Here is a 72089-nt window from a genome sequence, read left to right on the forward strand (position 1 = left end):
AAGGACAGTTCTGCAATTTGTTCTGCTCAGTTCTGCAAACTGAGAGAACAAATATTATTCACAGAATGGAAATTCTTCAAGTGAATTCGATTTTTTGTTAGCAACTGTTTTTCAGTTTAAATTGTGAATAAAAAATATTATAAATTGTCCCCGCCAACTGTTGAGAGAAAAATTAATCATGCTGAATTTTGGCCATTGAATTAAATGCGAAAAACATCAGCCATGCGTTTATCAATCAGCCAATTTTTTTTTTGTGGTGGGAATTGTTTCCCTTCTTAACGATTTCTGGTGAACCGCTCTGCTTCCTCTATTCAGTTTTCCAGCCGTTATTACGACGTAGCAACATCCGACAATTTTAATTTTTTTACCTTCATGGATGGAAGAAATATAATGGAGGATTGTATTTTAGTGAATTATTTTTATGAATTTCAGTACAACGTTTGGTACAACGTTCACTTCAACGTGCAGAATCTCTTACAAGCTGTCGAGCAGCCGTCCCGATCAAGGCAGTAAACATTATTATATAACGACTTTGTTTTGGTTCTATAAACCTGGAATGTTTTTAGATTCCAGATCAACTTCATTGAACTAATCAAGATGATTTTAAAATTGAAGGTCTGATTTCTTGAGATGGAAATTGGAAGGCATAAACTTATTATCATTTCAGGGAAGCAAATATTTTTTATTACACTGATTTGCTTCGGAAATGCCTTCGTTAGATGTTAACCTCCTCGCTTTTCATGATAATTAATGTCTGATTTAGATATTTTTTGAAGTCAGTTTTCATTTACTAAATGTAGCTCAATGAAGAGCTGGGCAGCGCTATTTACAGTGCTATTCTGGAGGCGTTTCTGGCATTCTGGACGAATTTCATTGTAGAAATGCCTACAACCGTTCTATACAGGGCATGAAATCCCTGTAGAGGGTTACGCCGACTGCAAGTTTCAGTATTAAACTTCAATTAGGATCCAAGTCGGCCACAAGTAGTAGCCTACTTGTTTGAAATTAAATTCGGCTTGTATGGCTGATGGAACGTATAGCTATTGCCCTGGAGACCATTTATTAACGAAATTTAATAATCGAGAATAAAACACTGTTCCGGGTGAGCATTTAAGTGAACTTACAAGTAGGAAAGAGAAAAATTTAAAAATTACAATAAAATGCTCTACATATAATAAAAAAATCATGAAACTTTTAGAAAGGTCCTGTTATTAGATTTGAAAATTGTAGATTTGCTTAAACAGTATCTCATCAATTTGCTTACAAGGTACAGCATCAGATACACGAGTTCAGCAAGGTAGCCCGAAATTCGCAGAAATATTTTCATGAACTTTTTTATATACGAGTGTACGTTATTTTCCAATTACATGCAATGACATCACGTGTTGTAACTTCGTGCCAGAAAACGCGTTAAAAATCTAAAGACAATATTTTTAAAGTATTTAGAGTAGGGTTTTTAGGCTTTTCCTGGTCTAGTACTACTTTTTGGTCTCGTAGTGTCGCATGCCACCAACTCATTCTACGTTTATTTGTCAAAGTGTGCGCGTATGATTGGGCTTTAAAACTGGAACTGAAAATATAAAACAACGGATTTAATGAATTTCTGTTATAATCTTACGTCCAACATATGGTAATACGTAGTATTAGTGCATTCCATACGAATAATAATTACAGCATCAAGCCATAATTAGGAAAGTTCAAAATCTTCATCAAACCGAAAATAGTAATGAAATTTCCCTATGACCTCCGTTCCACTAGTGGAGAGCGTTCCGCAGGTTGTGAACCTCCGGCAGAAACCAACAAACTTCAAAACTCAGACATGTTAAAAACTTACTTGACTTTTATACTACTGCAACCGAGGGCAAATAGAATTGGGGGAGAAAAAGTTCTGTGTTTTTTGTGCATCCGAATACAAGTTTATCCTGAACGTTGGCGTGGACGATGCGCCAGGTCCTTTCCTGCAGCAGTGGTTGCCGCCAATTGCCTCTTCAGCGAGTCATTGAGGGAAAACAAAGCTCAGCCATCATTCTTCAAAGGGCACTGCGACTGAGAGGGTTCGTGAGGGCATCACAGAACAAAGGGTTACTGAGCCAGTAGGCCACAGGCACCGGCTGGTGATGGTGTGCGTGGCACGTCGCTCCCGTGCCCGACGTACAGAGTGCGGACCCTGGCTCTCGACCGAGACCTAAATCGCTAAATTAAAGCCTCAGAATTTGTGTTGTTCAGCAATGTCGTCTCAGTGGTGAACAATGAGAAGGATTTTTTAATATAATCAAGTTTTTCTGTTAGTTTTTATCGGTTAAACAAAATCGCGTAAAATAAGATGATCGTATAATCTGTGGGGTAGTGAATTCCATTCGCTTAGTATTATGAGTATATTACAACGTGAGGATAACGATAATAAAATATTGAAAGGGATATCTTAGGGGATATTGCCTCATGTTCAATGTACATTTTAGCTTCCTATTTATACTCCAGCAGCCCATAAAAGGAAAACTTATCATAATACTTGAGGGCTGAGAAAAATTGCGTCGGGGAACAATTTTTTTTAATTTAAAGTCAAACAATGGATACATTAAGTGCAAAAACCTTCGAGGGTCCATAAGATACTGCGATCAAATCTGACTAGGTATGGAATATTTTCATCGAAAAATTTAGCTTTCTAGTTCCCTCAGACATCATAGAAATATTCACCTCACAGCGCAATGTGATTTCTGGTTTGAAAAAGGAAAATTAATTAATTAATCACTTTTGTCAAACCAGTGCTTGTTTTATCAGAGTTTCGCACAAAAGCATACAAAATTGTCGACACTCCTCATGCCTCTAACGGCCGCAGTAGAATGCCCATCTATGATGCAAGATCAGGTTGTCGTACATCATAATACAGAACCAATACAACTTAGATCGTTTAATATTGCAAATGACGTTGAAAACCCGGGTAAACGAAGTTTATTACAAAAATTTCTCTGCCTAAGGTAAAGTATATTGTCTGTGCCGTTAGTTTCAGGGGGCAGAATGGCTAAGGTCACTAAAAATTAGAACAGCGAGTTAGGAGTTCGAAGCCCGCAACTATTGATGAAAATTCAAGTTGAAAAAGGCACTGCACATATGCTATAGCTAAAACTTATTAATTGGAATTTGTAACACTCTTAAAGTCAAACTTTATTGAAAATTGCACAGAACAGCGATGAAATATTTCGAATATTTGTGCTGCTTGGACTTGCGTAGTGAGCGAGGTACATTGTTATACAAAATAAAAAAGTTATAGCTAAATAAAAAAGTTTTAGTAATATGAGAGATGAATTATGTACGTAATATGAAATAGCAGTGAATAAATTGCAAAACCAACCTTCACTGTCATTGGCGTTTTAACAACAAGTGGCTGATAAAACATGAATGAATAATATATTTAACATCAAAGGATGGATTGAACTGATCAGAGAAAATTTATTATTATTTAGTTTCAAACACTTATCGGGGCAGAGGAATTTCTTTCCTGGCGCTTAAAATTAGCAGGAGAAATTCAAAAAGGTACTCTTATTATTCATCAAAGACTGTGTAAAGCTGGAATAGATTGAGCTAACAAATACATGCGCAGCAAAGAGATAAAACAAGGCAATCTAAAACTAAAACACGGAGTAAATTGCCTTCTTCTGCAATGCAGATAAACCATAGAAAGATAACACCACGTCCAAATGAGGTTTTGTATCAGGTTTTGTTTTTATAACAAGCAGAAAAAACATTGATTGACTAACTTGATCTGCTGCGTGGGTCAATCGTATTTTTCCCGTCTCACCCCGGTTAAGCAAATACGCCATTTAATTGCTTCGACGCTCAAGGATGTACCAGAGCGATGCCGAACAAACGAAGCAAAATGAACAAGATTCTTAAAAAAACACAACGTGTCTCTGCTGGGTGTCTTGTTCGGCTACATCCTTTATTTTCACTGAAAACTTTACAAAGAACTGCAAATGCATTAAATAAATAAACTCCTTCATCAGGCTTGCAATTTATTGTGGAGTAGTAAACTTTCTACGACTTATTACGTGGAAGTTGTTTTTCTTGCTATCTCCTGAAATTGATATCAACTTGCGGGCAGTTTTAGAAAAGAACTCAACATGTTTTAGCGTTTTACTTTGACGTTTTAGTTCTTCGTTAAAACAGTAAATATAATATTGCCATTACACATATTGGGCATTAATATTAACGAGTTGCTTCTCTGGATTCAAACATAGCTATGAGGAAAATGTTTTTTAACCCATTCATTTCATACTAAAAGTAAGGACATCATAAATATATATATGAGGGGCATTCAGATGTAAAAGTTTCTACTATATAACTTAATTTTCTTAGCTGTTTGAAACGACACAGGTGTCCTGTTGTTTGGCGCAGTAATTTGAGCTTATATATTATGTATGTTCACTTCCTCATTGATGCAAAAATGAGACTTTATGCGCATTAGGCAATCCGTATTGTAATTTATATCTGCTAATCTTATAGAGAACACGCGATCACTTCTGAGGACGGGATCAAAAATTGAAAATTTTTAAATCGTATCTTTCTTTCTGAGCTATTTTGATTCTGGACGACAATGTTAAGTAGAATGGGACCGCCAATAGAGTTAATTAGACATTATTAGCCTTACTCGATGAACTTGACAGCCGGTGAAGAAATATCTTTAACAATGACGGCAAGTGCAGGCAATTATAGGGAGCAGGCATACGTCGATCATTGAAGATTCTAGTTTGATGGCCACTTTTACGGACTACAGATATAAATTTAATGAGATTTCTCTGCCGTCATTTGAACAAACAAGTAGAGCAATGAAACTTTGTTAAACTAATTGAAAAAATAAGCAAATTATTAATCTTTATCGCAGGTGGTTTTGAGGCTGCAAGAAAAAAGTAATTATATTTACCAAACTTATTGAATTATTTTGCCGTTATTTTAATCTTGCCGAGGTTATTGCAAATGTTTGAGAATTTCCGTATAATTTTATAGTAAAATAAATGAGAGCGGCAATATTCGTGTGCAGTGAAGCCTCTCAACTTATCCGTTACGAACAGGTCAGAAAGGAAAGTGCTTGTCTCTGTAACTTGACGCCAGCAAGAAGTACAGAACTCAGCTTCTGAAAAAGCTCATAAATTGACTGACTTTCATAGTCAGCTGTTGAAAACTGTTCGATAAATTAGACGAACCATCGTTGTTTGAAAACCTTGAACTATGAGTGCATGTGGGAAAACTTGAACGCTATCGTTGAGCCAGGTTTATAACTTGAATTAGATCTCTGGTCAAGTGAGACAGTGATTACATCGCTGTCAAGCATGTCACCTCGGAGCCCTCGCCTCGCACCGCTGCTTCTGGTGCTGCTGTCAACAGGTGCGTACCCGACAGGACAATCACTCTAGATTGTGATCATCCTAGCAAAATTAAATACGATTTTTCTTTTGGTCTGGGTCTTGAATTTCAAAAATTTATTGTTTTTAAAATATATGCATAATATCAGTTTGAATAGAGTAGAAAAGAAAATCATTTAAATAAAAGTTGTAAACCACGATAGAAATTGACCATGCAGCATCCTTAATAAATTATGCGAGATTTTTTTAAGTTTGGATCTTGAAATTCATAAGATGTAATTTATAAATATTTGGATAGTTGCAGTATGAAAGAAGTAAAAAGAAAGAAAATTTAAATAACAGTTTTGAAAACAATCATCAAAGAAAATGTAAACTTATTAGAACATATCGCTGCTCCACATATGTGTATAAATTGCAGATAAAAATTCACAGGTGCACTATGAATATTTTTTTCAATTCAATACTAAATTAGTAGCAGTGTCGCAATACTTATTCGCAAACATAACCGTAGGGAAATTTTTATTTGCTTTTCTAATTGATTTTTAATTATGTCATAATGACTTCACCATACAAGTCCCTACCAGCACCTGAATTCAAATCATCCACTTTCAACTCAATATAATAGAATTAATTAGCCGCCAGTATTTATATGTATTCCCTAATGGATTAGTCGTTGTAAAATAGCTTTAGTTTTTCTAGCCGTTCAATTAACATGTTTTCCAGAGTTGGCCATGTGTAAAGATTTGTGAGGAAACTCTACGGAGTTTACTGCCAGTACTTGAGTATCAAGCGTCGTCGACACACGCAAAGATTACGTTTTCTCGCTGAGAATATTAAAGGCACTTGAAAAATTTTACAGATTTTAACACCAGAGTACAATTACTTGGTACAAAGGCATTTGTATTTTGCAGCAAGTCTAATTAACCTAAACTAAGCGGAACGTTTCACAATTTAACTCTATTTACGTGTTTAATTATAGAGGAAATTGTGGAAACAAAGGCATAACGATATCGTGCAATGGTTTTACCTTGTTAGTGAATATTATTATTAACCGGATTTTATCCACGTATATTTAGGGAAAATTTCGGCGTGCAAAATGTCATCTTGCTGTCATCTGAAATAATTCGAATAACGATAATAATTCTCCTATTTTAATTTCTAGAGCCAAAGCAGAGAGAACACTTTTACTCGATCGTCCCTGCGAGTGTCAAGCCACTGTAGAACTGATAAGAATGGGTCAGCATTTCTAATACAATAGTATTCTATCAGAATATTGAGATATAATACTAATCAGATTATTGAGTAATTCTTAAATTCTATTCTAAATGCAATTATCTACATTCTACATGTTTACTTTCTTATGTAGTTTCGTTTTTCTTTTAGAGTGAAGATAATCCAATATTATCGTTTGCGTCTGTACTTTTGTTCGAAGATCCTTCAGCATAGGTTCATCCTTTCAATTATTTATTTTTGTTCCTTCAGAGCCGATTCTTTGCATAAAATATTAGACAGCGGGTTTTTACATCCTATCCAAGATAACATTCCTATCTGTATAACTCGTTCAAATAATATAAGTGAATGACCTTTCTCATGATTTGTGCGATTATTATAATTGAAAATTATTTATCAGGATTTTCAAAAATTCTCTTGATTAGATAATTTTCATCCTAATTTTGACTTTGGTAGAAACACATCACTTAAGACACGGCAGGCCAGGAATTTGTAATAATGCAATATCCGACCGGCGCTCGCAGCTGAGAACCTGTTGCGTTGTCACATAAATGTCAGAAAAATAGTTTGCAATATTTGTTGTGAAAAAGTTAACATTTTTTAACAAAAATTAACATTAACAGTGCTTACATTTTGGATTGCTTGTGAAACGAAATATTTTTACAGACGTTTATTATAGCGCCACAGCGTTTCATGTGATTTAAAAAGTCAAAATGTTGGCAATTTATATCAATGGCACACATATAATTTTTATTTTATATAATTTTTTTATTTAAAAATTCCCGTCCCGATGCAACGTCGGGTTAATCTAAAAAAAGCAGGTTAATCTGCCATGCTAAACAGGTACTTATTCCACGTAGCTCCGTGAGCATTGACGTGTCGGCTAGCTGGTGCGAAGTAAATGTTGAATAATTCTCATGTATGTTCTCACATCAATAATGTCTACACTCTTTTCACTGTTTTTACACTCTACACTGTCTTTTTTTCATGAGAAACCCTAATGACAATGATCTATGCAGAAATTTATTGACTTCAAGTTGTACATTCATCCGATCCGTAAGGAATGCGCAAATTATGAAATTCAAATGCATGACAACGGAATTAGTTATACATATTATACTTCAATGAAGTTCAGCCCATACGATTTTGTTTTAGGTGCCGATCGTAAATTAGAGTTATTTGCCACGTAAATTTTACTATAATAAATGCAGAATTTGATTTGTATTTAGAAAATATCTTGTGCAGAGGCAACAATTTCAGGTCTACAATATACCTGTCATTTATGAGGTCGGAATTCAAGCCAAGTTATATTTTTTTATCCCGATAGAAGTTTTAAACGCATAGTAATCAGCCCGCACCACTCACGGAAAGCAATCACTCGACATTATAAAAGTTCAGAGCAGTAATTGTTCGTTCAATGGAAATATTATATTTATTCAGAAAATAGAAAATGTGCAAAGAATGAGACAGATGTACTGGCCAAATAGGAATTTGATGAAAGTTCTTAACTTCTGCTCGAACAAACCGGTAAATTAAATCTTACATTTATTTTCATACTAAATTGTACAAATAACTGAAGTTGATCATTTTGACGACTGATTTTTGTAAATTAAAAAAAAAAGAATTATGTAAATAAAATGCTCCAACAGGATGAACGAAGAAACGATAAAGCAGCAAAATATAGCATAAATTCACTTGCTTTTGTTAGACCTGGGGGTCGACTTCTTGTTTGAATGCATTAATAATTGTCTATACAATTCGTGCACAAGGCGTGGTAACGGAAGTCAATGTCAGCATTAAAATTATGGTTTGACTCATTTTTGTCTTCGTATGCATCAACCGTCATCAATGTTATTTATTATTTGTGATTATTAAAGTCGTGGTACATTTTTTCAGGGAAGAGGTCGAAAATTGATATTCTTCACGAGAGAGTAGAAGAGGCAGGCCAATCATACTTATATAGGAAACGCTACCATATATGAATAAATTAAAAGGAGGATGAAATGAAAAATGAATGTTGTAACAGAGAACACCAACGTTCATCTCTTTAAAAATCCTGATGACCAAGTAGATTGACTGAGATCATGATATTCACATACTGTAACGTGATTTGATTACACACAAAAAATTCATATTTATTTCAGCAAATGAAATTTCATGATCGTTCATTCATGAAATGAACATCTTAATCAGTTCTCAGCGGTAAATCTTGTAGAAGAGAATAAAAAATCTCACCTGGCATCAAGAAACCCTTGGTTACTCCATGACTAGCCATGGATACTCATGATAACCAATGCCTTCAATTAATATCCTCAGACACCACATCGCCACACATAAAGAATGTCGTGAAATAGAAGGAACTACATTGACTATATGCGTTATTATGAAATTACAGAATCAGTATAACAAAAATTAGAATAAATAAAAAACTGTCATCGAAAATATTGACGCCTATTTATAAAGCAAATATCATAAACAACACCAAATTTCAGCTAACGCTAGAAGTAGCGCTACGAAAATTCTCACCGTCGCTACCAGGGAGGTTAATGCTGACAAGATCACTGATCGATTGAATCAAAGATTAAATGTTATTCAGGATAAAGTAATAAAATATTAACTTATGTTGACGGTCACACACGACAAATTGGTGAATTTGCAGGCCTAACTGACATGTGCGCAGGAATGATGTCAATTGTTATCAAATTCAACCATGACAGTTATCGCGGGAGGCCATCGGATTCCAAGATGTTGCCATCGAGACGCGCTCCAGGAACTTGAGACTCGAACTAAAATACCCAAACAACAACAACAAACTTATATCATCAGTCTACTTAAATTTAAAGTTTACTAAAAATGTAAAAGCAAAGAAAACGCCATGTAATGAATTCTATACAATTTTTGAACAGACCATGAAGCTTGTCTCCGAAACTTTTTCATAGCTAGATGGAGGGATAATATAAGGTCGATTTCGAGCAGCTGTTGGATTATATAATGGTTTGTTGGTGGCAGCAGTAACTGGTATAACACTAACATCCAAATTATTGTGTTTTGGCAGTTGTTTGTTTCTTCATCCAATGCTCATGTTTATAATGTGACTAGTGACTGTTCGTCACTATTGCTAGTTTACAGAACTCAAATTACTTTCTAGGCTCGAATTAGCATATTTCTTAGCATGTCTGCAGCTATTGCATGTCGTCCTGTAACCATAATTATGTTTTCTACAGAAACTTTCATCTGAAAATCAATCCAATTACCCTGTTTATATACACAATTATTTTGTCTCTGTAACTTCTGCATTAACAGCTTCGCTAGCAGCTTCGATGTTTACAGCTGCAGTGTTCACGTTAATCTAATCTCCATGTTTTGTAGCAAGTCAGCAGTGCACGTAACACATGTCCAAATTTATTCACTAACAGAACCAAGCCGGCGCAGGAGTGCTGTCATAGTGGTTTTCTAACTGTAATATTGATCAGAAGTGGCTATTTAAAGTCACAGTTACACAGCTCACTAACAGTTACTACTGGCCATCAGTTACCCATATCTACAGCGGTATTATCAGCATTATTTTCATCCATTACGTGCAATTACTGCGCGTCTCTGCACCGAGAATTCAATTCTCATCAGAGTCTCTAATTAAGCAGATTAGTGCGCGTTAGAGTTGACGCTGCTTGGAGAGCGGCTCATCAAGCTGATCAGTCCTTCGATGCTGAAGGTTTCGACGCGCAGTTCCGGAGAATTGATATCTTCGTTCAATCGCTCCTCTCCCACTTGATCCATAACTGAAAATGAGGATTATTATTAAAGGATTATTAATGACGTTCATCATAGTTACGTAAGAAAATTATTGAGCGTGTAGCTGTTATCTTGAAGAAATTGATCTGTGCTGCTGTACGTGAGAGCCTGAGTGGAGACTTCGAAATATCGAATGTCAGTTTACTGAGCAAACTCGTATTTTGCCGTGTCGCACGCAGTTGCCTATATTAAAATTTGTATTAACAATAAATTTCAGAGCTATATTTTGCGATTAATCTAATTTGAGTTGCATTTGTATTTATGCACTTACTTGTTTGCTCCCCGAATTTGCGAATATATTAATATTAAATGAAAAGTCATTACGAAATTCATTAAACTTTAGTATATATTCTCAATATTGGGTGGTTTAATGCATCAAAGAGAATCGAAGATCAGTAAAGCAATTAGCATTTTCTAAAATTAACAGGATTTTCACACATTTCTCTGTGCCAACTGTGAGAAAAGCGTAAGTTTTTATGCATAAGCTATGCACTGACAGATTTGAATATTCCGCAAAGAATTTTTTCATTTATCTTTTACTCAAAACGCACTGAAAATAGAATTTTGACCTCCCTGAATCCAGTTGTGGTGATATGTGTTAAAAACTCTTCGCAAATTTCGGAAAACTGTCCATTCGAATTCTCAATTGCTCACTTGGAAGTTTCAATTGGAAGAAAAGGATAAATTTCATAAAACAGGTTTCAGGAAAGGATAAGGATCCTCAAAAGCCCTCAAATAATTGCAACTGAAATCTGAGGGAATAGATTCGGAAGAATAAATTATCGCCCAAACAGATTTCATCAATATCACGTTACTGTACGATTTTCTTACTCAAATATTTAATTCTTAAATCTCTTGTGAGGAAACTGTCATCAAATATTCGAGAAGTATTTGAGGAATGTTTCTGTTACATTTTATTATTTCCAGCGAATATGAAGTGAAATGTTTTTCGATGCCAGCTGAGAATCTGAGGATGTATTATTTGAAGCATCCTAAAATGAAAATTGTGACAAACTTTTGATGTTCTATTCAAATTACCTAGGTTTGGGTTGGCTCATCACCGACCAATCGCACATTCAAAAAGAATCAAATAGGATACTGCGATGGTCTAAATATGCACTCCGGGATCTATACTGAAGTCATTGAGAGCTTAACGTTTACTAAATCGGAAATCAGCTCTCTAGAGCCTATTCCAACGAGTTCGCTCAAAAATACTTCCCAAATTCATATTTCGGAGACAAGATAAAGACAAAAGTCAATGCATGTTACTATAATGAACTGTTTTCAGACTAAATTAACGAACTATAGTCATAGCCGGAAGAATCTCGCCCCACACTTCTCTTCGCCTCCAATCTACGATGTGACGCTCAGAATCTGCGCCTGGATCGGCCTCTAAATCTGCATCAGGTTTGCAGGGCTGAAGTTTATCGCGACCAAAGGGAGGGGTAGCTGCGCTCTCTAAATTCCCTCACTCCGGCCACCAGAGACTCGCGAGCATCGACGCTGATATCACGACTTCGCGTGCCAAAGCGATGTAAGCTGGATTTTCCATTAAATATAGGTAGTAACTTGAATTTATGACTCTCACTATGTAGAATATTAGTTTCTCTATTATACAATTCTTTATGGGATTTTCGTAATAGTCTCATACTTATTTCCGAAAACCACAGACCTGAGTCAATTTGAAAGGGAGCTTTCATATAATTCAATACCGATCGAAATGCATTGATGACTCAGAAACTCGACTCGTGCACTAACGGTTGTAAATGCAGCATGAAATTGCACCGATAATGACAGGGAAGGAGCCTGTTTAGAGGCGATCGTTACTAGAATAAAATTAGTCTGCACTCCATCGCCGGGCCTCTAATTTTCTTGCAGCGATGAGCTTCAAGCGTTTGTAATTCAATGTTAGTGGCCGCCTTCCTGACATCTTTCTTACCTCCTCGCCCTGTGATCGCCATAGCGAGTCCAGCTTTATGGCTGATAGCTGTAAATTTGTCCACTTATCCATAGTGCTATTCGTATCATGATTCAGAAATTGATCCAGCAGTAGAAGTTTCAGAGGTAGTATGGTAGGTTGCTGATCGTGTGTCGGTCGTCAGTGAGAACATAATGACTCCATTTATTGGGACTTTAGCACCAACGTCGACACGCAACAATCTCGCAAAGAATGATGCACGTCACTATCTTTGTCAAAATGTACCTAAATAAATATATTATACCATCTAGTGAATCAAACTCACTAGTTTGGAGCTACTGCCTAATACTTCAATAACAGCATAATTACACAAATGTTTTTATTAATTTATATTAAATGTTACTGCAGAGAAAATAATAAATTCAGGATAAATTGAAAAGCTGCGCAAGGCTTTTAAAATTTTATTGTAATTGAAAATAGCTCACAACAAAGTTATAAAATTGGTGAAACCCATGTTACTTCATCGCGTTTGATCTTTCTTTTCCACCTTGTCCTTGTCGCAAAATTAAAGTGAGATATTTCGTAATATAATTTTCATCGTAATTTAAATTTTCAGCCTTCGTAGAAGTCTGTTCATTTAACTACTGACCCGAAAATTATTTGTATATTTCCCGTGATTGCACCAAAATGACCGTAAGTTTCAATTTGAACGCTGTTGTCCTTTCACCCTATGTATTTTTGAAATTGACTTATGCGTGTCCATGGAGAATCTTGCGCAATCCAGTCATTCCATTTTCAATTATATTTACGTTAACGCATTTTGGTTGCGCCAAGCGGCGCATTATATAATTTATTACAAGTTATGATATTTATTACCTTCTCATTTATAGCTCTAGTTCCCTTAGATGTGACCTTACTTCGATATTAATTGTACTTTGCCATTGTCTTCTATAATTCGCCCTCAGGAGTGACTGTTATGAGTTATCGTGTAAATTTTATTTTAAACCAACGATTAACGCAATAATATTGTGTGTTTTGATTTATATCTTGCTTTGTTAGTTCCGTGTATATAACTAATTTTATTATTATATCATTCATATTGTTTTCACTATCGAAGAAATATTTCGAGACGAAGAATATAGATTGAATGAAACTGAAGTCTCACTAAAAGTACCATAAAAAACATTATTGCTCAGAAAATGTTAATTTTTATACAGAGTTTATGTTTTTATTATTAATTTCTTCATTTATTGAGTTTAATTCAGCCTTTGTTCCAATATTAATGGGTTTCTCGGCTGATCACAGGCCGCGGTACGGCCCAATGAAGGCTTGGTGATATATGGATTCACTCGATTTGATCTGAAATTATTATTCCCCACAATTCATGAAAGTATTTTCTGTTCTTCTAAATTGAGTTTTTTTCCTGATTATATCTGACATAGGCAAGAACTCTTCTCACGAAAAAATTCAAAATTTGAATGTACAAATTTTAGCCGAGGAGAATTGGGTCTGGTCCCAAAAAAGAAAGCTTGCATTTTAAACACGCCTGAGAGATGCCAGCTTTATTGCAATTCACAGGAACGTATGAGTTTGTCGAAATGCCGAGGGCTCTGCGAAGAACGTTCACCACCGTAAGATGAATAAATTAAAATAAAATATTAAAGTACAGAAAAATACTTTAAATAAAGTACTTATTATATAGGTATATTTTAATATTATATTACTGTTATATAATAAAGTACTTATATAGTACCCCCTCGAATTTAAAAGCAAAGAAAATCTGAAATGATGTCTACATTGAACCATGAAGATATATGGTGACCGTACTTGGTGTTTTCTTCGTTTAAATGCTTGGTAAACTGTTTAAACGGCATCCCAAAATAACGAGCGAGGTAAGATGAAAAGATTGATTTTGGCAACAAAAATTAGTTAAGAAAAACATGTGATGATTATGCGATCGGAATTTAGTATTAAACCTCTAATATAGCATAGAGAAATTTGTTTTCTTACAACAACAAACAATGTCCAAATGAAACCAATATCTTGTCTCACTTGGACATCGATTCTAAATTTTGCCTTTCTCATGAGCTTGACTTCAAGCATCAACCTCATCATGAAGCGAATTGGTAATGCTTTATTGTACCGTAACTCATACAAGTTCGGCAATCAAGGTGTCATTTCATCAGAATTACAGCTCAAAGGAAGCTCTAATGTCCACATTTATACCATGTACTTTAAGGGGCTGCGCACTTGCATTGATTGCACTGTTTCAGAGCCAATTTAGTCAGGAGAGGCGCGAGTAAGATTTGAGTTTATCGCAAATTTGGTAGCACAGCGAGGCTATTCAACGCGTCTTTTGAAATGCACGCCTCTCAATGCTTTAGGATGACAATCATGGACCTATTATCTTCGTATTATGACTGCCTGAGCTAAGAGAAGTCAAAGTCGAGAGAACTCAACCGAACATCGCATCCATTGAAGTTGCAGGGAACGAAGCACGCTTCCACCTTCTGAAGTGTCATGAAAGCAACAGCAATTATCCCATGAAAGTCATTAATTCTTGCAAGAATACGGAGCAGCTGTCAGGAGCGAAACGAAGCACAAAGGCAGAATTGGCCGGTCAGGTGGAGCCAGTTAGCTACTTAGGGCATTTAATAGGGGCAATAATTTCAGGTCGACCTGATCAATGCTGGAGAGACACGCAACTTTGTTGGCTGTACTTATACTCTGGCTGTGCACTACAAGCATCTTTGATATGAAGGGCAGGCACAGAATTGATCTGCCGAATACCTTGGATAATTAAAACTTTAATTTTATACAGCATATATAGTCTGCATGGATCATTCACTCATTCGACGAATCTCTTAAATTTTTGGTTGATGATTCTGTTTCCCAAATTGATGTGTACAATTTTTAATTCGGAAATTTCGACTCAAAGGTATAAGATCAAGTTTGCACCAACAATGAGTTGATCAATAGTTTTTAATAAGTTATCAAGCTTTCGATAACTACATTTTAATCCCCATGAACTAGGGAATAAAAATATTTCCAATGTTATTAATTAATGGATTATGGATCGAAAAATCATTTTCGAGGCGAAAATTACGTGTGTGAGTTCGATCATACCTTACAATAATTGTATTTCCATTATATCCGATACAAAGAGTTGAGGTTTTGCAAGGTTGTTAGTCTAACCTTGCCTCACAATGTTTTTTATTGCATTCTCCCAATAAGACCAAAATTTAAATTATTTTAATTAAATAAAAATTTAAATCTGATCTGATTCTTTACTGAATGTATTTCATCGATTTACAAATAGAGATAAAATCTGACCTCAACCCTCGTATTATATTTTAATATTCTTAGTCAAGCATTAAATTATTGTCGCGAAAACCATCAGCAATCAGAAGCATTTCTGCAAAGTCAAGGTTGCAAAGTTGAGTTAGCGTGCCGACTGCGTGGAGTTTTACTACTTATTCTTGAGAACACAGGAGTTAAAGGGAAACGTTTTAGTAGAGGACAAAATCCCATTGCATCCGGATCGAGAGAATGAAAAGGACACCAAGTTGACTTTCCTTGCTTTCCAGCAATTTCATGTACTTGTAAAAGGTTCTTCTAACAAATATTGGCTCACAAATCAAGGCAGATGCTAGTTAATTCACGTATTTGAACTGCGTCGAAAACAATCTATTCTCAACAGGAAGGAGGACTCGAAAAATATCGTTGATTGAGGTACGAGTTCCAGCAACTCTACAGGGAAGCGAATGATGTGGGCATGCGAGCCCCACAGAAAATAGTGAAATAGGCACCACTACTGGGGATACGAGCCTCAAAAATGCCCGGAAAAAATAATAGAATTGTAGAGTAAGTACTCCGTACTCTTCTAAACTGAAGGAGACGTAGCTTCCGTGCGCCGGAGTATGGGAGATGGGAGTGCAGCCAGACAACAGAAAAGTGTTACACATTTACTTTCTAACCACAACATTTGCTATTTAACTGGATTATTTCAGAGATTAGATTAGAGATTAAATTAGCAGAAAGATTAGCTCAATCAATTCATTCCATTAAATTGGAATGAATTACTGGGTCAACACAATTACTTTTCTTGACGGTGAAATAGCATTAATGCACCAATGTAATTAACAACATGAAATTGCTTTATTTATATTTATAATTTTCTGACCTGGGCTGATCTTGCTTGTTAATCTATTACTTTTCAAATAAGAATTTATCACGTTTGGCTATCTCTTAAATGTATTCATCATTGATAATTACATTGGGTATATATTTGGTAATTTGATTGGAATTCAGAAATATTCACCCATTTTTTTGCAGAATATTTGCCAGACCGTTGTAGGGAGGAAAATGCATGCTTCATGTCATGCCAACTACAGAATTGAAGACAGGCGAGCTACCGTCTTACGTGACCACAACGTATTTTGCATCGCTGCTTGTATTTATTAAACAACGCGTGGTGAGCCTGTCACAGCGGTTCATTATTCTTTATTCACACAGAAGCACACAAAAAATACATAACAGGAGACCATAAAAAATTGAAGAAGAAAAATACAAAATGCTTTAGAGTGAATGCCTATAATAGCTAAAAAAGCTTCACAGGCGACATAGGCGACATTACTATCAATAGAACAGTAACATATAATGATAATGAGATAAGTCAATAGGGAACAGAAAGTGCCTAAAGTATGAACATCCTGATAAATTAACCTTCAATAAAACTGATATGAGAATAAGCAGCTTGGCGATTAAAAATGGATATAACAAAGTCAATAATAACAACCCTACAGAAAAGACTAAAATACAACTAAGACGAAAAGTCTTAATTGTATTTAAAAAAATACAACCAAATATACAACTATGACGAAAAGTCAAAGCAATGTTGACTTACACCATAATATTTTTCAAAGATCTTACTAAGAAACACAATTATTAAAATCTTACCTGATAATTGAAGTCAAATTAATACTGGGTATGAATAAAATCGCGGAATTTTTCTTAAAAATGAATTTAGAACAATCTGTTTTAAAATCGTCAGGCAATTCATCAAAATATATTACACAATTAATAACAGTACCGTTTCTTCAGTTATTCGTATAGCTCGCCATGATCGAAAAATTCTGTGGAATATATGGTCCACAACCTAATTATTTTCTTCGATCAAGTGTGATCGCAGTCACTGAGAAAAAAATCTGCTTCGTTTAGACAGCCTGTCACGTCTAACATTTGCCCAACTTTATTATATAACTTAGAGCATCCTTCTAAACTCGATAAAGTTTCCTTTTAACATCATTACTAATTATAGACAAATGCGTTACGAGTCACACGGAATTGCCGAAATAAAGACTAAGAGGTTCTAATCACAACACTGTGGCACTTAAAATTAAACTGAAATGCTCCTCATCGTTTCGACTGATGTTATGCCAGTTTTTATGGGGCGACTCAACTGTTCAAGCAGCACATTGTAATTTTCTGATTTCGTCTAAGCGGATAATATTTAGTTACTTTATGATACACCGACTGGAAATAATAAACAATGACATGTGTTTCTCAGCTAACTCGTATATTTTCATTTATATGAAAAAATGTCGCAATTTATATATACTTAAAGACATGCGTAACTGTAATACATGCGGTGACTCTTGTCAGGTTATCCACTAGCACAGGTACCAGCCGTTGCAACATAAACTACTAATATTGACCAATAATAGATACAATTGTGGATCGGACACACATGTTTATTGGAAAAATGCGTAACATCCAAAGCCATTATTTATTCACGTATTGATCTAGGAGCACTTAGAATTTAGGAGTCGGTATGAGGCAACATGGTTCTCTCAAAAAAGCGGAATACTTTGATAGACATCATTGAGGCTAGAATATGCATACATTCTCCTCTCGATCCCTGCTCCAGGCCACAACAATGTTGTTTAAATGTACGATTTTACTGAGAAATTAGACTATGCAATGCTTATCGGTCTAAATAAAAAAGTACACCGTGACTGCACTGGATTGCTTGACACAACGAAACTCGGTGAACTGTTTGAGATAATTACTCATACTCAAATATTCTACATGTAGTTCTATCCTTATCAACCATCTTTATAGACTAAACCAACTACGTACAACGAATAGTATTTTATAATATCACAGTATTTTTACATTTCCATGAGTTGTCCGTAATAAATACGTGCGTGTAAAATGACCTAACCGGTATTCTATTCCAAGGCCTAGAAAAAAGAAAACACGTTATCTTCGACTAGTCATAATGAAGTTTAAAATTTTACTTTGTGAAAAAGTTAATCTTCTTTCGTCATACGCGCAATGTAATAGTTTGTTATCTTAATTGGAGAGCCCGTGTCATTGCACAATTTATTCCTAAGATGCAGAGAAGCTCTTCACTTGTTGCTAGAAGCTCTCAAGTTGTTTAATGTTTTGCGAGCTCAACGTCAACTATGTAATGTCGCAAGCTTGGAGATATTTATTTATAAGTATTCGAAATTATGCTCTTCATGAAGCCTATTACAGAGACAAGAAAAGTAAAGTTTAAGGCGAATGTCAAAAGCACTCGTCTCACTGAATATGAGACGCGGACTTTTGTTAAATAAGTTCCCTCGACCATACTTTGCCACCATTTAATGCTAAACGAGATTTTTTTAAGAATGTCAAGTTTTCTTTTTGAGAAATGTTGAATAAAGCAATTTGTCTCATTATTGTTTATTCCACTGATGCAAAGTCTTGCAAAATCGTAGTTTCCTTCGGACACATTTTTTAATATGTACGAGTTTTAAATGCATCAGTATATTAATTCGAAGTAGTGTGTCATTAAAATACAAAAATTTTATTAGCAATACTGAAATCGGCATTGTTAGCACTAAAAGGTTTCATTTTGCAGAATGCATGTTTATATTACAAGTTCGCCCTTATTGCATTTTCCCGCATAAAAAGAGCCGTTTCAAGTCATCCAAAAGAAATAAATGCAGAACCTTGCTAGTATAAAAGAACTTTTAATTATTATGGCAGGGTTCGAGTCAGCCTCGGCGCTTCCCTGAGGTCGTAGCAGCCACTTTTTTACTCATCATTTGCCGCCATATTTCATCCGCCATTGTTTACCTTCCAATTAAAACTTGTTTACGCAGGCGCAAGAATTGATGTCGATTGTGGGTCTTTTATAATGAGAGGATAATGAGATATGATCTTTATTGTAACTGCGACTACGCCATATGCTTCTTAGAGATGCCTTTAAAAAGTTTTTAATTCATTTCGCTCACACCGAAATATTGTATACGATATGATTATCTGCGCTAAAATCATATAAGGTTTTTTTCTTTCCCGGCCAATAGATAGACTGAAAATTATCACACCAAGTGATTCCTTCTCACTGGATATTGATAAACTTTGATCGATGTTATTTTTAATTTGATCATAAGTCGGATGAGACTTTGTGTCAGTCAGGTGACTTCGTAGGCTACGTTGGTCTTGCACATGACGAAGTAGGCTATGGGAAATCTCTGACTTTGTGAATAAATTTTAATGTCAAAAATTTTACTGGAAATTTGTGAGACTGAGACTCAAAAGTAATGCAAACTTGTGTAGTCCCATTTGGTAGACATCACGTGCATATTATTCACATAAAATACACGTTGTAACATGAATAAGTTGAATTTGTAAACTTTCCTCTGACTTTAAAGTTCTTTGAAGTCTGATAAAATATTCAGTGAACTTCCAAGTAGATGGCAATTAAGTGCAGTTATATGACATAAGTGTTAGTAAATTCGTACGCGATAACATGGGGATATTCTGGTTAAGAGCGTGATAGTTTTTCGGATAATTTATTGGGAGAACCGTAAAATTTGTCTGCTGCCATGAGTTCAGCATTAGGGTCGTGAGTGTTGCTTCTCACTGAGCAGAGGCATGAGTGTCACCATTACTGAGCAGAGGCATGAGTGTCACCATTACTGAGCAGAAGCATGAGTGTCACCATTACTGAGCAGAGGCATGAGTGTCACCATTACTGAGCAGAGGCATGAGTGTCACCATTACTGAGCAGAGGCATGAGTGTCACCATTATTGAGCAGAGGTATGAGTGTCACCGTCACTGATCAGAGGCATGAGTGAGTGTTGCCATCACTTCGCCGAGGCATGAGTGTTGCCTTCACTTCCATGAGGTTTGAGTGTTGCCATCACTGAGCAGAGTGTTGGGGCAAGCAGCGCATCGACAACACTGGGCAGTAATCGGCTCATGGTCGGGCTTACGGGCTTGCGCTGAGGCGACCCATAAAAAACCAACTTATCGGTCGGGTGGAGCCCATGGGATCGGGCGGCACTTATGGCGCGGCTCGATACGCTGAAACTGTTTACAAGCTACACTGGAGTAACATAAGCGACAGTTTACGAAGGTACACTGGAGTAACATAAGCGACAGTTTACGAAGGTACAATGCAGTAACATAAGCGACAGTATACGAAGGTACAATGCAGTAACATAAGCGACAGTATACGAAGGTACACTGGAGTAACATAAGCGACAGTTTACGAAGGTGTACTTGAGTAACATAAGCGATAATTTTCGGAGGTACACTGGAGTAACATAAGCGACAGTTTGCGAAGGTGCACTGGAGTAACATAAGCGATAGTTTACGAAGGTACACTGGAGTAACATAAGCGACAGTTTGCGAAGGTGCACTGGAGTAACATAAGCGACAGTTTACGAAGGTACACTGTATGAAGTAATAACTGCTACGGTTTAAGAGGTCACTAACATCCACGAGAGTCAAAAATTGTCGGTAAAAATGTAAGAAATGTATCTGAAAGCACACATCCACTTAATCGAGTTTCAAAAGTGATGTAGATGAAAAATCTATTCGGTGACCTACGGTTCAAATACTCATTTGATTACTTCAAAAAACGGGATACTTTAATCTAATGTTCTTTGGTCTCGCCCTCACTGCGAGTTTAGTTCCTGCTTCGCGTCGCAAGTCAACATGTCTTCAGGCCACGAGCATAAAAAAAGCCAATGAAACTTCGTTTGTTTCCCCAGACATTTAATTAATTTGTTCAAGTGATCCTGCTCTTGAAGCCTCACTCTTTATTGGCTTCGACCCCACGACCCCCGTGATTATTTGTGCGTTTGAAAACGCAGCGCTTAATTAAAATGCTTTTCCTCCGACTGCCCGGATAAAAATTTTTATTACCTATTCACCTGACTTCGCAGTTTCTCTTCCTAACGAATGTGCGAGCTTCAAGCGTTTTTGCTGCTTAAAATGTTATTCATGTTATTTACGATCATTATTGCTTCTTGCTTGAAGTGTCACAGTTACCGCATACAACCTGCACAAAATATCACATGATAATAGCGCTATTTAAAAATTAATTTCTCGTCATCCTCTGTGCGTTAAACATCATGATTATAAACAGCAGATACAATCGATGAGTTCCATGCGAGAACTGCGACGATAGGTTCTTCCCATGAGCTGCATTCATCTTAGGTGGTCTTAAACGGTTTTTGCAAATTAGGTTATTTACTAGAGAAGCAGGATCATACAGGTCATAGTAAAGCAATTAATTGATTTCAATGAGTAAGGAAAAATGTTTTTAGCGAACGTACTTCCAAACGCTCTCAGTGAAGATATGACAATTTTTTTCAATGATCGGGTTAGTTATCACAAACTTAATAATTAAGGAAACAAAAGCCATATGCCATTTATCGTAGATCAACATGAATGCAATTCATGGAACTATTAATTTTTTTATATTTTACCTATTCTTGCAGGATGTCTTATCTCATTATAATGTTAACGGTAACATATACTTACTGGCAAAATAAAAGCTCTTGTGCAGCTTCAACTGGGAATGGAAACTTAACGGCAATGGGATTCATATAGACCTAAAAATTACCTTTGAACTGTATTAGGTTTCAAATAGAGACCTGAATATTGACCCTGACCGGCATTATGGTTCATAAGGCTCAAAATTGACTCTGAACGGCATTATGGTCCGTAAGGCTCAAATATTGACCCTGAACGTCATTATGGTTCATAAGGCCCAAAAATTTACCCTGAACTGCATTATGGTTCATAAGGCCCAAAAATTGGACTAGGTTAGCCGTCCCAAAGCAGACACAAGACTCGACTGAGGTAACTCATCCCGTGCCTTAATAAGCATTAGCGCTGCTCGCTGATATAGGGAAGTGGTTGTTCAGATCGCTTGTCGAGTAAACTGGCGACTTGTTAACTTAACGCATTTTCCTGTACTTACGAGCTATAAGAAATTATAGGAGAATTTTCAGCGTTCTTGTCATGTGTGATTAAAATTATGAATTATGGCCAAAGCAATAGCAGATAAGTCAATGCATATGAGTTATGTTTCATAACTAAGTCGTGCTCTTCTTAGAAGTGGATTCAATGCTTTTTGCCTAAACCAATCATCAAATGATGCCTGACTGAGGATATAAACTTTTTATTGAAATTCATTTTTTTGTTCAGCGTTAGTGACTTGATTGCATATATTACTATTGGAAAAGCATTGAAATTAACGATTCAAATTAGAAGAAAAAAAGTTGTAGGAGTTAGTTGTATGTTACTGTATAGATTTCATGGCCGTGTCAATAATGACGGTTGCCTAAGGACATTCCATTATAAAACATATGTCAATTTCTAAACGGATACTAGTACAACTGTAATAAAAATGAATGATAAGCAGAAAAAATCTAAAGGCCTCAAATTTGAATGAAAATTTTGAACTAAGATAAAATTATTTTGACAAGTTCATCTTTTCATAACCATGAATATAAGGCGAAAAGTATAAGTAAAAAGAGTAAATTATATAGTATAATTCATATAGCAAAAATCGTTCACTTCTATTATTTTTTCTTTCATTACAAATATTCGTCAAAGTCAATGTTTTGTACATAGTAGAAGATCTATTCAATTTGCTGATATATAATTTTATTATATTAAAGTTAAATTAACATACCTTTTCGTTTTCAGTGATTTAACCTTTCTAATAAATGACGTGGTATGTATATGGACACAATTAGCTATATAGACAAGTGCTGTTTCAACAACTAAATTGAACTGAACTGATATTTGCATTGAACTGAACATCGTAACAACATATAATTATAAGCTGCAAATCTCCGGTCACTTTTCTTCACCCATTTATATATACCATTTATACCATCACTATACACTACCCTGCTCTAAGTGTGTAAAATTGAACATGAAACTTAATCATGTTTTGCGCTGTTGTTGTAGGCAGGTCAGGCAGTACATGATATTTCGAAACAGACCAGTAATTTAGAACTGCAGGAACATTACAGTCTTTGTTTTAGGCCTAAACGTGAAGTTAAATGAACAGTGCAGGCAGGACTTTGTGTTTTCGTTCTCATATTGCGCAGGCGTTCAGTGTAGACACCGTCATGCGTTACGCGGTCCTGGCCATTACATGTGCTGTGTGCGCTCAATAAGCGTTATACACTGAGAAAACTGGTCAAACTTTGTCCGAATAGTGAATCACTTGGTTGCTTAGTGTGGGTCAGCCTGACCCAGTTTTGGCCAGGCACAGGGCGTATTAGTGCTACGTTCGCTCTCAGATTGAGCTGTGGATTAATATCTCGAAAGCTCAATTATTAATAATATTAATAATTGAGCTCAGATTAATATGTGTCGTTTTTGGGACAATTCAACCTATGCATTTTTCTGAGCGTGCGTAGCAATTTGTGCGAATGTAGAAAGCCTTATTTGAGCAGTGTGTTTTGCGCTAAAATGTAATTAATTTAACGCTATTAGATTAACGTTAATTCGCCTCAATTTTCCTTAAAAGTTTGGAGATGCACGATAAAGTTTCGAGTAAACTATCCCATGCGGGATACGGTGGCAGATGTATTTGATTTCTACATCAAATAGGGAATTAAAATGATGCTGCTCCGATAAAAGCAGATCTTATCAAATGTTTGAGAACAAATCACTAATGGATTACTTAAAGCTTCATTAAAATAAAGATTTTAATGCGTACGGAAACGATGAAACAAATTTAAAAGACTAAATAAAAACACACAAAGGTTCTTTCGATATTCCAAAATGATGTATAATATCGTAAATGACAATTTTCACGATAGGTTACAATAAAAAAGCTATTTTTTGGGTAATGCGAGATTTAATTATCGCATGAAGATTTCAATAGCTGCGAGGAAAAAAATTAAATTTTAAAAGCTCAGGTACGAGTTTATGAGACCTTAGATTTTTCGATTATTTGTTCTTTGGTATTCTTTGGCTAGATGAAACCAAAAAGATGGTTGTTGAATGTCAAATTAAACTGCAAATGCGAGTTGTGCTAGCAAAGATTCATCAAAAACTCCCGAAAGCTATGTTTAAAGCGTTGTATCAGTATTTCGAAGATTAATTTTGAATTTTGCCTAATTAATGTTAATAAGTCAACTAAACTATCATATTTTCTATTACTGACCGATGAAAAAAAATATGGATTGGTTGCCTATATAGCTAGAACTATTCTTCACTAAATAGATTATTTCGTGACATAGGTAATGATCACTTCTTACAATACTGATGATATCAGCGTTTGGTGTGTTGCTAGGTGTTTTTGAAGTCGATATTTCAGGTTAAATGACATTAAAAAAAGTCTCTGCCAGAAAATATTCAGCATATCAAGAGGCGTCAGAGGTCATTAATCAGGCACAAGTCATGATACTGGCTCAAGTTTTGCACAAAGCAGTCATTACGATGAATAAATGAGGCGCACGGTAAAGTTCCGCGTCTTATGATAATTTAGCATGAAGCGCGCATGCATTTCTAATTCATTTAGCTAAAGATGAGGAAAAAAATCGGGTCAGCCGTGAATAATTAATGGCTGAGATAAACAGAACTGATGCAGCTGCGGTACTTGCATCGTCAGTAGTAACATGATTGTGAGTACATTATATGCAGGCAGGAAATTTTGCTGTAATTAATGCTGGAAATTATTAGGTAAAGAAGGTCCATTCTTTCTGACGTATTTTAATTCTTGTTTTCTCCAACACGCGGCAAAACTGAAATTATTATTGGTTGAATGCTCATGAGGCATTTACAGCAGACCAGACAACTGAATTATTGCAATAATAAATTATACGCATTTTATTCAATGTTTGAACTAAGCTTTCAGCCTTTTTAAAATTATACGACACCCTTTTAATAAGTATATTTCATAGTTTTTATATGTTGTTTGCAGGAATTTTTTCCCGGAGTTTCGATACATTTTGCTGCATTGACGGAGCTTGCCCACGATGTGACATCCATCCGTTATTTCCATTATAACTTTATTCGCTGCGAAATTATATGCATTGATGAGTAATTCCGTAGTTTGGCAAACAAGCGTTTTGTGATGAACACAATTAAAAACGTTTGTTATACGGATCTTCAAATAACGCACGTTTTCACATACAACTCAATGAAGAATCTCTATCAGAAAATCTTTCTAGAATCTTTAATAAAGATCATTGTACTATTTATATAAGTTTTTTTCTTCATGGTGTAAAGGGCACGCATTCTGCCTAGCGCTCTCATGTGGCCTCTTCATTCTTATTCATTTACTTAGAGCAGAATACACTTTTGATTGTTCTTAGTTTGAAAGAAAAAACATTTCATACTGAAGTCTTCAAGTGCCATGAGAATCCCAACAATCAGAGCGCCTATTTGCCAGTCTTTATCCTCACCTCCGATTGTGTCCGGCCGCTCTCATTAAAAGTTCCGTAGAAGCCAGATAATCCACGGGAATTGTTTTTGCCGAGACGTGACCGAAGGGACTTGCAAGAGTGTCCGGAGTCTGCCTGGGGTTTTATGCCGGTCAGAGTCTTTAAAGACCTTTCGGAATCATGCAATGGTTTTGATCGAGAGTGGGTCGGAGACTATGGTAGGGATTCAGCGACTGTACTCTGGAAAGGGTTGTGAGTGTTCAAGTAGTGCTAAAAATTTGACCAACGTCATGAGTCTCAGTATGATATAAAGTCATATCTAATGATCATATGCGGTTGATCGGTGAAAGTCACTGATCAGTCTTGTCAGTGGAGAGGCTGATATGTGTAATAATAATGTATTGTAAACGGAGTGGCTGATCGGCGTTGTCAGTGGAGTGGCTGATCGTTGTTGTCAGCGGAGCGGCTGATCGATGTAATCGGCACGTGACTGAGTCAGGGCTGCGCTCGATAAAAGAAGTCATTAGTGTTTACGATCGCCATGGAAATGCAGAGCAAGCCACGTTGATGAGGAAGCTTTACAAATTTTCAGTGAGCCTAGCCTACTTTAGGGCAGGTTCAATAATTTTGTTCTTTTGGAAATTACATGAAATTATGAGACAAAATTAAAACTAAAATTATTAGCTAACCAAAATTAGCTCATTTTTGTCATTATCATAACCACGACAACAGCCTTTCATTCGGAATTTAAAGGGTATTCAAGTTTGAAACTATATAAAACTTCTGCTTTAATATGGTCAATTTAAACCATTTTACATAAGTCCCTGCAGTAGGTAGGTAATTGTGAAAAACGGATTTTTTTCGATATAATGCAATTAGTTTTGGTTTATGGTGTGCAGCTCTAATATGAGGTTATTACGCGTTATAACTGCAAGCCTATAACGTCATGCGATGTATATTCGGTTCTCGTTAGTAATATTCATAGCCTGCAGAGTTGGGTGAGAAATTCAAGTAGATAATAAAATTTTTCGTAGCCTGATCACCTGATATAATGAATTCACAAAATATACGTAAATCAGATTCATTTGAATGTTTAAACGCAAATTTCTGAAGTAGGAAAGCATGGTAAGCTTAAAAATAAAACATTCGAGTCAGTTTTGTCCTTAGTGATGTCGAGTTTTAGCGAGATTCCTCCAGTTTAGTTTTTCAGAAGATTCATTTAGAACTGGAAGCCTTTGAAGAGAATTAATTAGACGAGGCCACACGTTCATTCCTAAGCTCCAATCAAGCATTCGCAGCGTGTTCCGCTCGAGGGTTAGCCTTCATCCAGATCCGCGAAGAAAATTTTAAATTGATTTATGGTGGTTAATCGTCGGCCATCCACGGGATACCGCTGATAAGACGACCAAGTATTTTAATTGAAAATTCCCTCTTCATTTCGAATTTCTGAACCTCTTAGGCCAGCCAATCGCTACAGATCTGAGCAAAAAAAATTTGTGACGAATCCATTTGGAACTTAAATTGGCTCTTTTGGGTTTGCGGAATAATTAAGTTATTATAACTTTGGAAGGCTCCCGAAATCTACGAACTACTTTAATGTAATGTAAATAAAAAAAAAGATTTCAGGTGAGTCGCACATGATGCGTGAATACGTTGATGTGAGAAGTAAGCAACGGCCCACGAAGTCATTTGTTTTAGCGAGAATTTTTTAGAGGATATTAATGCCACAGTTACTTTTCTGTCCTATATTAGATTTAGGATTCGTGGAAATGTACTCGCAGAAACCTTTTGAAAAAATTCTACATCGTCCTGCTACATTTTTCAAAATTAAGATCACATAAAATAACATTACGCCTTATATATTGAGTCAAAAGCCTTGATGTATTTAAAGGAAAAGAATAAGCATTAGGCTGACATGAATTGTAAGTTTATTCCTCGTGGTCCTGCAAGTTTACAAAGTTTGAAATTTTTTGAACGAAGTATCCCCTCCACAAAGGCCTTCCTGACCGACGCGTCCAAAACACAAACATCGATCGGACCAGCTATAGGGGATGCAATCATTGGAAATATTGGCTATTTTGAGACCCTGATTGCCGGGAGTAAGATTGTCTGAGCTGTCGTCTTTGACATATCGGGTCATCAGTTACCAGCGAGATAGCAACTTCCTGTGCACTGAGCGAGATATCAACGCTCCTGACCAGCAAATGGCTGTGTCCTGGATGTCGACTTGTCAGAATTCCTACGTGTTCAGTGCGTGCATTTCTGTCTCCGCCCCTGGCGGTTTCATTAAAATTATTGCGATGTAACTGATATGTATAAGTTATAAATATGTTCGGTGGGTGTAATTCTGTATCCTACTGAAGAACCCCTGGCTGTTTCGATGAAATATATATGAATGAATGTCATGAATGTTTCGATGAAATGGATATGAATGAAGAACTATGAATATAAATGAAACTCAACGAATCGAGATGGTACGAACCAGAACAGCTCACGAAAATAACGGTTAACGGTCTCCATGTGAGCAACTGCGATGTTGTAGAAGAGAAGACAGAATGTTTAAATGTAGACTAGCAAGACTAATGATAAGGTAATGAAGTAATCATTAAGTGATATCTAATATAATTATTTAGGACATGGTTACATATATAAATATGAATTGAAATTTGGTGCTTGAATTTTAATTTAGCATTGCGTGAATGCATGGCTTCGATGATGCGGTCTTCCCGCATGTGAGTCGTATTTCCGTATTTTGCTACAGTGAGCAATGAAAATTCCGGCCCAACCAACTGAGAACCATGAAAATAACGTATGTATGTTATCAATTTTGAATACCATTAAACATTAGTAAAAATAATTTTTATGTATATGTTACCCGTATATTTTTAGATAGATAAATGACAACCATACTTATTTTAGTTCGTTCGTAATTATGAAAAAGTTTCAAGGCTGTAGTTCCAGAAAACTTGTGCAAGAAAATTAGAGACTCTCAAATTGATTATTCAGATTGACAAAATCTGCAAAATCAACTTGTAGTTAATAATAAGAGTACAGCTTCATGCTTCAACACATTTCTTATAGTATTCCAAATGAATAAAATTTAGCGCAAAGAAACGAGTCTTATGTCTTGTGGACAATAATCACCAAATATTTCTCAAATATTGTCATAATTAAGAGCTTGCTTACACGTTTAATGGATATAAAACCTCCTGAAATGAGACCCTTTAATCTTAAATGACCTAATTAATTTCTCCATCGAAGGTTTGTTGTTAATTCATTACAATTATCATGTGTAACTTATTTATTTAGAAGCAACATTAAGCGTCTAGGACATTAATTGCCCACGTGCGTACAGTCTGAAGTTTAATTTTTTTATTTTTTTACTCAATGTTTGCAGTGCAACGCTAATCCTGCACGAGAATTTTGCTTTAGAATGGGGTGAAGGATGCGCTAATGCTGCTTGTGTTCAGTGTTCATTTCATTTTATTTAAGGGGCCTTGAAAATTCTGGATGTTTGAGGGGATCCTGAATGAATTTCACAATCGAAATTTTCGTCATGTTTTCCTCCGATGTTAAAATTTCCTGCATAAGGCCGGTCATAATATTGATGATACAAAAGTTTGAGTTGTGCATGGGTATTCATGAGTTAGTGGAATGAGTCAGCGTTTGGTCCTGGCAATTTACGTAGTAGTTGTGAAGCAATCATTCCATTCATCCTACCAAATGCTTGTATTTAGTTCTCACTGTGTTTGGTGATAAATTCAATGTTGTATAAAAAATTTTCCTGTAAATATGCATGTTGCTATCAAATATAGTTCGTTTGTATTCATTGGTGGACTAGAAAGAAGTATTTCAGAGCGAGACCAACCGGCAAACTGCACATCCAGATCAGACCTACAATCATTCGCGTCCATGTATAAAGTGGAGCAGCTGAAATTCATGATGTGTAAATTCATTCAGCATATATTTTTTTCTCTGAAGGCTGCAGCTCGAGCTGTAGTTTTTACAAATCGCTCATATTTTTCGTTTCATTTTTTATTCCTGGAAATATCTTCACGTAACGGACGTTATAAAACTCACTTATTGAATAATCTATATAGGGACCACACTGCCATTTCTCTTTTTAATATGCGAGAAAAGCGAAAGTCAATTTTGATATGGAAGAAAATATATAAAAAGTCTCTCTTTCATCGTTTCACCAAATGTAATCAGACAAGAAAGAGTTTAAAATGAGCTAAAATTTGAGGTGCAGCAATCAGCGCACATTCTAAATAATTGCTTTGTTTTTCAATTAAAAAATAACAAGATTTTTTGAGAATTTTAACAAACTTGTCGTTGGGGAGCTGTCGGCATTTGAAATAACTGCAAGTACTTCAGAATGGAAATTGGTTTGATTTAGCAACGATTCCCTTTGGACAGTTTCGTAACTATTGGAATAATTGAATCATAAAAGTACTGATGATATTTTCGTTGGATTTATTCCACGCAACATTTGTTCGTGTCACAAGTGGAAACGTAATCTAATATTTTCCATGTGCAGGCTTGGAAAAATATGTGCAGGTACGAAAACTCAGTACTCACTGCAGTGAGTCACAGAGAGCGCATTTTCTCGTCGACGAAAACGTGAAGTCACGGACGGACAGACAGACGGACAGACAGACGGACGGAAATGGCGAGCACAATAGAGAATTTTTTCCATAAATGAGAAAATGCGCTAAAAGGACGTTGTGGCTTACGAAATACCTCAAAGACCTATAGATTCGAATTTTTATATACTCTATACATTGTTTTATTGCGAATTAATGATATCGAGACAGAATTATTTTGCACTGTACTGCATCAGTTCTATTTACTAGAGATATCCTGGAACAATTATCGCTTGATTACGCCATTACAATTATCAGCATTTATGTGTGACCAAAAAATTCAATTCTTAATTTGCATTGTGATGTTTCCTTGCCAGGATTGAGCCACAGCGCGGTTGAGCACACCGATGGAGGACACGGAGGAAGTCTGCCGTCGTCCGAGTACAACGAATACGGGGAAGAAGATCCGCCTTTCTTCCTCTCACGCTCCCAGACCTTCACCGTCGAGATCGGCCAGTCCATCATGATCCCGTGTGACGTCGGCAACCAAGGTGGGATAGCTGCGTACGGAGAGCCAGAGTTCAAATTTCGGTTTCCGATATTACCAAAGTCTTCTATGGGCTTTGAAGGAAGTTGAATCTCCGCATTGGGTTTTCGATTTGATTTTCAGCGAAGCGGAACCGATTGAGCTGTGAATTTCGATGAAAATGGAAAATCGTGTATGAATGAGATCTAAATGCACTAAATCAAGACAAATTAGGTACCAAAAATGGTGACGTTAATTACGTTTTTCACATCCATCGTCCAGCCTCATATCTAATTTTAATGTCAATTATGACTGGTAAAATTTTACTTTTCAAGTGATTTATTTTATAATGATTGAAACAACGAACAATTTTTAGTATTTTGTATACTTCTATTATCGGGTATAAAACTAGATTTCAACCCAACCCCCGATTTCAATGGCATTGATCGCTCATATGTCAGGAATCACACATGCATGTCAATCGTTATAGATATTAATTAATTGAGATTTGACTGATCGATTATTTTGCCATCCCGAATGTCACACGCTCGCGAAGTAAGTATATACATAAAAACAATTCCCCTAAAAACTTTATTTTTCGATAAAGATGACCGGATGTTCGTCAAGTTACGCTTACGATTGAATTGTAGTTTCAAAACCTCCGCATCTGCATTCATATATAAACGCAAAAAAGCGCAGTAATAACTTGATTTCGGTTATAAGACCCTCTGTCATTTCCCTCGAACGTCACCCAATGGTTATGAAGTAAAGCTCATTAACTAATAATTCAAAACGTTGTTTTTTTTTTTAAACAAAGGACCTCATGCTCGTAAATTAGCATAGCATCTTCGGCGTTAAAGAAATAGGCCTGTTCGGCCTGCAGCCGATTTTTTTACCTTTCGTAACTCGTTCACAGATTTAAAAACTGGCCTTTTGACAAGATCTTTTCAACTTACGTTGGTTTTCATCTTCACTGGACTTTTATTAGTTGCATAGGCTGCTAGGCATTTCAAGACTGAACATATAATACTTTTGCACAGCACTGTCTAGTCTATTATTCTTGAACGCGTTCATACTCGGAGCGTCGACAAAATCATAAGTGAGGCTGTTCCACATGTCGGTGACTGGAAGCGAGAAGAAATGTCGTATTGTCGTATTGATTAATTGCGCCACAGTTATTTAAGCTTATAACCTTTGTCCTTGGTGTTGATAAGTAATGCTCATATGCATACCTACTTGAATTGGAAATTAAAAACTGACGCTTTTCACTCGTGCTGTACCACAAGTTTGTAAATTATCGCCCATGTACCTGAAATCAAATTTTAAACTATCGATTTGTATACACAATGGACACAAAATTAGCAAAGTAATAGTTATAATCATGAACTCTAAGGTAAAAACCTTCCTTTTCATTCGCATAGGACCATAAGCTCATGAATATGGACCGTTTGCTTTGATTATAATTTAAAAACAATAACCTTACCACTCACCGGGTACCACAACTTCACAAATTAATGCTCATATTCGAGTATTTTAATTAGAAACGACCGTCTTTTGACTCGCAGGCGACCACAAGTTGGTGATGAACCACATCGGCGCGAGCGGCAAGAAGCATCTGGTGAGCGCAGGCGGCGTGAAGCTCGTGCGTACGCAGCGCCTCAAAGTCGAGCGCACGAAGCTCACCATCCTGAACGCCCGGCGCCAGGACGCGGGACTCTACAGCTGCTCCTTCCCCACCGCTGAAGGTTTGCTCTAAAGCCAGTCTATTGATATTTGTTTGAAATTTGTAATCCATTTATAAAATATCAGTCGAAAATGCTCTTAGTTTCTATGCGGACAGCCGTTAGAATTTTTTGCATGTTATATGATTTCTTATTATCAGTGATAAGGTCAGTTTCTGCTGTGTTGAAAAAGAAAGCAAACAGCCATTTAGAAGGTATAAGTTTTTTCCGAAGATAGAAAAGTACATTTTATGGGCCTGAATTTTAGTTTCGGTACATATCTCTCTAGCTGAGCCTTGGTGGGCACATTTAATTTTTAGCTCTAAACAACATAAAGGACAAAATTTATAAAAATAGGGAAGCTTTCGCACTTTCATCAGATGACACACTTCCAACCAAATCTTCTCTTCTGACGACCGCTTAAATAAAATTTAACAGGAATTTTAGACTCACCAACCATACTACAGAAACCATAAAACTATTTTTTACGAGCCAACGTTATATATTTTACGTGGAATTTTTGATCAGACGTGGTACTACAACACCAGCTGAACGTACAGTACTCTCCTTCCATGAACTCGTCGAGTCCGTCCGTGCAACACGTGGTCAAGGGGCAGCGATTACGACTTTATTGCAGCGCCGACGGAAACCCGCGGCCGGAGATTAGATGGACCTTTGAAGATGGCGCTCCTCCCGCAGGCGCCGTCAAAGATCAGGTCAGCGATGGAGACTTTTGTTTACGACTTCTTGAGCTTTTGCCCGCAGAAGAAAAGAGGCGACAAAAGGTTATTGCGGTCACATGGAAATAAAATACTCTGTGTAAAGATATCAATAAACTTGTTGTGGTAATTTTATGTAATTGGTTAAACTGATATTGGCCCCAGAATTGGCCAATAGCTACCAAGATTGAACACAATTATTGCATAATAGTTTTAGATTATACACTGGAGGCATGAACAACACTTTAAAACAAACTAGCTGATCCCTAACAATATTTGGGTACCGCCTAGGCATCTACCCAGTAGTAGCTGTACTCAGATGAAAGTTATTTTGGGCCTGTTTGGCCAGCTGATCGAAAATAGCTTCAGAGCAGAATCTCCTTCCGGACTTTATAGTCACCAGAGAGTATGACAAGGGTTGGTTGAGCCTAGACAAACCGAGCTTTCAGCTGCTCGGTTTCAGGGACTGCCCAGGCTTCAGCAGAATAGTCGCTACACTCGGCGCAAAGTATCTAGGTCTGGTTAGGCAACCGATCGAAATCCGTTTCTGGTGTCAGAATCTCATTTCTGACTATAAATTCGCCTGAAAGAATGAGAAGGGTTGGCCTAGCCGAGTTATACCGAGCTTACAAGCTACCCATAAGCTGTCCCTCAAACCCAAAGCCGAAGTGAACATAGAGCTGCTGATTTACGTGCTGTCCGAGCCCTGGGCGGCACGTAATGCAGAGGCGTCCACCTCATAATTTTGTTAGGGTGCTTATAGGCTGCTCTTCAAATCCAGAGCCGAAGCGGACATAGAAAGGCTGATTTACGTGCTCTCCGAATCTTAGGCTGCTGCTATATCAGCGTCGAGCTCACATCTAAATTTTGTTAGGGATATAGCGTTCTTTCGGGCTCGACACAGACAAAAGCCAGGTTCAAAAGCACTGAATTGAGTCAACAAAAAATTAAAGTGTTATGTCAATATTATTAATAATATTATTGACAAAATTATTAAGAGTTAGAGTAAATCTATTGATTGGTATTATTTAGCCTAGGACTTAATAGTTATTGAAGTTTTTCGTCATATTCAGGCGTGGAAATGGCTTAAAAAATGAATAAAAATCAACACAATGTATTTGTAATGAAATGATAGCTGAGAATTTTATCTATACAAGAAATTGCTATAAAGTTTCTATTTTTCTATTTTCTGTGGCTACGAGCTAAGCACATGCACAGTACTGTAATATGAAACTTAAGCATTATATCATAAAATAACAAAAGCCTGCTTGAATAGGTATCCACCTTTTTCTAAATATCTTTACTAATTTACTAATAAGGAAAAATATTTCCTTGATATAATCTAATACCATTGCAAAACGAGAAACATTACACAACTTAACATTTTTATTTAATGTCATTAAAAATTGCAAAAAATTTCACAGCTGGCAATTTCAATTCAATGCTAGGCAGGAAATCTGGTGCTTGAGCACGTGGATCGTCTGGTTGAAGGGCAGTACGTCTGCACGGCCGAGAACGGCATTGGCAGCGCCGCTACCGCCACCATGAAGGTCGTCGTCGAATATCCGCCTGAGATCGTCACCGAAAAGGTTAGTCAAACGTTCAAAGCTTGGGTTAGAAGTAGTGAGTCATATGTTTATGCTGCATCTTTGAATACAATTTTATGGATGGTTCCGTTGGTGCATGTGCATTATCGATGTATTTACAAAAAGCAGCAGCTTCCAATTCGAGTTTCATATTAATGGTTTTTCCTCCTGATATTAAACATTCACAAAAAATTCTCATCTGACATGTGTAGTCGGTGGTGCGCACTGGTGCGGGCGACCAGGTGGAGCTGGTGTGTCTGGTGCGCGGCCGCCCAAGCCCTCGTGTCTCGTGGACGCGCGACGGTCAGCCCGTACGGACTGGATGGATGCTAGAGGGGCAGTATTACGTGGGCCGAATCAGACATCAGAGAAGGGCGCAGCCATGTCAAAGAGATCCTGTATTTGATTATATTTTTTAACGTTTGAAAAACATCCAGCACATTATGTTAACTTTGAACCTGGAATCATATGTCAGAAAAAGGTTTCTTCGTGTGCACTCAGGCCTGCCCCGACAGCCGCGCTTCACGAGCGCCCCAGCGGGTGGGGAGGTGAACTCCTACACCCTCACCTGGGAGACCGACAGCTACTACCCCATCATCGCCTACAGACTCATCTACGGACGGGCGCAGGCATCGACTGAGGTAGCACAGGCCAGAGGCCATGCTTTCAAAAAAAGTTAAGAGATCGTAAGTTCATTAGCCAATCATTGACGGCCTTTCAAGCAAAATCCACCCATCATAGAAAAGAAAATAGAGCGTAAGTACTTTACGTTCACTTAGCGAGTTTTGAAAGTATGGCGCCCGCTCATATTCTGATTTCCTCTTCAAATATTATAGGTTCAAAAAGATAACACAGGCGCTGTTTTCTTGTTGTTTTTTAATTCGATATTAAAAGTTTATGGAATAAAAGGTCCCACATTGGTTTGTTTTAGTAGTCATACAATTTTTCCTTAATAGATCAGAAAAAGACATTAAACAGACCTTGCTTTTCTCGTTTTATGCCAATTTTATAGTCACAAAGTTAGAAATAAAAGAACAGAAGGTATAGCTTCATACTATGAATTTAATAATTCTTTAAACTACAATGTGTGGAAAATATTCATCAACATGGAGTTTCAAAACTTGATGTTTATCCTTTGAAAATAATTAGAGTAATTTATTTAGTTCAGAGTTTTACTCCGTCTTGCTCTTAAGAAAGTCTTCAGAAATCTTCCGTAAAGAAGAAGAAATTTTCTTCTTTTGTCATCACAGAAGACAAAACTAGAAGAGTTTATCACATGCAAGGTCGCAGTCTACAATGGATCTATTACGAAGGATTTTGGGTCGATTTTATAACAATTTGATTCACTGCGTTGAATGTGAAGAAATTCTCTCTAAGATCACATTCCAGGCTGCACACTCAAAAGAATGAGTGAGATATTGTCGTAATAGCGAAGCATTTTCTGAATCATCTTGACCCAGTTTGGCCATGCATAAGAACGTATCGGTGCTACGTGTAGAAAGTGTATAGCTATTTGGATATATTACCCATCAATTTCTCTGAGTGGAGAGATTGAATTGTTTCAAATAATTAATTAACATAGATTTTTATATGGTATTTCAAGATCATGGTCAATAATTAATTAAATAATTTGGAAGAGTGAACTTTCTACGAAAAGTATCGATTTTTCTGGTACCATTCCGTAAGTTGAAATTTTGGAAACTTAAGAATGCCATTTGATGAGCTTTTGAAATGCATCTTATACTTTATTGCCCCTAGTAAGTATTTATTACTATAAGTTCAAATTTCTAACGACGAGATCAAAGTTAGATACTAAAAGAAAATTCCAATCGCTACTCTGATCTCTCAGTATAAACTTTTATAACTATTTTTAGTACAATTTGATAAAATAAGGTACCGTAATAGAATTATTATTATTAATATTATTATTATTATTTATTATTATTATTATTATCATTATTATTATTATTCTACGAAGCATTTACCGAGGCGTCTGCTTCAGCATACTTCGAGGCCACGTACGTCACACATAAGATTAAAGTAAACCCATTTATATATCATAATTCACTTACTATGGTGAGCCAGCGGACGAAAAAATGAAATTTTTCATTTTTGTATTTTTGCTTGAAAGTTTGAGAGGCTTTGACATCAAACGGTTTAGTCGAACAAATAAACCATCATATGACATCGAAATACAGCAACTTTGACTGAGCAATTTATACCCAATTTCCAATTCATCCCCGCATTCAGGTGAACGGTTCAGTGACTGAAGATAAACATGAAATAATCAAAGAAGTGGATGTTGAGACGATGACAGAGAACACTCACCACGTCATGGCGCATACGCTCACCAACCTGGACGTTGCTACGGACTACGAAGCGTTCGTTAAAGTCAAGAACAACTACGGCTGGTCCAGCGACTCCGACAGGTTCTCATTCGCCACAAGAAGAGGTAAGTTTTAAAGACACGCCTGCGTTCATAAAAAATACATGGATAATATTTTACAGATAGTGATATAATTTCTTACCCACAGCAAGAGCAGGGAGTAGACTTTTGTATATAAAATATGTATTTTAAAACATTTTTGATATATTTAAAAGCACATATACGCTTTTTTGTCGGGAAAAACTGGGTTTGGGCTTTGCCTTACGTGAGCGAAAAGCGAATCGTTATTTGGTCAAAGTTTCGCCATTGCGGAGTGAGCAGATTGAAGCAAAAAACAATGATCCTCTGCAGTCCTGAACTGATAAAAAATTAGAGCGTTTTTACAAACGAGACAAGTCTCAGTGACACTGCATCAAATTTTCAGATTTGAATTTATGGCTCCTCTTATCTTCTTATTGGCATTTCTTTTTGGCATATACCTGTACTTGTATAATTTGGATTTGTTTGACTGTCGAGCCAGCTCTTTAATTTACAAATCACAAATTTTCGTACCTAAGAGTTAAACCTAATTAGATTACATATTAATTTAAACGATGAGTGATAAATAAATAACATTGAATTCGGGAGTTTGAAAAGTTTAAAGGGGAGTTTTAAAAGAAATGTTCTAATTTATTAGTTAATTTTACAACCTCATTGATTCAAGTTTTGACAAAATTCTATAGTAAATAGTTATTTAGTTTGAGTAAAATTTTCATTTTTATTGATAAATTAGCTTTTGAAATACTTATTCCAACTTTTTATGACTAATTCACACAGGATGTTCGTATGAAAAATCAAGTTTACCTCAAACATTTCAGAGTATTGCATAGATTCTACACGAGACAGATTGAACTTTTCTAGAATATGACTGGGTTCTTCTCCAATCTTCTTACCAGAAATATTTCCTTGTATTTGTCACAAAATACACACCAAAGCTCCACTAAGACGTAAAATTTTTGAAAAAAAAAATCGTCGCGACGGCTCAAATTTTCTGGAAGCATGCATTACAATTTATTTGTGAGACCAAACGCAACATGCAGACACAAAATTTTCAGCGACAATATTGTGAAGCAAGTCAGTAAATTCAGGCCGCACTGCGCTGACGTCTTTACAACAGACTGGGGACATGTGACGACCATTGAGAGAGTCCTGGCTTGGTTCTACAACTTGATTATTCTTTACGTTCATATTAACTGAGACGACAGAAACACTCGGGGTTTAATTCAACAGCTTGCTTATCATTTGAACTCAAATTAACTTGGATGATCTAGACACTCGTCGGTTGAGATTGCGACTTTGCGCTCAAATGAACTGAAATCGCTGCACGACTTCATGCGTGTAACATCAGGTTTTACGCCTTAGCTGCTGGATAGAATTCGTAGTGCAGTCAAGGCTGATGGATGAAATTCGCATGCGCGATTAAGAATTGCTGGGATTTATCGAACGATATAGCATTCGTAATGATATTACCAAAATATCAGACAAAATGAGTTGTTTTATTTGTTGTGCAAAATACGAGTAAGTTAGAAACAAATTAGTGACATTCTGGAACCAGTTACCTACGATGAAGTCATATGAGACGGTTTTGCCGCTCAAAGATGCCAGTAAATTTGGATCGAAAAGAAGTCGCCTTGTTCAATAATATTTAAAGATAGCTTTAATTTTCTACCTATCACATTTAGAATACTCTCAGGCGTGCAACCAATCGAGGCAGCTCATTCGTTAATTCATATGTTCTTAAGCCACGGTAAAAAGAAACATGTACCAGTCAGATAAGAATAAATCATCCATTGTTCGCTCCTTTGTCGAGCAGATAAGCTAATTCAGAGTCTCACGAATTTCTCAAGAAAAAAGCGGACATTTAGAGAGGAGCTTTATCTTGCTGAATGGTTGCGCATTCCCTGCAGGCGCCTTACTAATCGTAGGGACTTTGCTCTACAATATCTCTGACTTCAGCCGAAGAATCTCCGTAGCTAAACCAGCGCATTAACTTGTTTGAATGACAACTAAGAGATAAATTTGAATGATAAAATTAAAATATATAAATATAAATTTGGCAATTCATAATTTTAAGTAGATCATACGTACGGCTTAGAAGAGTATCACTTGATACTTTTTGGAATTCGGCTGCATAGAAAATGTTGTGGGAAATGTGAAAAATACAAAATGAGTTTTCACCAACTTACTGATTTGAGCGATGTTCTTTATCACTAGACTACAAAAGTAGTACAATTCGGCTCACTTTGAGGAGCGTCTGCTCCAAAAGAACAAATACACGTGCTCGTATTGTTCTAAGTTTGTATCCGTGTGGTCTGCAGGGAGTTTCTTGCAGCCTGCGTTTCAATTTGGACAAAGAATTGGCAAAAGGCAGAGCCGGAATATTTACTTCACGGGCAATTTCATTTTATCAATATATGCTCACTACAAACATGGGTAGATATAGGCGTGCACGTGCAGCGCATCTACATTGATTTTGAGTTAAACTTTTTTCGTGATTATTCGTTACGGAATTAAATTTTCAGTCACACAAAAATTCGACTATAATCTAGTGAATACTTTTGGAAAATGTGAATTTTCATGGTGTCCTTCTATTTATCCTTAATTAAACATTGTATTTGATAGTAATCCCAATGAAATAACTGATTTATTTTGTGTTCCTGCTAAGCCATGGCCGTCCAGCGCTCGACAAGTCGGTCCGTCAAATCCGCAAGCGCCGACTTCAGAAGCAACGCAGCGACATCTCTGCTGCTGCTGTCTCTCTTGGCCGCTGTCTCTGCTATCCACCGAAGGACCGGTCTCTGCAACTGCAAAACCTGGCATTAATTCAACTGCTGAGCCGCTGCACTTGTGTAGCGTGTCTGCATACTTGGGCCAGTGCGGCAATTTCAGTAAGAGCTTCTATGCTAAGCAAACATCAGACATCAGCAGCCCACTAAACATCAAGCTGGTGGCGGCTGCGGTTGACCGATTCTATGTCATGTGTCATGAGCATCGATGCTCGACCGTGCTTTGGAACTGAATTGTGATCGAGTATTGGTACCGCTTCAAAATGACTCTATATTTCAGAGAATAAATAACTGCTAAGATAGAAGTCACTCTCAACAGTTCGCATTCAACCTGCACTGAAGACCCAACTTCCTTTACAACGGGAATGATAGAGCCTGCGCCTATGGTGCTAATAGTAATAATGTTAGAAACTAAGATGTACGTTTCATGTTACATTTTACCCTAAAATCAGTTGCTTCTTGAAATTCAATAATATTACCAAGCAAAGGCAGAGAACTTCGAAATCAATCAAATTAATACGTGCGAGTGTTTCCGAGTCTGGTATTTTTTTCAGATGATTTGGCTGAAGATATTTAAGAATATTTTTTCGCTCTACTTGTGGAATGCCGGCAACCATGCAACATTTTCACCGGACCGATGTTTATAAAAGATGTTTTCATGAATGTTCAAACCATTTTTAACATTTATTACATGTGCTCTGTTCATCTTATTACTCACATGTTTCGATCTTTTCTCAACAAAACACGCGATTCTGGCGAAAATTAATTAGTTAAAAATATATACTTTCATCATTCGTGTGCAGCACTTTTCTTTGGATTTTCAGAGTTTTATTATATTATGGTTGGTCAGCTTCTAGAATGAGAAACCAATATACTCTAATATAATCGGTTTCAAATTTAATGCAAGTTTGCGAAAGAAAAATTTACGTACAGCCTGTTCTCATCCTTATTAACTTAGTAAGCCGAAATGCCTGTAAAGTTTGAGCATTTATCGCTCATCAATTGTTTAAACTACTTTGCTTTCTCAACAAGATGAAGACGTTCAGCACCAAAACATGAGTGTGACATTCTCGTACAGATATAATTCTCAGTATTAATGTAATGTGCATGAGATTCTTTGTATAATTATTAACGCCGAACGAGTGTAAAATAAGAGACTTTCGAAAAAAATCGATTCTCCTTAGTGACTGGATGTTAGGATGTTAATTTTTTTCTAAATAATATATGTGGATTTTGTGTTTCACCTCAGAAGCTGTTCCTGTGATAGAATGTTCATTCAAGTCATAACTCTCATAAACTAATTTTTTGTGAAACAAATTCGGATTTTTCCAGTTGTAAATGTTCAACGTTGCAAGACCAAAAAATCAGCAGCTCAGCTGCACAATTCCCTCGCAAAAATATTTCCATGTGTCTCGTGAGCAGCCGCTGTAAATCTTGATGTACAAATTATTTTTGGCAATTTTCAGCCTTGTATACGAGCCAAAAAAGTCTTCATAGTAGAAAATTTTCAGGGCATATCAAATGATATGAAATTGACCCTCCGAGGAGCAGCATGCGAGGTCGATTTAATTTTGAATGTCAAAGTTTTACTAAAAGTTTACGGTTCTTATCAGATTTTATTCTCTAATCTTGAACTAGAAACGTCGTGCGATCAAATTCTTGAGTGAATATTTTTTGATGCGGCGTATCACTCAAATATCACGGATTAAAACAAAATAGATTTTTATGGATGCAAGTTCACTACAAAAATTTGTCAATAGCTGTCATAAAGCCAACAATCTAATATCCAAGAAAGTCTTGATTAATGATGTAATGCGTTTCGTTCCATATTTTATTAGGCTTTCTGTCTCTACACAGTTAGAAATTTGTTTTAGGAAATAAGCACACGGAAAATACTTACCCGATTAATGTGGAATAATGGGAAACCTCTTTCAAAAATATCTTCATAATTTGCATATATGTGAACTATTATTAATCATACGTTATTTGTTGGAGCAAACTGTCGAAGGCAAAGAAAAAAATAGTTTTGTTAAGGGTATTAGCAACATCGGGAAAACTATAATAACCAATAAAATAAACTTTTACTGCGAATGATGTGTCCAGAGTTATAATATTCCAGAAAAAAAATTTTCTATGGAACAGAAAAATATGTCATAAGTTTAGACAGTGTATATGCATGAACTAAAATCTGTCAGCATTATTCATTCCCTACAAAATTACAATCCTGTGCAAGATATTCAATGATTACTCCTTAAGATTCGAATTTCTATTTCTCGTTTTTTTATGAATTTTTTTCTATTTGCAACTACCACCATAATTCATATAATCCACCATAATTCAATATAATTTTTCAGATTGACTCCAACTTACGGATGAAAATGAACTCTTCTGTTGAAGAAGAACATATGATTGTTATGAATAGTCGAAAGTGTTCATACGTGAAAATTACCCCAGAGTTTTACCATCAGGGAAAACGGTTTTATTTTTTAACACACCTACAGTGATGTTTTGAAATTTATTATTGTTGGTGAATGGTTAGCATTAACTCGATCTTTTCACTATGTAGTTTGACATTTGAAAGCAGGAATTAATTACCATTATACGGTTGTTTAGACACTAAAGAAGATACAGTGCAGAACGAGTCATAAACACATGATTTTTTCATAGATTTTTGCTACAGACGAAGCAGCCAAGTTGACCTGAAAAAGTAAAAAACAGCTGACAGAGTTTGTCCTCGGCTGCGACAAGGCTGTCTAGTCAGCAACTTCCACTCTAACTTGGGCAAAAGTTTCATGTCGTTGATTTGCAACGGGAGATGATTCTAAAAATATAAAAATAAAAATATTAAAAGATCATTTCAATCCGGAATTATATTTAAAAAATACTGACTATAAAATTTTTGAAAGCTTGATTTTCATATCAGTTTTAAATTTTACGTTTCAAATTGTTATTCAAATATAGATAACCTAATAAAGTCGAAGTAGACAACACTCTCCGGAAGACGCGACCTGATTATTAATTATTCATGTCACAGATGAAGCATTTGAAAGCCAGAGAGAGACTATATGTAAGCGGATACAGCTTATGCAAATTCCAAGCAGGGCTTTGCCAATTTGCCCTTTCACCTTGGTATTTCCGAGGCTACGGTGGCATGTGAATAAAATAATTAGTAATTTCAGGATTTACTGTGTTTAATTATTTAATTTCTTTCCATGCAAAGGATCTTTCTTGTTCTGCAAGGGTCGCGCCACTCACGTCAATTTTTATGTCTGTGCGTAAATTTTTTATTGATTGAAGCCAAACTCTGAAAAGAAATGAAATTAATATTGGTGTTGACTTACGTAAAAATTTTATATTCGATGATATTTCAAACAAAATGACATTTAGGGCATTGTACATTTATGTATTTTAACCAAAAAATATATAACTTTCCTTCTGGAGCTCAACTTCTCTAATTGAACATCATTAAAAATGTAAGGTAAGTGTTCGCTGGCCACCATAAGGCCGGCCTTAGGACTTCGTAATTGTATCTTCGATGAGTTCTGACTATAAGTTTCTGAGCTACGGTTATAACGTGCCAGAAGCTTCGTGTTTAACCATCGTTTTACGTGTAAGATATTGCCGGCGACCTGTGATGTTCTTAGATGTGTCTAGTCATAGCCTATAATTTTAAGTTTTAAGTTGACTTGTCAACTATACCTTCTCAGGTTGGCTACCCAATATGAGTTGGTAAATATCTTTGATTTGCGATTCCAATGCAGTCAAGTTCTCCGCCCGAGTCTCAAGAAATCTCTATCTTTTTGTAACTGGATTTTTAAGTAAATGTCAAAACAACGAGTCTTTCATTTACCTCTACGAAGAAATGCCTGAAGTTAAATTGTGTTAGTTGCAGAGAAATTTAATTTTCAGTTTCGATTGGATTCTTCTATTAACCATTCGTTGATTCTTAGGTTATTTTGTACAATGAACATCCATTAATCATTTGATGCATGGCCGAGTTGAAGTTCCATTAATTTTTCGAAGAATTAGTAGAAAGTGACAGTTACTCGAGTTTTTCGTTACGATCGAAGACTATAATTTATTGTACTTCAACAATTATTTTAAACTTCAATATTACAGTCCATTTGAAGAGTCCTTGCCCAAATTTTTGACAATTGGAGCAGATTTCAATGATTATAGATTGTATTAGAAATGCAGCTGCTTAGGGAAATCGCAACAGTTAAGAGGTGTGAGTATAAAATCTAATTTAAGAGTAATCTCTGCAATTAATGAAATACCTACTAGATTAAAACTCCCATTTAAGAAGAAGAAAGAACTTGCACAAAAACCTATAAATGATAGCAGATCAGAATAATATGGAGTTTACCATAAAAAAACTGATGTCGTTCATTTGTCACACTCAAATTATCAGAATACCTACACAGACCTTACACAGACCTTTTTGTACGGTAATTTCTCGGTCTTTTTTGATAATTTATGATAAAAAATAAATCATTCATGATATATTAAATCAATAAGCTTCAAGCTCAAGTGTTGAAACGATAATATCAAGTATATTTTCCTGCATATATAACACGAGTAGTCACTAATATTCATATATGACCGATCTGGAATTGTTGCAACGAGTGCAAGCGATGTGAGCGAGCATTTCAAGCCTCGATAATAACCCTTAATTAAGTGAGCTGCAGAGATCGCTTCTCCAGATTGTTGTTCTATGTTCTTGCCCCAGATTGCTGATTGGGATTGCTTGCTGATATTCTCGGAGCACTTCTTGCCTGAAAATCTTGGCAGACTAATTACTGTCTGCTCGTTGGCCGATGTAGGGCCGTCGCTATGTCGGTCTGGATGGACAACAGGGCGTATCGCTTTCCCATTGTAGTGGGATGGTATAGCTTTGCAAGCACTCATGTTGGCTACAGAGCAGTGGAGATGGCAACCTAGCTTTGAAATAACAAATTAAGAGACACTTGAGTGTTGCATATGTCAGTAATAATTGATCGAGATTGCTGCATACCGGAGATGGAGCAGCAAATCAGTTGCATTTTCGATTTTGTTTATGCGTTATTTTGCTCAGAAAAAAAACTTCATTTAGTGAACTGCAATGACGTCATCTTCCTCATAGAAAATAAAATATTTCGATTCGAAGTTTTCCTACCTATTATTTTAATTTATTACGTTTAGTGTCAAGTTGCGTGTATGACGAGGAAAGACAGCTGCAGCAACACGACGTCTGTAAAGACAACGGCTGAGATTCCGTCGCAGATTTAAAAAGAACTTCATGTCGTTTCGTTTTCAATGATGACAGACATGCTTAAGTCCGTTGTCATCGAGGCTTAAGGAATAAATTCATGTCCAGAGTAAATGTGTGAACAAAAAATCGCTTTCGAATACTTCGAAAAAGGCAACGGTCTAGTCAACGGTCTTGACAGACGTTGGAATAATTCATTTACTATAAAGAGAAGCGAATTGTAAACTATGAAAATTTGAAGTTGCGTATGACATATTTCTCTTGTTATAAACGTGGAGATTCGTAGACGGTTCTTCCATTTTGCTTTGTTAAGTAATTTGAATAAAAAATTACAGTCAATTGAGATTGGAAAGAATTTTTTTTTGTTATATTGGTCAATCGAGATCAGAATTAAGTTATTTATTATTTATGACTGATTATTTTTAAAAAGATGCAAATTTTAAATACTGATCTAACGTAACTTCATTTCAGCTCATTTTTTGCAGCGTCAATATTGCTTAAACTGCTAATAATTGATCTGTTTTTATCATTGGTGAAATTACTTCGCCTGCATTTTTCGGAGAGTATATCTGAACGATCACTTTCACCAATTAAAGAATGATAATATTTTCGTATCAAAGTTTTCTCGTACATTTGAAACAAAATTTCCCATTACAGTAAGCCATATTTTTATTAGTTTTTTCTATCTGAATTTAGCCACCTATCACGTTTATCAATAACCGGCCATAGATCGGCCATCGAAAATTTAATGCCCGGTACAGCCGCAGCCATAATGCATCTTGCTTAAGCATTTGTTTCTCTGTTTGTTCCCAGTGCCGCTACGTCACGTCACTACGTGTCACTTTATGTCTCGACGCTGTGTAGTACGGGGGTGGCGTGGAGACACTGGACGAACAGTTAGAGTATTAAGCAGCGGTGCCTGATTTAAATTTGTAATAGAGTTAGTACTTTACGTAGTAGTCTATCTTTATCTCCGCAGACCTATACATGCAAAATAATTTCAACCTGTGGCACTGGCTCTTGGGAGCATGACTGTGGCTGTAGCTTGAGGTCTGTGACTGTATTGGCGAACACGTTTCTGTTTACTCGACTTGATTTTGGTCCGTTACGAAAGTTTCATTGGTCATGCCCTTGTGTGAATTGAACTATAGTAAGAAAACGTGAAGACCATCGCGTAGGATGGTTCATAACCAACTATATAGCCTAGACAATGGATTTCAGCGGTTACACCAGGTATTTTGGCATATACAAAATATTACTTGCAAATTAAAACTGAAAACACATGAAGAATAAATTAACAAATTCCATGAGAATTTTCTTTCCTCAGATTATCGGCGTCTTAAAGATATGCATGATGGAGTTCTGCAATCTCATCTTAATATTTCTTAGAAAAACCAGGGCGCAAATGTATGTTTTGCCAGAAATGCAACTGGCTCGCCTTAATTCTTGCTGATTTTCTAACGAAGCTATGACTGTTTCATCTTCAGTGGAAAAAACTCTATGAGAAGCTGTTCTTGCACACTCTATTTTGCTCAGATGATCCAGGTTATCGCAGTTGATACCCAGCTTACAACTTCTATCAACACCAACACCGACAATATAAAAGAAAGCAAGAGAAAGCTGCTAGAGAATAAGAATTTCCTCAGAAGAATCAGGACATCCAACGAGGTTGCTGACCGTGCAGGAATTGTGTTGCTTGTTTCCCTTTGGAAACTCAAATCATTGCATCTTGTCTCTCATAATTTAAGATTAAAAATACTAATGATTATTTCAGCACATTGGTTTAACTTTAATCAGACTTTTTAACGTTAAAATTGTTTAACGTTAAAAGGACCGATCCAGGTATTTGCGAAACACAAAATCTAGTATTGAAAATGTATTTATGAGTTGCAGGAAACTTAGATGTCAGATAATACATGACTAATAGAATATCATTCATTGGCAATCGGTCCGATTGTATTTCAACAGCACAACCAATAATTTATCATATACTAACAGAAAACACAAAAACAGTAATATTCTCAAAATTTTACTATGAATTGAAAAGATAATGTCAAATTGGTCATGAATCAATGGATGGACAAAGCATACACAGAAATGTCAGAAATTATTTTTTTATGCAACTGAACTTAAGTTCATGTGTTATATGCAAGGTTTTGCTCACTTGTGCGTCTGCTGTGGTTGGACTGGGTTTTAATTGCACTCGAAAATTACTCACCACCAGCGAATGGAAATCTCGCGGCCGAGCACGAATATTTCATGCTAATCCATCGTCCGACATTCTGTCCAAAAAGGGACAGGAGCTTCCCGCAGGCGAGCATTGCGATATCAAAGAGACTCCATCTGTGAATCCCAAGCAAAGCTGCCGAACCAAACTGCGGGAATTGTGCATACTTTCAAACAGTGCATGTTTATAGTTAATGGTGTATTATTGTATATTTGGTGCATGTATTTCGTGCCGTGCGGGCAATAGTTTCTAATAGAAGCTTGCTTCTATTTAATAGTTTCTTGCTACGAAAAATAAATGAAAGTTAAAGATATCTGTCGCGGAAAATTGAGGTTTAACTAAATTTAATTGGGAGGTTTTAAAAAGAAGCTGTAACCACATAGGTTTCACTGCAAAATAAACATTACAATCCATATTTAGTCCGATGATAAAGAATCAACAAAAATAATTCCCGTGAAGCGCTGTAATATAGAAAAATATTGCAAATCTGCGGATTATTCGATGTTGCAAAGTTAATTCATTTCCTAGTTCAAACGATTTCGAATATCAGTTTTTATCTTCACAGATTACATTACTTGTTCAACTTCCAGTGACATCGAAGAATTATGGCTGCTGCAAGGCCTGTAGCATATCAATTATAGAAGCTGCCTGGCTTGAAGAATATCATGTCCGTTGGAGAGGACGCTAAATAGCAGAATAATAATCGCGTGGATGCATTTGTTGAAAACCAAAACCATTCATCCATTTTAGAGCTGAGCCTTCAGTGATCACATTGCTTCCCTCTGTCTAAATTTATATTAATTTCCGATGTTATGATCTCTTATGACATTTTTAACTGCGCCCACTGAATTTCACCATATAGAGGTTAAGCCGCAGCCTGGAGATTTTCAGCCCTAGCAGCCATCCACATGCCAGTTCAGCAATAGCCACCACCTGATTATGTGCACCTCTTCCGGATCCTCCCATATTTGCCAATTTTGGACTGGAAGATGAAGACCAAGGTCGGCTAGCTCTCCTCTCGGTCGACCCCGTTAGCGAGAGGCACTCCATGGAGTCCTGGGCATCTGGGACTGGGCATCTGGGGCTGGGCATCTGGGACTGGGCATCTGGGACGTATCTGGGAGACCAGATACGTCGCCTGCTGACCTCTCGGCGTCGTCCGTGGAACTATATTTTAAGTCAGAGGTTGACCCACCTCTGCCTATTGAAGCAGAGGTGGTCGCAGTGCATAGAGATGGAGTGTCGTGCCGGTCGGCAATTGACTTCCAGTTTAAGAAGTAGACACCTGAACATTGTGATCACTTACGCTTCTGCATGTCACTCGTGAACTTTAATGGTGAATGTCCTGCATTATATTACTCAATCATTAAATTATATTTATAGCTGATTCTAACGGAATTTCTGATTCTAACAGAATTCTTGAACATTAGATCTATCCCATTTACTAGGATCTAGTCTCCAACATTGCAGACGTTCACTTCTCTTTAACCGCGTGCGGTGCAGCGGCTGCACTCCAGCAATCCCGAAGCTCGGGATGCTTGCCGCTGCTTCGGGTTATACACGAGGCTGCTCGGCTCGAAGCTCAAATCTTACGTTTAATAATTACTTGAATTTATGAGCCATGTGCTTCCTTGCAACCCCACTTGTTTTGCATTTTCAAAAGCATTTTTCTCTCCAGAATTAAAAGAAAGTTCGTGGAATGATTTTCGTACAGCCTACGGCTAATACGTTGAACTTCAGATCAGGCGCCTTATTTGCTTCGCAGGAATATTGCCAACTTGCAACGAAAAATCTCTCATAATCTGGAATGGAGGAGAACATAAAGGCAACCCTATCCATGAGACGAAATCTTTACTTGTAAGTACTGCGGTTGATGCTCCCAGTTGATTACATACCAGGTAGTCAGTTCCCTTGGTCCTTATCAGTACAAGATGAACAATAATGATGTACTCATTGATGAGAATCCCCGGCATTGGCATTGTATTTCGCGAGGGAAGGAAAAATTTATAGTGCGCGAACTGGATTTTGATTACCTTCTGAGATAGAAATTCTTGTGTTTACATAGAACCATTTCCTTTTAATTTATAAATATTATGATAATATGTATCAAAGCTTGTAATTTGTAATCGTATTTGGGTAAATTAACATTTGGCGCAAAATAAGGAGTTACTTAACCTTTAGCTCAATAAACAAATGAGACAAGGCGTTCTTCCTTCCTCTTATAAATTTAACTGTGAAGGACCAAGAATGAAACTCTAAATGACTAACATAAGGACAAATACTTATCAACATCATTTGGCACTGCAACAAAAAACAAAGTTTTATAAAAATAAACAAGAAATGAGCGTTGATCAACAAATGTTTTTTTTTTGCCTCTGGATCCCTTGGGCCAAATCAGTAAAATCCTTTGATATGGCATTTGCCGGGTTGGCCTTTCACCTGTTCATATTGGCAAGAAATAATCGTCCATTGTGACCAGAAAGAATCGTTCATCTCCTATATCTTCAACATCGAGGCTCACGCTTTTAAAAGCACTTTGAATTGAAAGCAGTGCAAAGGAAGAATTCACTTAATTCTTTTTGAGAGGAAGAAAGTCTTTTGGTTCCGAAAATGTGTGAATAAAAGTTACAGGAATAAATGAAAATAAAATGAAGTATAGACATTTACATCCCGAAATCTAATTCTTCGGTCGAAAACATATTTGTGGTCAGAGATGCTCAATAAAAAATTATGTGCGGCAAATTAAAACCGAATATAGTGTAATTCAGTGAAAAACAGAAATTTAACAGAAAATCGAGGAAATTTTACAACGGATATGTTAGATTTATAAAATTTTTTTCACCAAGGGAAATCATTCATTTTCCTTTTGCGTTCCTGGAAGTGGCCACATTTCAGAGGAATAAGAGTCCAAACTCATTTCCAGAGCTCATGCAATAGATCAAGAGTATTTTGTCTTTGTTTTCAAATAGATACACATTTTGAAACGTACTTTTGACATCTAAGAATATCGAATATATTTTTTTCGTCAAAGGACGCGTGTCCATTTTGTGCTGCAAACCAATATACAGGTTGAGGCAGAACCAATTGAGCAGTTTTGAGGCAAAATAAAAGAGTAATGGAGGTACATAAAAAAGAAAGTTTGTTTTACTCGAGGTTAGCCTAACATATCAATTAAAATGCTTATGTTTTTAAAATAATATCAGGAAGATGGTGGCCGTTAGCTGCAACACACTGTTGGAGTCGTTCTCGGTGTCTCTGAGGGGTGATTTACAGTGGCCTGCGAGGTCACCTGATTTGAGAATTTGCGATTTCTGTCTTAGGGACATCTAAAAGAATGGGTGTTCAGAAATCGCCCTCACACCATACCATGGCTAAGGGAACGGATTATTGCAGAGGTTATGGCCATACCTCGCCATATGTGTTAACGTGCTGTAGGAAACTTCTGAGAACGACTCCAACAGTGTGATGCAGTTAACGGCCACCATCTTCCAGATATTTGTTTTCAAAACATAAGTATTCTAAATGGTATGTTAAGCTAACCACGAGAAAAATAAACTTTCTTCTCTATGTACCTCATTACTCCTTTATTTCGCCTCAAAACTGCTCAATCGGTTCTGCCCCACCCTGTATAATTGCTCCTGTACATTTCGACCAAGTATTTTTAAAATTTTCGCTTATGCCCAGAATAATAATTTATTGACATAATTCTAGAATAGAAGTAATTTTCTGAGTCAATATGTACTTTCTCGTAGTTCAGACGTGCTCCGAATATTCGCCGTAAGCTCGGTATGTTATATAAATTTTTTCTATTTGGTGGAATTCTCATTACTCATTATACTATACAAGTTCTTCCATTATTTTTATTGGAGAATCGAATTGTTTTAGTTCAAACATAAGTGATTTATGCCAATTTTGGTGTTAAAAGCCGATTATAAGTTCATCAAAAACTTGAAAAATGGATCTTATGTACTCCATAAAACCATCACCACGGCTACGTTATAGTACCCTTTCTTTTTCTTCTTGTGTCTCTTCATGTTTCTTCGCAAAGTTTTCTAATGACGCTGACTTGTCGACGGCAGAGTTTGCCTGCCGTCAGGCGCGATGAAGGAAAGACTTTCCATGCGAGTGGATTTGTCTCCTCCAAACTTGTCTTTCTTGGGGCAGAGGGATAAAGGCAGCTTTGAGGTCGAGGTTCTAAAAATATACGTATCTACATAAATGCTAATATACTGGGTATGTGAAAAGATGTGTGTAATGATGTGTATATATATTGATAGCATAGCTTACATGAGTGCAGTACCACCATTTCAATGAATTGTTGCTTGACGATAGGATGACATTGGACAATTTCAATAGAATCACGCGGATAGTCTCCAAAATTTATTCCTAGGTAAATAAGAAGGAGGCCTAAAACTTTTCTTAAAGATCGGAAATAAATTCAGGAAATGGCTGTGAAAATTAGAAATGTAGACTGAAGATCTCCTGTCGAACGCTAGACATAAAGACGTTCAGATGGATTGGTCGAGTACCTGTTTCAACATCAATTCATGTTCATTTGGATAAAATTTTAGCATACTTTATTCGCTGAATAATCAGGTAATATGTTCAACGAGCATCATTACTTAATGGTCATTTTTCAAAATGAATGTGAAAACTGCTTGGAATTGGCTAAAAAAAAAACTGCCTCACTCGAGAAATAAGTTGATCGTGATTAAGATCAACAACGCTGAGTAGAATGCTGGATCGTTTTTGCCAAGACACAAGTAATTATGAAACCAATTTCATATCTCTAGTAGAAGGACTTAATATTGTCAATCTTATATTCAAGAATTTAATTATTTCAGATTATATGATCTGTCATTAAATTTCTAGAAACTTCTCTTAGCCACTCTGCTGCTAAGCAGGGTTCCCTGCCACAGAGGTTGATCGCCGTTTAAGTTTTTAAGTCCCAACGCAGGAACCAGAACCGTGTCCGCAAAAAATATGGCTTTGACTCAGCAATTTTTGGAGGTTTTATAGCCTAGGCTGGAATTGGGACGGCGAGTCGTTCGTTCAGCGAGCGTCCGAAACCCAGGCTCGAGGCGACGCTATTGAAGGACACAATCATTGATATGTAGCAAAAAAAGTGTTACATGTGCTTAAATTTTCCGATGCAAAGGAACCTTTATGTGTTAAAGAAAACAAAGGAACCTTCATGACATCATAGAAATGAATATTATTTTATTATGTGTTCCTACATTACCAAACTCTAATTTCTTCGAAAAGACGGTCCAATAAAATGGATTACATATCCTGCACTGTCACTTAAAGCTTTAATAACTTGTCCGCACTCTTGTACGCCTTTAGGGAGAATTTGCCTCTAGATTCAAGTTATTTATGAAACATTATACATATATTCTTTAAATTGCTTAATTGCATGATTTCATGAGCAATATATGATTATTCACTACATGATGCATTATTCGTGTAAAACTTTATCATGATGTTCTTAAATTACTTACGAGAATTAGACATATTAAGATTAAGAAAGGTAGCTAAGTTATTCTAAACGTTATTGAGCTTTTACGTCTATGTAATCCAGTCCCAAGGAAGCTGTCGGCACACGGTCATGTCATTCGAGCGTAACTGCTTAAGAAAGTCTACGGATGCTCAGCCGAACATCTGATTTACTCGAAATTCACGGGCAATGCTTGTTAATAATGAATTCATGTACGTTTTCGCCATTAATGAAGAGTGCATGATTGTTTTTATAAAACAAGAATAAACATTTATACAGTAAATTTATAGTATTCGGATCGATCCAATGATCGCTTAATTTTAGTTACACTGTGGAAATCAATGAAGAGGATGCTGATGTATCAGATGAAAAGGATGCTGTAAAGGTAAGCCCTGTTCATGAATGCAAAAGTAAGGGCAAAAGTAAGAAACATCTTTAACGTAAAAAGTTCCATCTGATTCACGACTTTATCACTTTTATTCTATTTTTTTTGTTGTAATTTCCCATCCTGGTAGTGGCGACTAGGGAGGGGGGTGATAGGTCAGTTCTTCCGGGCACTTAATGCCACTGGTAGTTCCACGACCATCACTGGCTCGCTGACCCGCCAGAACCATTTTATTGCATTACACAACACCCTGGACAAGCCAGGTACTCATTTATCAACCAGAGTTGGATGAATGGCTGAGTTGACCATGAGCTGAGCTTCCCGGAAGAACTTGTCCTCAGTGGGACTCGAACCCGGGAGCTGGGTGCGAGAGACAGAGTCTCTCACCACTGCACCACCGCAGCTCCTGCTTTTATTCTAGTGGCGCGCGTTTGAACTAACTTCATTAAAGCTCGAACCTGAAAATGTGGAGAAGAAATATCTAATGAAGTCGGTGACGCAAACAGAATTTAATCGGAGCCATGAGTGACGAGCTCCCTACGGGATATTCCAACTGATTAATAGCATAGCGTCTGCTGCAAGCGATGACTTTATATGTTATAACTTTTCTGAGTCATAAGGTGTAACAATTTACAACGGTGAAAATTTTAAATTGAGAGAAAATTTGCAGGTATTTAAATTTGGAAATTGTCCCGTTTATACATTAATGGGACCGTTAAATTTTAACACATTATTCATTCAAACACAATTAAGATTCGAGTCGACTTGGCCACTGTTTTTTTCGACACAGGATACACTATCTATACAGGCCAGTAAAGTCAGTGTTGTTCATATTTCACCTGTCGTGAAATAAAACAGATTTATAATTGGTCTTTCATATTTAAAAACTTTTCCTTGCACTATACCAGGCTTTGCATTCGCTCAGCAACCGTCAGGGTTACGGCGACCCTCGTTATTCGTTATTTTGGCACAGGATCTACAGTATATTTTTCAAAGATTCAATTTTAATTGCAGAGAGTCAAAACAATTCAACAAACAGCGATACGCTTCAGCAAATAAAACTTTGCTGGATTTATAGCAAGACTACAGAATATTTCCAGTGGCATTAAAGGCTTGGATTTTATTGGAAGCTGTTATGATCCATGACAATAGAGCGGTCCACGAGTTCTGCTACGTTAACGCGTCATCCTAGGCTGGAATTCGCGGTATCCATAACTTGCGTCAATTTGCAGAGTTGGTCTATTGTTTTCAACCTCCTCTCAGATATTCAAGAATAAATGATTTTTTTATACACAAAATTCTTTGAAAATGGCATTAAATAGTCCTGGAAAGAATGTAAAAATTGTACATTCTTCTATTTACACTTGACAATTTTAAAAATAGTCCACTAGAAGAATGTAAAAAATTTTGAGAACGGCTTGACAAAAAACGTAATTTGATTTCTAAAGAATACGACTTAAAAATTCAAGGCAGAACGGGAAAGGAAAATTTTATGTAACATCTGAATATTGAGGAATCCTGCCGTAATATCGAATAGTTGCTGCCGCGAAGTCAGTTTGCACGAGCATAAAGTATCCGTAGTCGAATGTCTCAGCAGTCCATGCGATTGCCTGCCAAAAAAGGTGCCGTCAACGAGACGGAGGCAGGCGTCAAATTTATGTGCGGCATATTGACTAATTTACTCCTGCCATTGTACCGTACGCGACAGCACTGGGCGCTCCGTGGAAGGAGGCAAAGTTGCGGCAGCTGCTGACTTATTTTTAAACAAAATATCTGTAAAAATATCGAGCCGTACACCTTATTCCACACCAGTCAAAAATGCTTCGGATTAAAAATTAGGGTTAGATTTTAAAGTTAGCTTGATTCCTCCGAACACCAATATGTATTTACGCACTCATTAACCATATGGCCGCAGACTCCGAACAATTTTCAGTCTTAAATTACATTAAACTTTAGCCAATCACTGTACAACGACTGGTAATTACTCACTTTGGTTTGCTTAATAATTCAATCACGAACGTAGATTAGCGAAATAATTCCTGCGTCCTTAATCTTGCTGCAGCTTTAAGGATTCAAACGTTGGCCCTAAATTGGTATAGGGCCTTGAAAGCGCATCTTTATGGCTCTTTTTAGGCCTCGTTGCCAGCTGGCCAGTATCCGGTCTCTCATGTACACAGCGCTTGGGATATGACGGCGGCAAAAGCTCAACGTTTGATGTACTTTGATGGTTTACTGGACAGATATTTTCAAGCAGGGAGATGAACATAATCTCGACACCCATAAGCACAAGCTTTAATTTGCATATATGAGTTTTTCATAGAAATGCAAAAATTGTTGCTTAAAATTAGTAAAGGTACAACATTGATTAGAATTTTTCTCCTTCGTATTTTCATGTGAGTTTGAGTATCATGATTCTCCCATGCAACTTTATTTTGATTTTGAAATTAAACATATATTAGACTGCATGCACTCACGTAAATAAAGTATGAATGGACAGTTAATTATCGAGTCACTTTTGATGTTGAACTCTACATAATCGCCAAATTTGGATTATAGCATGATTAGTTTACGATTTTTATTGTGAACCAAAATGAACGTTAGGTAATTCATATTTAATTGATACCAGAGCCTTTCGATACCGTACGATTTTTGCACAATTTTAATTTTTTCGTTCTCTGTAGAAGTTATTGAAAAAATACGACTGGTGCAATTCGAACGGTTCATCTTATTTGACTTTCAAAACAGAATCTCAATGCACGATTGCCTGTCACCGAGATGAAGCTCTCAAATTGGCTATCGAGTGCTCGGCAGCTCAGTAGAAATGAGCTATTCCACTTGAGTTTCTACTCGAAAATTTGTCCTAGGGCTTAGAAAAAATATTCCGATGAACACAATTGTCCTTCAATCCGATTTGGGCGACATTGTTTCCCCGAATATCATCGATCCTGCGCTGCGCTTCCTTCTATTGCTCGGTATCTTGAAGTCATCCGGCGCTCAGTGTAAAATCTGAAACATTTAACTTCGATGGAAGATTTGATCAGCATAAGCTTTCATTGAGTAGCAATCGTGACGACGCAGGGTCACTGTATTTACGATCATTTGAATCTTAATAGATAATCCATTGTCATTTGCATTCGCTCCATATTTCCATACTTGTTTTCGAATATATTGTATCGAGAGCTGCAGTAAGCTTTCTCCGTGTTGCCATAAGGTAGTTTTTCGTTTGTGCCTGGATAATAATGGAAAATTTAAAGTGACTCCCATGAATGGCTGTCGAATAAGCGGAACTTATTTGGTTGAGTAACAACATATCCGAAATCTCTATTCAACAAGTATTAAGCGTTAACTTAAGCGTTAACTTGTACAAGTTTGGGAATATTTTAATAAAGTTTTGAGCACTACTTTTCGTATAATTGCTGTAACTTGTTGTGCTTGAAACCTGCTTTTGGCATTTCAATGGGAAATTGGTTCACTGCATTGATAATTTAGTCTGACAAATTCTATATATTTCTTGTTTATTTACAGAAGAAGAGAACCGTTACCAGAGAAGCCAAGCATATTCTCAATATTGCAACGAAAGTCCTCTTATGAATATTCCAGTGAACGAACATTGAATAAGGAGCGCTAAAGAGGCAAATTTCACGCTTGAACCCACAGCAATCGCACGGCTTGCCAGAACCCGCGTTGCCTGCCTGCACTCGCTGGCAATTTCCATGTAAAACGCGTCATTTGCGGCCGGTCGACGTGGTCTGGCACCACGAGGCTTCCCGTGAATCCATTACGAGCTCTGAAATAAGGAGCGGCCGTGCACGAGTCTCTGTATCGAAGTCGAAACTTCTCAATAGCGCGTCAATGATGGTACAGAAAAGCGACGTTCACCCGCTATCGCGATTCTCATATGAGTTTGAACTGCTTAAGCGCAACATGACGACCTTGCCTCTCCGTTTCGATCTATAAAAGATGAATCTCGTAAACTACTTAATGCTAAAAAACTATCAAAATTCTAATCAGAAGTATAAAACTTCAATCTTCAGAAGAATATTCTTCTGTGGCTACTCTCATTACTCAACGACAAACCTATTTGTTGACAGCGTAGCATAAATTAATTTCTGTGCATGAAGAAACATAATTAACGGTAACGCTACTATGTAAAATATACGAAACTATAAATAATTATTTTATCTTGAATAACTGACCTTAGTAATAAATTCTGACTTTGAACAAATTCTGAGAACAAATGCATGTAACTGCCGCTGCTACGATTGCCTCCTTATTTGGAAACTTTGACATCCACAAATCGTTGCCCTCTGACCAAACGTTATGGCACATAGGACAGTCGCTTCGAAAGTCTCCGGCTGCTTCAAGGTATGACAGAGGTTCATTTCCTTTATTTCGCGATGCTATATACAAACGCACAAATTTGCAGTGATACGATGCTCATTAATTGGTATTGTTTATAAGTATTTGAGGGTCGCTTATTGAAGCTCCGGAAGAAATGCTAGCTTGTCTGTATATAACGTTCATGTACGATATTGAATATATACCCGTTTGATTATTTGAAAATAAGCAAAATATGTAGCTTGGATTAGAAAATATATATAGTTGATTTTATACTTTTTCAATTCACATTTTATTTTACAGATATTGGATGGGGAATTGCAACAACTGACTTTCACAAATGAAGGTAAGATGCTGAAGAGAACTAAGTAAAGTTAACTTACGTGTGCCTAACAACATCTTTTCCATTTCTGATTTTTGATCAATCCCTGTTCATGTCCGAGTTTCCGATTCCCCGAAGCTCACGCGCTTCAGTATAACACGCACCCTCCATGCAGCTCATGGCTGTGACGGCAGCCTGGTTCAGCAGCCAGGACTCTCCCCAAATATCATGCAGACAATCAACAGGGCTGTTATGAAGCCAATGAGCCGCCCTAGGGTCACTGATGCCGCTCGTCACAGGAATAAATTACGGTGCTTCCGTGCGCCCCTTCAGACGCCTTGTCGCCCTTTTTCCCTAGAGCTCCTGCCGTTACCCTAGACAGGCGCCGCTGACGCATGGCTTTAGACTTTTCCTAGGGAAACGAAAAAACAGGCAGGCTCTAGCTGACCGGATGCTGAAGAGGCTCTGAAACTATGCAACCATCAGACATTTCATTGCCCTAAAGTCACTTAAATTATTGTTGTTTTGGAGATGCTAAAGATGTAAAATCGGGAACTTTCTCGGAGCGCTAAACAGACTTGAAGCTAGACTCGCTGCTTACCGTTCTCTACCAAAAATTATAACACTTTTTGGTTTGCTTTGAACATTCATGATTAATATATTCATGTGAGACACTCCACCAATTTCCCATCTGCATCTGGAACAATTCTACCAAGTTCTTACGTTTAAGAAACTTTTAAAACTCAAACGAGGCACATCTGTGATGATATCATATAGTTCATATTCGCATAGTGTTCATGTTATAAAGCCGCAGCAACGCGTCGTAGTAACAACACGTCGCAGTTAATCCTTAACTATTCGTGTGGAGGAAGAAGGAGCCTGCGGTCTACTAACTCAGCTGACTGATGGCATATCTTATTTCTCATAGAATTAATGAGCGAGTATGAATAAACTATTTCAATGATGTGTTTGGTTGCCACGAGATCCAATAAACGATTTGAAAAATTTGTTGGCTCGAAATTGAGTCAACGTTTTTCTGTGGCATTCAAATCGTACGGGAAACTGTTGGTTCAAAAAACATGAAAGACAATCCCAAAAATTAGTTGGTTCAATGATTGAAGCTATCGATTCACAACCTAAAAGAAATTTTCTCTTCGATTACAAACCAGTGTCACCATCATTTAAAAATTAGTATCGTTTAGCTTTCGATCCATTAATAAGCTTATTTTCTAGCGAGAGAGAGGTATATTGTAAAGGTATTTGTACTTTGATAAAAACAACCGACCTACATGTTGAATATTGTACAATTTCATACTATCATACGTACTATCATCATTTGCATGTATGCCAGACCGTCATAAGAAGAGTCACCGCATACTGCCTGTAATTGGACCTAATAAAAGTCATGAGATCAAAGAATTTCAAACATGAACAAATATGGGCACAGTGGAAGTCTGCAATTATATTTCAGTATATAAAGGAGCAATTACAGAGCGACCCTCAAACACTTTGAGTTTGTAAGTTGATAACCCGCTGAGAAAATGGTTCTCATTCACTGTTCAAACATCACATTATTTGGTGTAGTTTAATGGAAAATGAGGTCATAGCATAGCATGGCAAAGCATCTCGTTGCATTATACTGCATAGCTCTGCGTTTCACTGCATGGCACTGCGTTTCACTGCATGGCACTGCATGACAGTTTAATGGTACTGCGTGGCACTCATTGGTACCGCATGTCACTTCATGGCACTGAACGGCACTGCATGACATTACAAGGTACTGCAAGTCACTACATGGCACTACAAGTCACTGTGCCGTGACTTGTACAAGTGTCGTGTCTCGAGCATATTTAAGAGTCTCCATCAACGAACGTTTGTTCTGTAGGCACTTGACTCCCAAAGGAGTTCTTATAGCTAATAACAGTAAATTATTAATTGCTTTCATATTGAGGTCGACCACTTTTTTATCATATTCATGTAAACAAAACCTTGCAAGTTTTCGAGTGAGTAATTCGTGAAGGTAAAGACCGACTAAATTCCTAATGTATTTATACTCACAAACTCATATAATTAACAAATAAATAATAAATAAAAAATTTTCAACAAAGCATACTGTAGAGACAACTTCAATTAATGAAATCAACCTTTATTAAGTAAAAAAACAAGAAAGTTATCTGAAGTTGCCGTTAATGGCTGTGAACTTTGACGAATTATTGAATAATAAAAATAGCCATGATTTCGATGCCAGACTGACCCTGATCAGTCTCGTAACCAGATATTGTTCAGTTCAGAACAGAAATATTTTTGTAGAAGTTCGTCGAGGAAACAACTGGGCATCAAAATGAAGAGATATAAAGCCCAGGGAGCAAGCTAAACAGTTGTCTTTGTCTTTTGAGTAGACTGAGTAGACTGAGCATTATGAGTAGACTGCGTAGAGTATTAGACTGAAGACACGAATTCTAGGATTATTATAGCATCAAAGAATTGGGTCTAATTGCCTGTGCTAGCGAGTGGAGCTCTAACGAGTCCAGCCTCTGATGGCTTCGCTCAATTCTCCACAGGGCTCATTTGGCGCGCTTAACTGAAGCTTTTGCTCGCTTAGAACGACGGTAACTTTATTTTTGGTGAAATAACAGACACGTTTCCTCATTATTACACTAAATGACGGAAAACTAGGATGAAGTTCCTAGCTGTGCTAGACAAAGCGAGTCAATTAAGTCGAGAAAAAATACTAAATATTAAATTTCATTCGAAGGAAAAACTTATCAAAGTCGCTTGAAAACTTTGCCTACAACTTTGAAGAACATCTTAAACAGCTACATATATGACATTTAACGAGTTTCAGGTATTTAAATTTTTTCATTTTTTAAGTTCACTCAATCGACTGTACGTTTCAACTTTCGAAGAAGATATAAAGTTTAGTCATAATTTAGAATTTTACATGCATTCAATGAATTAACATTATTAAATAATGGACATAATTATTCACTTATCACTGTGTCTTTTATCACGATTCAAACCAAAACTATGGAAACAAATTATTAAGCGTGGAATTAATTGAAAAGCGATTAAAATTCGTTGCAGACATAACGTATTATGCAGACTTCAATGCAGACATAATGTATTATGTCTTACTTTGTAACTCCGTATTTGATCTCAAGTCGAAATTTTATTAGGTAATTTTACTTAGATTATGGGGTCAAAAAGGTAATTTAAGCCAAATTTTTCACATCAATTAAATTAGCCTCACTATTCATAGTCTCTTGAGTCTCACGACCATCATGATTTTTTATTTACTTCAGAAATGTTTTTCTTTCAATCCTTTCCTTTCCTTCTATAAGTTAATCGAGTCTCAAAAATAAAAATGCAACAGGTATGTGATACAACTGTTATTAAAAAATAGTCTTTTAAATGCGAAATATTCAGTTCAATAAAATAAAAACAGAGCTAAGAAATGCTAAGGAAAGTAAATAGATTGATTTTCTTGCAGTTTTGGTGTCTGTGTTTTTAACTCAAGCAAAAGAAGGAATTTTCGGGCGGAAAAATATCACGTGTTTTAATGGCGCTTCCGGCGCACGCTTCTGAATTAATTTTGCGGAAGCGTTCAATTTGCATAAAATTGAACGGGTGTTGTGGGAAAAGTAGATCGTAATTTAATATTATTCATGTTATTTAATATTATACAATCAAAATATTATTCAATATTTATTATTATATACTATTATAACATATGAATGTTGGAAACATATGTTGGAAACTCCAACATATGTTGGAGTTGTTTATCATTCAATTTCAATTGCTCATAACATCCAATAGTCAAATGTATATCGATCATAACCCGAGTAATGTTGGCTAATCAGAAAGGTTTTATTTTTTCGATACTTACCTAACTGAATTTTTCTCAAGGGAAAAGTTTTTCGTAATCACCGACAGATATTGTCTGATAAAAATATTTACGTTTTTTTTTACTTCTTATCTCACTGCCTGGCAAATATCATACAATGCATGAAAAAATCTTGGAGAATTTATCGTCTTCCATGAGAACTCCGAAAATACGACGGAGTTGCAGTTACGTCATTTTAGAAATTAGAAGGTAGTTGAGGCGGTTGTCGTATCGTGAAGAAGTTTCGGTGATGGTCGGATTCTCACCAAACTATCGCCATCCGTCAGCCTTCAGTCTTATCGCTGATGCTTTTATGGTTCTTTGAGCAGAAGAAAAAAATTTTGCGGGACATGAGCGTTCAGGCAAGAAATTATGGAAGATACGCGCGTTTGAAGATCTTTTGGCAGCGTTTGGACGGCTTGGGCTGGTTTGCCAGAGCATTTTAGGAGGTTTTCCTATTGAACGATTTCGAATTGGTGCATATATTTTGCCTCGGACTGTTTTAGTGTTATATGTTCAGAATAAATATAATACATACTACATGCAGTCTACTTTTTTGCATTGGGAGGATAAAATAAAAGAATTAGTGGTTTGCAAATCATTGAGAGAACACGCAATCCTACCAATCCACTTTCGGGTTTCCGGCTCTCTCATGATGTTTAACATCAAATATCACAAAGTTTTCATCACAAACTCTAGCTTTTTCCCGTTCTACGTGCGCCAATTTTAGCTGTACTCATTTAAATGTAAACCATCGCATGTGATGAAGCACTCGTGCTACTCATTGCGTTCGTCGGCACAATACAAAAGATGCTTACCAGCCAAATATCAAACTAGAGCTGCAAAATGAACATCGTTCTGACTTTCCCACACAGTTTATTTGTTCTGGTTAATTGTTCATTGCAAATTATGGCGGCTACCGATTGAAAGGCATGAATAATGGAGCTTTACTTGAGTATACTTGTTCATATTATGGAATGCGAGTAGTATTTCTTTGTTCATTAGAGAACTCTATTGATTATTGACGACGTATAATGCTTAGTCACGACACTGCACTGCAGCACACACGCTGCGCTTGATGATAGCCATGACAGCCAGCTCATGGCTAGCGCAACATGGCGGCCAGCTCATGGCTAGCGCAACATGGCGGCCAGCTCATGGCTAGCGCAACATGGCGGCCAGCTCATGGCTAGCGCAACATGGCGGCCGGCTCATGGCTAGCGCAACATGGCGGCCAGCTCATGGCTAGCGCAACATGACGGCCAGCTCATGGCTAGCGCAACATATACGAGCTACGAGGCTGCAGGCCTGGTCACTCATGAACATGAGTTCGATGCTTGAAGGGCACTATTTAAGTATTTAAATATTGATGAAAAAAGTGTCAAGACGAAGAAGTAAAAAGTTGGAAGAAATGCTTGATTCGAATAACACTAAAAATCGTTAACGGAAAGTATCGAGTAGCAAGAATTTTATGAACACAGGACAAAAAGGAAATTGTAATATAAAAAATTTTCAGTCCGAATGTCAGGAATAGAACTACAAAAGCGTTAAGCAAAGATTCACAATAATGTGTCAGAGAAGTGGCGCATATATGGGAGTTATAGAGAGGGCACTCATGACACTATTAAAGGCAGGCGGCGGTTCAAGTGACAGCCGTGACAGCAATCTCCTCCTCATTGAGCTCTCAGTTTGCGCTCCATTATGTACTACGGCGACAGTGCGAATCAACGGCAAGTTTATGAGGAGCTACCGGAAGTTTGGCGAGCTCTGCTCAAACATTCGTGCGCTTTAACGAACTTTGACGAGCGCGCCGTTCGCGCTCGAACATTTGCACGAGTTCACGGGAGAATGTAGAGCACTTCTCGCCTCGAATATTAACGTTTTCCATACGAATTTTAAGCTCAGAATAAGGCAAACTACTTTCATTTAGATTAGTAATCCATTTTAAAATGTACCTACCTTTCAAAAACATTTTACTGCATATTCAAGTCTTCATCTCTTCTGTGAGAAGTAGAATATTCGTTCAATGTTGACATAAAACTTGTGTTCATCGTCTCACAATTGAAGCGTTTCAACCTGACACATTCAATAAGAAATCTTTGGCCTTTATCTATCGCTATGGCGATCTTCTGCAACTAAAAAAGTTGCAGAGGATCTGTTATTTATCTTTTTAATGGTAATTGTTCGATTAAAAGGATGAAAACACAAATAAACAAAATAAAAAGTGACTCTTTTACAATTCATTGACTTTAAAAAACATGTTAATTTGAAGTTCAGCAAGGCAACCGCAGTATTATGACTGTTCAAATCTAACATATTTTGATTAGAGATATTTTTCGGCATTACATAATTTTGTTCAGTCATGTGCGTTCACGTCACGTCAAGTACTACACTATTTTTAATCATAAGGTTTGCATTAGTTTCTTGATATATTGCATTAAGTGAACAATTAATTTATATTATATTGAAATCAATTATTAAATTGATGGAAATTAACAACAATCCTTCAAATTTGGCGCATAAATTCCAATCTCTTATCGTCGATAGAAGAAAACTTTATTAGGGTCAAATGAGATCATAACCTTCTATAAAATCCTGTTAGGATCGTTTTTGAAGTGATTGATTTAAAACGTCCAGTTGTCTTTTATTAATTACTGCTTCTCTGCACGCCCAATCATGAAACTTAGTTCATTATTAATAATAAAAAAGTTTCTTCAGATCAGAGACTTGATCACAATTCAATTTTCAACTTGACTTGATCACAATTTTCATAAATGTACTGGTACGGTACCAAGTAACCTTATGATTATCAGTCCAATTTATTATTTATTTTATAAGTATTGGTCGTTTTTAATTAAGCAGGTTTTCAATACTCAGATTTGATGGCCTCAATAAATCTAATTTACTCCCTGGGACATAAAACGAGCGAATGATGAAACATTATTGAATTTATTTACTATTTATTTATTTAGATTGAAATTGAATAATTGAATAGTGAACTATGGTTCATTTTTAATACTCAGTTGAACTCATGAATTTAAAACTTAAATTTCGTTTCACTTCAATCGTTGCTTCACTTTTTATATTCTAAGGACCCGCCAGTGTTGCGCTTGGAAAGACGACTAGATTGTGTTGAGCAAGAATCTCTCGTTAAAGTTATGGCCTGTCATGGTAGCTTTGTTCAATCTATCGTCGATTCTTCCATCGTTAACGGGACTGCGAATAAAGCTGAGGCAAGATGTTTTCAATTTAGTCACTTTCAGTTCCCTTTTGTCTTGTCCCATCGTCATTATATGTTATTGTTTTTCGATTGTATAATATCGCTAATGTCGCCTGTGAAGCTTTTTAGCTTATATGGGCATTCGCATGGAAGCATTTTGTATTTTTTTATCCAAATTTTTGTAATTTTCTTGTTATGAAATTTTTTTGTATGCTCCTGTGTGAATAAAGAATAAAGAATAAAGAATAAAGAATAAAGAATCTAATTATATTGCACTTGTTTTAATAATATATTAGCAATTTCTTAAAATATCTGTTTAAACAAAATCAAGATCACACCTCACAATCAAACACTCGAAAGTAAAACGAAAAGAAATTCAAATAATTTTCAGCCAAGAAGCTCTAAAAATTTTTTCACCATTTAAGATCACCTACCGTAAAAAATGCCGCAATTAAATTACATCCCACGAAATGTCACGATTTAGAGGCTACTTCAAACCATGTACAAACTTTCAGTTGAGCAAGAGGCTTATAATTAATAAAATTTCCTGAGCCCAAATCAAAACTTTTCCAGCTCAGAGTCGAGAGTTGAGCGAGAACTGGACCGCAGAGGCAAAGCTGCTCTTAATGACATCAGCTATTCAGTTTGCTATTATGCAAAGTTTTTGGAAGTTTATTAGACGCATAGCCGTGGGCTACAACAAAATCAACTGTCATCCAAACTCCCTCAAAGATCTCGTTTTGTATGCAAAATGAATCAGAGGGTTGGTATAGTGTCAGGAACGGGGGCGCATTGCTGCTCAAATTTCAATCTATTTTGACTGTGGGTTTCTACATGCAGCACGTGTTTTATCCCTATTTCTTTTTTTATTTTGAATTCAGCTTCGCTTAACAATATTTGCTTTTGAATTGGATATTTATAAATTTATTCAGAAGCGAATATCTAATATTTTTTTATAACAGCTCATATATGTAGGTACTATAAAATTTAACAATCGATAGGAACGATAAATCAGCATTTTTTTATCACTATTTATAAAGAATGAATTGGGCATGAAAAGGCTGATTGAGGAAAGATAAATCAGCCTTTTTCATCAATATTTAACTGAGAATGAATTAGGCTCAAGCCGAGCAGTAAAACAATATATTATTTAGCCGCATATGTATACGAGAATCATTAAATACCAGAGAATTTCTTTTATTGACGATTTTCTTATTAGTTTTTTCAACAGATCGAACAAAATTTTTTGTTTGCACAGGTAAATCGAAAATCAGAGTACCGATGGACAGTTTTATTTCGTTAACGATGCTTTGAATGTTTCAATCCTTTATTATCAAGTTAAAAAGCGCATAGAGTGACGGAAATTGGGTCGACATAAGTAGAAAATCATGTAAATAGGATACTACTCAAAATAACAGAATTGGTTAGAAGTAATGCCTAGTCACGAAAATATTATGATGAACAAAATCAAAACACCAAAAATCACTCCGAAAACTTTCTCAAGGTTCTGACAAATCCAGTAGCTTGTAGGTTGATGGCTGGGGTCCTATCCTTAATGATGAGGGCCTCAGCTATCGCGAGTCGGTTGGCGTCGGGGCATCGCATGACGACGCTGGTGCACTCCTCCAGCACCGTACGAGTGATGGTCTCGTTGTGGGCTTCCATCATGTGGTTCTTTGGTCCACCAGGCTGCAAGGTGGCACGTGAGACGTCGGCTTAATATCGTAGTTGTGAGCCCGATGTAGTCCATGTTCGGGAGAAGTCTACAACCTTCTCTATTGCAAGAAAATTTATAGATTCATTGGTCTCTTGGAAAACTTCTGTATTTTCGCGATTCTGTATTTTCTTGTTTCCATAAATTAATTTGTATGCAAAATTTGTTTATTATTTTTTATATTTTATAAATTAATTATTGTTTTTCTTAAAATTGCAAAAGAATCTTAGTCAATAATGAATTTGCCAATAGAACAATCGACGCAGAAATCTCAAAACTTCGATCGAAGCAAAAACAGAATAAACAACGAACCAGAGACTGCCGCAAACGTCACAACCATCTACTACGAGAATCAAATGACATGCGGTTATGAAGCAGATGAACGAGTCCTCCAATCCATCGTTCACAACAACATCGTGAACATAACTAACAATAAAATCTAACTATTGATCAATTATAAAAACAAGAAAATACAGAATCTCGTAATGAACAATAACTCCTGCAAAAAAAACGGGACCTAGCCAAGAGACCAATGTAGTCTATAAATTTCCCGCAATAGAGAAGGTTGTAGACTTCTCTCCAACATGGACTACATCGGGCTCGCAACTACAATATTAAGCCGACGACTCACGTGCCACCTTGCAGCCTGGTGGACCATAGAACCACCTGATGGAAGCCCACGACGAGACCATCACTCGTCGACCATCACTCGCGATAGCTGAGGCCCTCATCATTAAGGGTAGGACCCCAGCCATCAACCTACAAGCTACTGGATTTGTTAGAACCTTGAGACTGTTTTCGGAGTAGCTTTTGGTGTTTCAATTTTTATTCATCTTAATATTTTCGTGACTGAGCAGTGTTTCTAACCAATTCTGATTTTTGATTAGTATCCTATTTACATGGTTTTGTACTTAAGTAGACCCAAATTTCGTCACTCCATGCGCCTTTTAACTTGATAATGAATGGTTGATACATTCAAAACGTTGTTAACGAAATAAAAATGTCCATCGGTACCCTGATTTACGATTTACCTGTGCAAACAAAAAATATTGTTCGAAATGTTGAAAAAACTGATAAGAAAGCCAATAAAAAAAAATTCTCTGGTCTTTAATGAAACCTGCCTAAGAGAACAAATTCTGCCAACCTTTACTAATATTTAGTATTTGCATATTTAGATATATAGAATTTAAAAATTAGAACTTAAAATTCGCTACATGTCTGACATAACCTAAAACTACGCTATGTAAAACATTATCTCATACAAGTTTTGCACGGTCAATACCTACCTAAGCTCATGAATAGTCTTGGAGCTGCTGACCACGTAAGGCACCTGCTTTTACTCATTACTGTCACGACAAAGTTTTGTGGCGCGCATTTGACTTGCCACAAAAGCGTTGCCTTAAAATGATATGTGACGTGGGAGCTGCTCAGCGAAGTATGGCTCACGTAATCACCTTGTTTGCAAAATTTATAGCGCTATTCCGAAAATTTCTCGTCTCATATAAGCCTGCCGCGCCTTAGAGGGCCGTTAACAGGAAACTTTTGCTGAAATCATCCGAAGACGCGTGGGCAATTTGAACTGCGTCGCGGCTGGAGAAGCTAACAGCAACTCTGTGGACGCCGCATTACTGGTCCTATTTGTGGCTTACATATTCTTTATTACAGCGTTCTTCTTCAGAGAGTTATGTGGGAAATTTTGGCCTAAATAAGATTTTTTTAGCAAGATGATCTAAGTGACAAGGACTAACATTGTCATAATCTTTAACTTAAATTTGTCTTTAGTTTCTTCAATTTCTCAATACTGGGGTAATTGAATCTATTACGATTCCTTATGCACATCACTTCAAATGCTTATAAATTCAAGAAACTAGTTCTGGTTATCATCAGCAGGAATTATTTATACGAATCAACCAAGAACTTGGGCTCATTTTACAAACAAACTACTTATTAACATGGCAAGTAATCGGTATGGGCACGCGTCGTATAGCTTATCTGCCGCTCGCACGGAAGAACTTAGCTCTAGGCAATATTGTGAATCTGGCTTGCGTTGTTCGTAGACGTAATTAAAAGTAATCTCGTTTTGGCGAGCTAATGCCGGTCCTAAATCCTCGCTTTATGATGACTGCCACGCAAGTTTCAACGAATGGCTTGCCAAAGACGGACCAGCGCAGACCACGCGTCTGTGATGTTTGGGTGAATCTTGAAGTAGTGTAGGGCATAATGTGACATGACAGTGGTGTGATCTCTTGGTGTGAACTAGGAGTGATGTAATCATGAGGTGCGGTGGGGACATGATGTGACATGACTGTGGTGTGATCTCTTGGTGTGAACTAGGAGAGATGTGATCATGAGGTGCGGTGGGTACATGATGTAACATAATAGTGGTGTGATCTCTTTGTGTGAACTAGGAGAGATGTGATCATGAGGTGCGGTGGGTACATGATGTAACATAATAGTGGTGTGATGTCTTGGTGTGAACTAGGAGAGATGTGATCATGAGGTGCGGTGGGAACATGATGTGACATGATAGTGGTGTGGTGTCTTGGTGTGAACTAGGCGTGAAGTAATAATGAAGTAGATTCTTAGGTGACCTGTTCTTGAGGTAAGATCGGGGTATGATGACATGCAATAGGTGTGATCTCTTATTGGAATCTATCAATTTATTGAACTGATCTTTTGATAAAATAGAGTTCTGATTATGCTATATCTGCAGTAATGCGCTATTGAAATTACTCAATTGAATGAGTTGATTTCAAAACAATGTTTTTTGGAGGTGTGATTTTCATGTGTTGATATTTTGACCTTGCAAATCTAAACGATATAATAAACGAATAATTTCAATGTCGACGCTTAAAAATATTGGAATATTAGTTTGATAAATGTATAAATGATTCTATTCAGAATATTTTCCACGAGTTCCGATTTCTTTCTGTACGTGCTGTGAACGCTTTGACGCGAGGAATTTTTTTTCAAATTTCTTATTTCCTCACAATTTTCTTTGAATCAAAATTGGAGTTTGACTTTATTTTAATGCCAGGCGCGACAAAATCGATATCTTTCTAATTTCAAGAGAATTAAAAATCTATATATACTCGTATATATCTGTAAGGGCACGCGATCCGCTCTTCTTAAAGTCACTTGTTCTGCATTCCAAAGCTAAACTCGACGCTAGGGCCGATTGTGGACTTAGATCTTGTCCACCCACACTCGACAGGTGAGCTTGTTAACCAACGGCTAATTCTGGTTCTATAATTTTGTACTATATTTTTAGCGATGAATTATCTATTTTTGAAATAGACCTTGAAATGCCCACGAAAGCAATACCTACATGACTGTTTAAGGGGACCGTCTACCCTCCGTAAAAACTTCTACAGTTATTATCCGATCATCGTGAAACTTCACATACACACGTAAAATGTAAAAAAATAACATATTGTTCATATGAATGTTTTGAAAAAATTGATAGAAAACGTGAAATTCATAGAAAACGGCTAAAAACGGGTACTTTAGAAAATCTATCTCCTCCTACAAATATCATCCTACAACATCAAAACACGTATCATTCTATTCGTAACGACCATACCTATCGACTCTAACATCACTTTTCTCATTTTCCCCATAGTTTTTTTTATGCGCATTTTTCCCATTTTTCTCATTTTTTTACCCCCTCCCCCCCCTTCTCCCCCATATATAAAACGAACCATACACAAATTCCAAAAAATGATGTTAGAGTCGATAGGTATGGTAAGTAATGATCTATATATACAGATTTAATTCAAATAAATCTTTGTACATATTGTTAAAAAATGTTCATTTTATATATATTTAAAATTGTCTTACGCAAAAACTATAGCATGCACAGACATGCGGTAAACTGCGTTAGACGCGCTTTTTCAGCAGCTACAAAATGAGTCAAGAAAACGGAAAAGCCAAAATTTTCGATTTTTAGGGTAGACGGTCCCCTTAATCTCGACAGGTCGGACCTGAACGACCGAACCTACCGTCCCGCAAGCTCAAATCTCGTTGCCTTACTCTACTTTAGATTATCCGGGTTACGTTCCATTACTTTACGTAACTCAGCTTTACTTTACTGCACTTAATGTAACTGTTCTTTGCTACCGTAACTTTTTCGTCACTTAGTCGTAGTTTTGCGTCGCGTAGCGCCTGAAGTTGACTCCCCTTTATTTAGCATTCTTTGATCTATTGTTAATAAATGTTTCTGTTTACTCCTGAAGGTGTTTTGCATCCACCCCATACGTTAAACGAACCGTATCCCTTGACAATATCTCATCATGTACGGAATCAGCAACAGGTGGGGTGCGTTACTTTGACTAAAATACCGACGTGTATATGAAGCGTGAAATATAAAAGGACACGATGATGCTTTGAGAAATCATCAATGAAGTTAATCGATTTTCGAGACATGATTCTTTAGGTTACCCAAATAAATAATCAATTAATTTGATTTTGATTCTATCTATTATTTTAAGAGTTATATAGTGGCCCTTTATGTCTGCTCAGTAAGTGTATATTGGCTTTATGTCTGCACTGTGAACGTTTCATCGACCTTTCTATGACCCGAGTCTTAGTGCTGGGGATTGAGCTCTTAAATATACATAGACTACTATAGTAGCTTGGCCCAATATCTTCTACGTTTGTAAATTCTGTGAATGGTCATCCTTTAATAAATACTGAGGTATCGAGTTTTGTATGGATTGCTTCAAATATTTAATTTTAGATTTAAAATTATATTGCTAACCTTTTTTCAAGGATTAATACTTTTTGCTTATATCGCTCAGATAGCAGTTTGAACACGAATGGCGGGTAAATATTCCATCAACATTTGAGTAAATTCTGGATTTTAATCTTACAAGATCATTTGAATCCTTAGATTTACAAAGCCTGATA

At 36.6% G+C, this 72089-nt stretch overlaps 1 protein-coding gene across 1 annotated transcript; it reads left to right on the forward strand.

Annotated features, from left to right (window-relative positions):
• The first annotated feature begins 4900 nt into the window (after window positions 1–4900).
• On the forward strand, window positions 4901–40647 carry LOC108669683 (immunoglobulin superfamily member 10). The gene is made up of 9 exons (XM_047885022.1): window positions 4901–5379; window positions 30962–31135; window positions 32676–32855; window positions 33360–33547; window positions 34999–35139; window positions 35349–35476; window positions 35612–35777; window positions 37387–37588; window positions 40227–40647. The coding sequence occupies exons 1-9, from the start codon at window positions 5325–5327 to the stop codon at window positions 40382–40384; spliced, it is 1392 nt and encodes a 463-aa protein (XP_047740978.1). The 5' UTR covers window positions 4901–5324; the 3' UTR covers window positions 40385–40647.
• Window positions 40648–72089: the final 31442 nt, after the last annotated feature.

The sequence above is a fragment of the Hyalella azteca genome, unplaced genomic scaffold (genome assembly GCF_000764305.2).
Source record: "Hyalella azteca isolate HAZT.00-mixed unplaced genomic scaffold, Hazt_2.0.2 contig16724, whole genome shotgun sequence".
NCBI classification, from domain to species: domain Eukaryota; kingdom Metazoa; phylum Arthropoda; class Malacostraca; order Amphipoda; family Hyalellidae; genus Hyalella; species Hyalella azteca.

Bases quoted from the DNA above. Each gene is read 5' to 3' on its own strand.
- LOC108669683 (XM_047885022.1), top strand. From the start codon at position 5,325: ATGTCACCTCGGAGCCCTCGCCTCGCACCGCTGCTTCTGGTGCTGCTG. The intron at 35,778-37,386 runs GTAGCACAGGCC...CCCCGCATTCAG, and splicing joins GGGCGCAGGCATCGACTGAG to GTGAACGGTTCAGTGACTGA. The intron at 37,589-40,226 runs GTAAGTTTTAAA...GTTCCTGCTAAG, and splicing joins CTCATTCGCCACAAGAAGAG to CCATGGCCGTCCAGCGCTCG.